Source organism: Chelonoidis abingdonii, chromosome 5 (genome assembly GCF_003597395.2).
Source record: "Chelonoidis abingdonii isolate Lonesome George chromosome 5, CheloAbing_2.0, whole genome shotgun sequence".
In the NCBI taxonomy this organism is placed as follows: domain Eukaryota; kingdom Metazoa; phylum Chordata; order Testudines; family Testudinidae; genus Chelonoidis; species Chelonoidis abingdonii.
The window spans coordinates 81,549,672-81,621,760 of record NC_133773.1 but is presented as its reverse complement, the minus strand read 5'-3'; the positions used below and the strand labels follow the sequence as shown (position 1 = coordinate 81,621,760).

Sequence of the window (72,089 nt, the reverse complement as noted above, 5' to 3'; positions counted from 1 at the left end):
CTTTGCTCTTGTGTTCCCATGTATTATATTCAATTTTAAAGTTTTACACACTGAATTGTTACTGCTTTAAAGATACCAATGCCTCATGGAAAACATTTGCAATTTTGCTTTCAGAGCATGTATTTTCTGTTTTTATCTTCACCTGTCCTTATTTGAAAGGGCATTTACATAAAAAAGGATCTTTGTTCCTTAAGTGAACATCTGTTCTTGCTTCACTTATTCCTCACCTGAAGATATAATCCCCTGCTTCTGACATCTTAGTGAGAAATAAGAATCAGGAGCAGATGAGCTCTTAAGAAACAAAGATCCTATTTTCATATAAATGTGTTAGTAATTAAAAGTGAGAGGAGAAAAAAAATCTGAAAAAGTTACATCTGCAGAATTGATTTTAAGTAGAATGATTTTCAAAGTTTTCCAGGAGAACTCAGTGCCTCTTTAAGTTGTTTAGACCTTAAAACAATAGAATAATTGTAATTAAACTGAATGGGATATTTTTCTTTGCAAAAACAGATCTAGAACAGATTAGCAATGGTGATAAGTTGAAAAGATCTAATTTTTCCTCTAGATGCAGTGGAAATAGGGTTCATAGAGGACTTCTACTGAGATCTATGGGTGACATTTACCCTGTGCAGAGGGCAAGCAGGAAGTCTGTTCATCACTTAAGCATCACAGGACTTCTTGTCTTGAGGGGTTGACAGACCTAGGCCCTTAATAACCATGCTCCACTAAAAAACCCTCTCCACCGTTTTTGGGTGTCCTCTGGTATTTCCAAAAAATTGGTTTCAGGTCAGCCCAAATCTGAAAATTCAAAGAAATGTTGCTGAGTTGAAAGAGTTGCCAAAAATCTCATTTGGGGTTGAACAGAATGCTTCATTTGACCTCAAAACAGGAGGTTTCACTTACTTTCTAGGCACTTCTTCCACATAAAAAGCAAAGGAAAGGAAGGGCACAACTATCTCCTCCTCCTCAGCTGGTTATTTTGAGAGTTACTGTATAAATGTCTAGTCCAGTAATAAGGGCACTCAGCTTGGATTAGGGTGACCAGATGAGAGGGAGAAAATTTCAGGACACATGGGGGCGGGGGCGGTTTCTGCCAGCAGAGCAAAAAAAAAGAAAAGGCAAGTGCTGCCGGCGGAGCAGTGAGAAGGGGAGGAAAAAAAAAAAGGCGAGTGCTGCCAGTGGAGCAGCAATAAATAAATAAATAAATACATAAATAAATAAATAAGGCGAGTGCCGACAGCGGAACAAAATATCTGGACAAATTGCGTCCTGATCAAAGATCGGTCGGGACGCGGGACAAAGACCTAAATATCGGCACGGTTCCGATTTTATCAGGACGTCTGGTCACCCTAGCTTGGATCTGGAAGACCCAAGTTGAAATCTCAAAGGGAATTGAACCAGGGAAGACGAATGTGATGGCAGACTGTTGTTTTGTAAGGTGATTGTGTGAGATGGATTGATATATCAAAGCATGACATATTTTAGATTTTTATCCACTGTTGCATTTTTGGAAAAGTATATAGAGCTATGGAATTATAAGTATACATAAAATATACCCGCCACTCCAGTCCTGACTCTGCTTTGGTTCTTTAATTCTGCTATTTTTGTGGGGGAAGGCAGGTGTTCATAGGAGTGTGGATAAGTGAGTGAGATGCAAAGCGGCCTCATATAGATCATAAGAAGGGAGAGGAGTGAAAGAAAAAAAATGAAATATTTAAAATGTATTGGTTAAAGCTTATATTTTGCCTACTTTGCCTAGGAGATGCAGGAGTTGATAAGTGTGATAAATGAAGTGTGGGGGGTAACTCCTTTTTATGGACACCCAGCCAGCCAGTAGTTATAAAATTCCTCTTAGTAGCTGTTCTCTAATTGCTCTACCTGTAAAGGGTTAAAAAGTCTCACTGCTATGCATAGGTAAAAGGAAGTGAGTGGGCACCTGGCCAAAAGGGCCAATGGGCTAAGGCTAGAGCTTTTTAAAATTGAAACAAGACTCCCCTTTTGTCTGTCTGTTGTGAGGAGTGGACAGGAGAGAGCTATGCTGTAAGAAGCTTGGGCCAGGTATGAAAAAATCATCAGTATCATACCTAGAAACTACTTATTTAAAACCACAGATATGTAAGCAGATCCGGAAATGTCTAGGAAGACGCTATTAGGTTTATTCCTTTTATTTTGTTATGGCTTGTGGATTCCTCTGTGCTAACCCCAGGTGCTTTTGTTTTGCTTGTAACTTTTAAGATAGACCTCAAGAAAGCTATTCCTGGTGCTTAATCCTAATCTAGCAATAGCCTAAGTTCCCAGTGTATTGTTTTTCTTTTTTTTAATGAATAATTTTTACCTTTTTAAAGAACAGAATTGGATTTTTGTGTCTTAAGAGGTTTGTGCACATGTTCAATTAGCTGGTGGCAACAGCTGATTTTCCTTTTTGTCCTTTCTCAGCTCTTCCCCAGAGTGGGGGGGAGGGCTCGAGGGTATCCCACAGGAAGAAATTCCCATGTGTGCTCTCCTGGGCTCTCAAAGGGGTTTGGCATTTGGGTGGTGGCAGCATCTACCAATCCAAAGTCAGAGAAAAGCTGTAACCTTGGGAGTTTAGTATAAGCCTGGAGCAGAATCCTTGCAGGCCCCCAACTTTTGCACTCGAAGTGCCAGAGTGGGGAATTAGCCTTGACAGTAAATAATATAAATTGTTACAGATTCTGTCAGTGATAATCTGAATGGAAACCGAACTTGCTTACTCAAACATATATTTAAAAAGTACTGCACTGAAACAAGCAACTAGAATTTTCTGCACAACAAGCTGATCCATAGCTCACTGACTTCACAAGAATTTGGATCAGGCCCAACATGCATCAAGCCGTTTTTTCTTTTAGTGCTTTTGGTCAAAGAGGGAAAACACAAGACTGAATTTGGGCAGTTCTAGGGAGAAAGTGTTTCCAGCTAAAGGTATTGATGTACAATATTATTTACCTATATATGCAAACACTAGCATGATAGGTCATCTTTTAGATCTAGGAAATGACATTGAATTTACATGGACATATTAGGGATCTGGCACCACCAGACAATGCCTCAAGATTCAGTGACAAACAGGAAAAAAAGGGAAGATAATTTTTTTTCAAGTACTTTAACTCCGGTATCATGGCAATGCTATTAATGTTATCCTAGGTCTGTTCAGCTGATGCCTAAGGCATCTATACTAAGTCTTGGAGTTTATGATAATTAGCAATTAAAGCTATCTGAAAGAGCCTATATTTTTATAACTGATTTGTTTTTAACAGTTTGTCTCTAAGATTAATGATTCCCCCCTGCCCAATTCAGAGAATATTGTCAGTTGGTGCCTCAAACCATATTTTTATTACAAACATCACAGCTGAAACATTTGACAATGATTCTTTTAGGGAATGAAACAGACAATGTGTAAAGGTTGAGAATTCAAACGACTGTGCTCAGCATCACCACAAAGGCCACACTGATGGGCAAATGCTGGCTGTACATGATACATTAGACTAGAAGATGTTTCATGCTTTAATTCTGCTCTCTGTAACAAGGTAAACGGAGGCAGCAGGTGTGTATAATTTTTGGTGGTGCCCTGAATGGGTCCAAGGCCCCTCCACACACACAAACCTGCCTTGTAAGCCAATATATATATATATATATATATTTAAATAATGTAAAAATATGAGGGCTCTGGGGTGGGGCTGGGGATGAGAGGTTCATGCTGCAAGAGGGTGGCTCAGGGCTGGGGCAGAGGGTTGAGGTGCAGGAGGGGTGAAGACGCTGGCTGGGGGTGTTGGCTCTGGGGTGGGGCAGGGGCATGGATGAGGAGTTTGGGGTGCAGGCAGGCTGCTCCCAGCTGGGGCCAGAGAGGAGGACTCCCCCCAGCCCTCTCCCTGCCAGCAGCAGTGAGCTCTGGGGAAGGCCCCCCGCCACCGGCAGCACACTCACCTCGCACCACTGTCACTGCATGTGCTCATAGGGCCCCTTTCAGGTCCAGGAAGCCCCCTCGTCTCCCCTGTGGTGGGTGCGGGGTGGGGCTGCCATCACATGTGACCTCCTCCCCTGCTGCTCCCCCTCACAGTAGCCTCACAGGGGGTGGAGGATGGGCTGCCCCTTGCCCAGCAGGAGCGGTGACTGTGGGGGGTGGGAATCCCATGCTGGTAGAGGGTTGCACCGGAAAAGGGAAGGGTCCATCCATCCAAGGCGGAAGGGCAGGGAGGGTCAGGCTGCCCTGGCACTATTTGTTGGGGGGGGAGCGCTAGAACCCTGTGGCAGCAGTTGATACTGGGAACTGGCAGAGCAAAGCGCACTGCGAAGCTGCAGGGGGCAGCCACTCGCTGCCCAGGGCACAGGCAGGGACGCTCAGAAGAGGAGCGCAGGTGTGGTGGGGGAGAGACCCGGCCCCAAACATTGGTGGAGCCGGCCCCCCATGCCCTGAATATTGCTGGAGCCTGGGCACCACGGGCCCATGTAACTCACCGCCCCTGAATGTAAAGCAGGGAACTTGCAGTGCAGCTGACTTCCAGTGCATGTAGAAAGATAGTTTCTGTTTCTGTTTGTACCATCATTCTTTCCATATAGTTCCATTTACTACATAGCTATCCAAAGTGTTATTTTGTTTCTTTCAACTTATTAATAAACAAGCATCCATCTAAAATCTATAGATGCCCTGCAACCTTTGTAAAGCAATTCAGTTGATAAGTATCCAGAAGGAGCTCCCCAAGGGAGTATTCCGCTATAAAATAAAATCTTCCCTCTCAACCCAGTGGGCCTAGTTCCCAAGTCAGGTACAGCTCCACCAATGTCAATGGTAGGAACACAGAGGCGGATCTAGGTATTTTGCCGCCCCAAGCACGGCAGGCAGGTTGCCTTCAGCAGCTTGCCTGCAGGAGGTCCCCGGTCCTGCGGATTCGGCGGCACGCCTGCGGGAGGTCTGCCGAAGCTGCGGGACCAGCGGACCCTCCGCAGGCATGCTGCTGAAGGCAACCTGCCTGCCGCCCTTGCGGCGACTGGCAGAGCTCCCCCCTTGGCTTGCCGCCCCAGGCACACGCTTGGTGTGCTGGTGCCAGGAGCCGTCCCTGTATGAACACTACTGTGTAAAGCTAAGTACTCAACTCAGAAATTGCCACTACTAAGATGGAAAGCATAAGGAGGTATCCAGGGGTAAGGGAGAGGAAGGAGAAAAATGTTCACTGCCCAGATCTTCAGCACAGAACCCAGTGAAAAAGGAGGCTGGATTTTGTTCTTTCCCCACAACCATCTGCTCTAAACCCTCTCTTCTCCAGATACACTGCTGCACACCTCCTAGTGTCTGCTGAAAGGCAGCCCTGTTCCTTCAGATCAGTAAATGACAATTTCTGTGGGGGAAAAAAGCAAAGGCAAACACTGAGATGCTGTGGTGATGATGGTGTGTGCAGTATAAGAGATTAAATAGTGTGGAGACAAAGCATCACAATACTGGAGACCTGCTTTCTACATGCACATCATAAAACCTGTTTTCTGTTGTGCACATTTTCAACGCTCCACCCACAAGGATAGTGAGCTGACATCCCTAGAGAAGAAGATTTAAAAGATCTTGGGTACCTTAACTGTGATTTGCCATCCTTTAAAATGTTTGCATGAAAATTTAACTCAAATTCCGGTTTTATTAATGGCTGCTTTTTGTTAACTAAAATGCCCCGAAGGGTTTTATCTTTCTGAAAATACTGGTATGCATTTTTAACCTTAACTTCTTAACATTTTTACTGGGATAAGTCAAATGTTCCCAATCTCTCATATTAGCCTCCAAGGTCCCTCATTGTCCTTGTGGACTTTCACTCCCTGCTTTCAAATATGCAATATCATGTCTGTAATGTGCTACCCAAAATTTTTACAATAGTTCAAATGTGGTGTCACTATTCCAGATATAAAGCTCAATTTTGCTCCCTACTAAAGTAAGTGTCAAAACTTCCATTGAAATTGGGCTTTATGATTTTTAAAATGATTTGACTCCTTATAAAAGGCACCAGACTTTCCAACCATGGAGACTAAAATCCCTGCTAATTCCCAGAAGAGGCAGTGCAAGCTTCCCAGTGTTCCCACAAATATTGTCCCCTGCCAATGGGCCTCAACCTGACCTGCTGACACTATCCCTAAGTCCTGAGAATGATTCAGTGTCCGTTCCTAGACCACTATACAACAGCCTAATGGGAACTACTTTTAATTTCTGCTGTCCTGGCGGAATTTCCCTACACCATCTCTGAACTCTCCCATCCCAGCAGTGTTGCCAATTTAGTCATTTTCCAACCCTGCCTGTAAATTTGAACACCCCTGTCATAAACAGATAGTTAAGGGTTAATGTCTCTTTTACCTGTAAAGGGTTAAGAAGCTAAGTAAACCTGGCTGACACCTGACCAGAGGACCAATAGGGGGACAAGATACTTTCAAATCTTGGTGGAGGGAAGTCTTTGTTTGTGCTCTTTGTTTTGGCGGGTTGTTCGCTCTTGGGACTAAGAGGGGACCAGACGTCAATCCAGGCTCTCCAAAATCTTTCTGAATCAGTCTCTCATGTTTCAAAACTTGTAAGTAATAGCCAGGCAAGGCTGGAATTAGTCTTATTTTTGTTTTCTCAACTTGTAAATGTCCTTTTTTGCTGAGAGATTTTACCTCTGTTTGCTGTAACTTTGAACCTAAGGCTAGAGGGGTTCCTCTGGGCTATATGAATCTGATTACCCTGTAAAGTATTTTCCATCCTGATTTTACAGAGATGATTTTTTACTTTTCTTTCTTTAATTAAAAGCTTTCTTTTTAAGAACCTGATTGATTTTTCCTTGTTTTAAAAGATCCAAGGGGGATTGGATCTGGACTCACCAGGGATTGGATGGGGGGAAAGGAGGAGGGATGGTTAATTTCTCCTTGTTTTAAGATCCAAGGGATTTGGATCTGTGTTCATGGTGGGGAAGGGAATTGGTGAAGTCCCTCAAGGCAACCTCAGGGAAGGGGGAAAGTTTTGGGGGGACAGAAACTGCTCCAGACACTGGAATTCTGGATGGTGGCAGTGTACCAGATCTAAGCTAGTAATTAAGCTTAGAAGTGTCCATGCAGGTCCCCACATCTGTACCCTAAAGTTCAGAGTGGGGAAGGAACCTTGACAACCCCTTCTAACTTCAGTTCACGGGGAAAGCACTGCCAGATTCTGCCAGACATCAAATTGCTAACAGCATCTGTATTATTTTACAGAGCTGTACAAATGTTAATGAATTAACTCATTTATCTAATTAATGTTTTAAAGTTTATAGCCACTGTCACTGCCAGATCCTTTACATAACCCATATATGTGTATAATTTAAGGCATAGTGTCCTTTGCTGTATTGTGACCTCATTCTTGTTAGCTTAAGTGCCCCCACTGTTTTCATATCGCATTGGTCTTCCTCCTCTTGGGTACTGGTCAGCTGTCCCACATTCATGATACCCAGCATGCTGCATGCCTTGCTGCTCAGCCAGTTTTCCAGTTCATTGATGTTTACTGTGAGCTAGACTGGACTAAAAAATGGTCTCTGTGGTGCTGCATTTATCACCTCATTCTTACTCAAACACACTGACCTGTGTAACCAAGCCATTTTTTAAATCCAGCTGAGTATTACATCATTAGTACTGTATTTCCTAAGCTTATGCATTAATCATTCACAGTACTGCATTAAAAGCCTTCTTGAAATTCAAGTGAATAATTTCTGCTTCTTCACCCTTCTCTGCTTTTATTGTCACTTCCTCAAACAAATTAACCAAGTGTGTTACGCATGACTTCCCTCTTGGTAATCTTTTCACAGAAATATTTAAAATTCTATTTACATGGAAGCTCTGAGCATATTACCAAAATAGAGAACTTGATTTTTTGGATACCTATGGTAATGCCAGAAGCAGTATTTAATATTTTACAGAGAGACAAGTACGGCAAATAGTGTATTTGTGACAGTCCCCAGAGTAAAAGTGTGATTTTACATAACGAAATGAACTACAGTCTAATCAAGAACAAAATAGATTCTATAAAGAAATACTTTAAAACATCATGAAACACACATTTTAGACACAGAAATCTGCCAATCAAGTTTTTACTTCAGTTACATAAGGTACCCTGAGGAGCCAACTCTGCTGCAATGTTCAGCCAAAGGAAATATGAGGCTGCAAAAGTGTCACAAATACATTAAATCTAAAAAGTGCCCATTAAGTTTGATGTGGGAAAAATTCTTATAATTTTTTAATCTTTTTTTTGTGTGTGGCAGTTATATATTTAGAGCCTGACCCTAAATTCCTTGCCATTTAAACTCCCCGAGTTCACTGGGAGTTTTTGACTGTGCAAAAAGTGCAATTTAGGCCCCCTTTGCCATCTATTTTCCTTGACCTACTGTTGTGATAGGGCACCCACCCGTGGAGACTTTCCAGCAGCAAGCTGTGACAGACAGGTGTGTTTGTCTTGTTTTCCTTCTTTCAGAGTCCCCCATAACCTCACACAAGCTTTTTTTCCTCAATACCTCTCCTTGGAGCCAGTTTGTTAAAAAATCAAAACATGGTGCAAAAGAGTTCATAACAAAAATCCCAAAACATAACCCATTTACCACCCCCAGTGCATGTAGTTCTTAAAATCTTAACACCTCATATACAACACTCCATCTCCCACTACACCTAGGCTCTTCTTTGGTCCTCTCATATTCTTCTGCCAGGAGAGTACCCCAGCCATTCGAACTCAAGGGCAACCCTGCTCTTCTCAGCAGGAACCACCTGCTGCTCTTCTCTGCTAGGAATTCAGGGATCATCTATCACTACCCTGTTCTGTTCTTTTGTCTCAGACAAACCAGCCAGTTGGCTCTGCACTGTTCCTCTGGCTCCAGCTCTCCAGCATCAAGAAGCTAGCAGACAAGTCCCTCTGCTGCTCCCCTGCCTTCAGCCCTCCAGTTTAGAAGTTAGCCAGAAATTCCTGCTTCTGCTTTCTGGTCTTCAGCCCTGGCTCTTTGGCTTGGGGAGGTCAGCTGGAAAACCCCTTTACTGCTGTCCTACCCTCAGCCTTTGCTCAGGAGACACGGTCAGCTTCCTTCAGCAAACTCCTACATTGTCTTGATCTCTAGCAGTTCTCACCTTATCTTCCTCTGTGACATGGGTCCCCTCTTTTAAGCCCAGTTGGGGTCAGCTGACCAGTCAAAGTTGCACTGGCCTATTCCCTCTTAAATGGCCAATGTCGCTCTGTGACATTGGCAGACCAGATGCCAGCTTATGCTAAGGTCCACAGGCCTCACTGAACACTGACAAATGCATTGCTGGGAACCAGTTAGACTCACCTATGTGTTCATATTGTTAAAATAGATATTGGAGTTATAAGAATGTGTTTAGTCTTTATGAAATGTTTGTAGGATGCTGCATGTATTACTCTGACTTATAATATCTGTATCTCATGTTATAAGGTAATATTTAAGCATTTGCTCCTTAACTATACAAATGTTTTCTAAGACTGTAAACCTTCACAGTCACGGGTGGAGCATTACCAAGTGTGAAATACTAGTTTACCACAACAGGTGTCATCTCCTCCCCAACAAAAGAAGGCCTATGGCACCAGACAACCATTGTGGAACATCAGTGGACAAAAGTCTTCATTGATTTCTTCCACCACACCCATAAGAGGGTACCTCACAAGCCCTCATCCCATCATAGCTTGAACACTAGGGGAAGGGAATACATCCCTAAGGAGAAATTTGTATCCCTATGCCGCTTGAACTCTGAGGGGCAAAGGTTTCTAAGTATAAGCAAAGGGTCCCCAGCTGTTTAGCTTGGGTTAGCCCTAAAGGACATACAAAGCTTACACATTATAGTAGCTAATATAACCTTTTGGAACCTAAGACTGCATCTCATCAGTGTGTGTATTTGTACTGGATTTAATCTTATAAGTAACTCTCATTTCTTTTTCCTACTTAATAAACCTTTAGTTAGTTTATTAAAGGATTGGCTACAAGCATTGTGTTTGATGAGAGATCTAGGGTGCACTTGACCTGGGGTAAGTGACTGGTCCTTTAGGATTAGGAGTAGCCTGAATATTGATGTGATATTTGGTGTAGGGAGCCAGCTATCACAAAAGCAAGCTTGCCTGGGTGGCAAGATAGACCGGAGTGCCCAAGGGCATGTGACTCCATAGTGCTTTAGGAGTTCACACTTGTTACATGATTGGTGAAATGTAATTATAGAACATACAACCAGTTTGGGGGTTGTGCTCTGTTTCTTGAAAGTCTGCCCTGAGGTTGGCACTTATCACTTTTGTGAACCTCTTCAGACAGATTGACAACACCCACATACACAACTTCTGTTGACTTTCATAGGTCCATGTGCAAATCAAGGACAGTATATGCCCCCCTCAGTGACACTGATTTTGCCCACATTATAGACAAATCATACTTAAATTTTGTTTTATGAATTGATCTGGGTTTCTTAATGAAACAAACACACACCAAGAAAACAGGGGGATAGGAAAAGTTGTTGTTTTCTTGGTTCATGTATATGGTACTAGATAATCACTGGACACTGAAGTATTCTGTTTATCCACATGCCATGCTGTAAAGGTGGAAATCTGCCTCACGTTGCCTTTCAGTGTGCCTCAATCTTGATTTGGAGGAAGAATCAAAAAGATAGTTGAGTCTCCATGCCCCATGCAGTCACTGCTAAGACTGCAACAAGGGTGCCAGTGTACAATGGTGCTATTATGCTGTAATATGAATTCTAATGACACTATCAAATAATTTCACACGTCACCAAACAGCTTCTAGCAGTATCAGTTTTGGATGCTACTAACTTATATTGGACTTTGAACTAATTAACTGCAGGTGAAAGGCTTCATCATCTCTATTACCATTTTCTTGAATTAACAGTAGTGCCAATCCCACATGTTCAATTATTATGATTCAGGCCCCCCAAAATCACCAGTTTGGTTTTAAAAATCATGTGATTTTAAAATAATAATATATTTGGAGGTCTTTTTATTTGCCTTCTGGTCAGGTCTTTAGGTTCATGTTTCACTGCACCAGGAGAACCTAAAATTTTTTTTAAAAACAGAAGCTGAGATTCTCATGGATTCATATAAGAACATAAGAATGGCCCTACGGGGTCAGACCAAAGGTCCATCTAGTCCAGTGACCTGTCTTCCGACAGTGGCCAATGCCAGGTGCCTCAGAGGGAATGAACAGAACAGGTAATCATCAAGTGATCCATCCCCTGTCGCTCATTCCCACCTTCTGGCAAACAGAGGCTAGGGACACCATTCCTGCCCATCCTGGCTAATAACCACTGATGGACCTATCCTCCATGAACTTATCTAGTTATTTTTTGAACCCTGTTATGGTCTTGGCCTTTACAACATCCTCTGGCAAGGAGTTCCACAGGTTGACTGTGCATTGTGTGAAGAAATACTTCCTTTTATTTGTTTTAAACCTGCTGCCTATTAAGAATTTCCTAGTTCTTGTGTTATGAGAAGTAGTAAACAACACTTCCTTATCCACTTTCTCCTCACCAGTCATGATTTTATAGACCTCAATCATATCTCCCCTTAACCGTCTCTTTTCCAAGTGGAAAAGTCACAGTCTTATTAATCTCTCCTCATACAGAAGCCGTTCCATACTCCAAATAATTTTTGTTGCCCTTTTCTGAACCTTTTCCAATTCCAATATATCTTTTTCAGATGGGGTGACCACATCTGCACACAGAATTCAAGATGTGGGTATACCATGGATTTATAGAGAGGCAACGTGATATTTTCTGTCCTATTATATATTCCTTTCTTAATTATTCCCAGCATTTTGTTTGCTTTTTTGACTGCCACTGCACATTGTGTGGATGTTTTCAGAGAACTATTCACATGAGTCCAGGAGCTTGAAGCTTTAAGAAAAACACTAAATATAGTGACTTTGCAATAAAATCATGAGAGATGGAAACCTTTAGGAAAATTTAGAACTAGGGTATTGGGGACTATTTTAGTACAAAACAAAACCCACTATGTAAGTAAAAATAAACACTAACTCCCACACACATCCATATGCCAAGTCTAAAGAGATAAGCTTCTCACATGAGGGTCCCACAGGAGCTAGGGAGAAGCACTCTTGAATCTTCAGTAATCATTACTGCTCCTTAGCTGTCACTCTGTGGGGATCTGTGTCTGTGGTATCTGCACAGTGATGGATCCAGTCTGCTCTTCCCCTGGCATGAATGAAGCTCTGCTCTGCACAGTGCAAGGGATCTGTAGCCCTCGAACAGGATCACAAATCTAGATCCAAGCCCTTGTACAGCATAAACATACTGGTTTTGATCATTTGTCCCCTGCCTACGTGGCAATGCTAGGAGAAGCAGGATTTAGTTCTTTGCCATTGTTATATTCCTTTGCGCCAGCACCATTCATTTTGAGATATACAGTACATCTTCTCTAGCTGCCACTTATTTTTTCTTCATTTTAGTTATGTAAGTTAGTAGTTGCCAGCACACAATCTACAAGAGAAATTCTGCACAAGCAGTTTATACCTCCAATAGAATTTTCTTATTACTACTACTGTAAAACTATCAGGAGACTAGTGAGGACAAATATTTTTAAAGAGCTATGTTTGGTGCCAATTGGAAACAGAACAGTACATCTATCAAAAAGCTTCTTACGTTAGAGGACATCTGTTATATTGCAACTAGCAAAAAAAATGTATATAGCTTTATTAATATTCTCTACAGCTTCTGGCTTTGAGACTAAAAGCATGAGCTCACATGAGCCACAGCAGTTCACATATAATCTGTAACTCATTTCAGCGGATATCATCTTTCATTTGTCAGCTCAGAAATTGACAAACTCTGTGTAGTGTCTGTTATTGACTGCAAAAGCTGGTACTTTCTTAGTAATTATCTCAGTCCACATATCTGAATTTAAATGTATAATTCACATTCTTTTGAAGTTGTAGGACTCTTAGCCCCCTCATGCCTCTGCATCATGTTTGATAAAATTAGCTCCTATTTAACATTAATAATTACATTTCCCCTCATGCAAAAGGAATAATACAGCTCAAATTTCCCCAATAAATACATATTTTTGCTGCAATATTTTGCCCATGGAAGCAGTACTGTAATCCTCAAATGTTCAAAAGTCATGAGCCAGGACTATCCAAATCATGAGCTTTTAAAAAATAAAATAAACTGCAGGTTTTTTTATTTGGGTTCTGATTTTTGAGCCTTCATGATGCCCTTGGGTCACATTTTCAAGGTTTATTTTACAATCACAAGGGCTAGAAGTTTTTTTTTTGGTGGGGAGGAATGGGGGTTAAATAAATTATAGCTGAGGTTCTCACACAAGTAGTTGTCTCCAGGAGCTCAGCCTTTAAATAAAATATCAAATATTGTGAGACTCATAAAAGTGGAGAAGGAGCTGTGTTGATTTGAAAATTGTTTGATATGAGATGTTGGCATAGGATAAGCATTTAATGAAACTGTATGATGGTATATTGTGGGATGAAGATCAAAAAAAGAACATATCCCATTCAGTGCACTGAGACACAGAGGTTTGGACATCTGGACAAGAGCTCCATGCAGACTGCATGTTTGGACCTTTGCGGGGATTGAAATTGAAGAATTGTCTGTCAGCTTATGGAGAGATGGAACAGGATCAAAAAAGGGGTTAGAGAGCTAGAGTGTGGCAGGAGGGGAAGCACTGCTAGGCTCTTATGAGTTTAGGCTGTCCCTATAGGAGTAAGAAGTATGAAGGTCACTGAATGGTGTTGTTTTGTTTTATGTTCCGTTTACTTGGGTTAAATAAAAGTTAGTGTTTTCTCAAATCCAGGAGTTTAGAGGCATCATCAGTTGGTGGGTTTTGAAGAGATCTGCAGAGGTTTTGAAACAGAGTTTGGAAAAGTAGCCAGGCTCGCTTGATATTTACAGGCAGATGGTCCTGAGCAGGAGATTAGAGGGGTCAAAAGGCTCTTCTAGTGACCCAGAAACACCAGGGTTGAATAAGGTGTGTGTCCAGGAAAGGGCAGGTCATGACAGTTGGCCACACTGTGGAAGCATACTGGGAAGAACTGGGAAGGAGGACTGTGGTCAGTTCTACCTGCAGATCTAAATAGTGACTGAGAGAGAATGCAGTACATTTTAAAAAGATTTAATTAATGTTTGATTGTCCTCCTTCTATTACCCTTCTACAGATGCATTTCTTACCAAAAATGATGACAAAAATATTTGCTTGTGGAAAATGGGATTCCTATTTAATAGAATTAACACTACTATTTCATTAATCCCAGGGCACTTTTCTCTTGAATTTAATACGATCAATAAAACTAGCATTCCAAGGATGGCATAAAAAGTACCTATTCCAAGAGGTAATGTAAAGATAAAACTAACTGGCTGAATTTTTAAATATAAGCCTACAAAACATTATTGTATTTGAACATGATTGTGAACAAATGAGTTAGATGACATGATGCTCACTATGATGTAGTGGTCATTCTACACCAGGACAAACCATGTCAGTTATTTACAATGGATGTTAATACATGAATGGTAGATTACAAAGTAATGCTGATTAATATTATATTTTTAAAAACTGAAAACATTTAACAAAAAACTTTAAGTCGATAAAGTTTGCATCCTGCAACTACAGTTAGTATATGATTGTAATCATAAACAGCCAGCTACCCCTGAGCAAAATTCTCCCCTCACTTACAGAAGATTAAATAACATAAAGCTACATTGAAGTTAGGTCACAGAGTTCTTCACAGAACTGAAGAACTTTTTACTGATGATTTTTGCAATGGCTTTTCAAGAAACTTAATTTATAGTCATTCCAGAATGACTTCTAGTCCAGCACCTGTCTCCAAGAATATCTAGTTCTGACTGTTTCAGAAGATGGAGTAAAACCTCTGTAGTGGACCTAAGATGTCTATGGGAGAAGTTTCTCCCTAAGCCCCAGCCATTTAGGTCCAGATTCACGAAGTGTTGCGGTGCTCAGCATCACAGCATCAAACCGTTAGGTGCCTAGAAAATCACTGTGATCCACAAAGCCTGAGCTGGGTATCTAGGCTCCCTATACAATAAATGGAGAGTGAGAGAGAGAGACGTATCTTAGACTCTCCTGTTGAAGCTCTTCTAATGTGGCTAAATAATGGAACAGTGACTGAAGCAGGGAACTTGGACCCTGGGTCTCACACTTACCTGGTGGGCAGCCTTACCACCACATTCTCAGTCATTCTTGCTAACCAGATCAGGCCCTGCATGCAAGATAAGCGAGCAAACACCTATCTTCCCCAGCTTGTGGATGTGAGATTGGTATCCAGACACTCAAAGTGGGGCAACAGTGTGCATGCCCAGAGGCAGAAACATAGGCACCCAGGGAACTTTTACCCTGAAAACTTACGTCTTGAATGAGTTTAGGCACTTACAGGCTTTGGTGAGAGTTTTGTGGACCACAGTGGACCCTAAAGCTGGGACTAAGGCACCTAAGTCTGGGTTTAGGTGCCCAGATAAAAAAGTATTAGGCACTTACATATAAGTCCTGCTAAACTCTTCTAGCAATGAATGTCACAGGTTAATTTTGCCTTCTGAAATGACTTCCTTTTATCAGTATTAAATTTGTCACCTTTTAATTTCAGTAGGTAACTCTTGTCCTTGTATTATGAGAGAGGGTAAGTAGGTGCACACAATTTACTTTCGCTTTATCATTTATTATTTGACATACCTCTATTATGGCATTACTTATTTATCTTCTCTCTAAAATAAATAGTCCTTATCTTTTAAAATCTCCCCTTATCTGGAAGCTTCTATCACCTTTGCAGTCCTTTTTTGGGCTTTTTCCATTCTACTGTGTACTTTTTGAGCTGGGGTGGCCAAGAAAGGAATGCAGTATTTATGAGGATAACGTTCCATCAGTACTGTCAGGATGTCTTGATGTCTCTACGTAAAAGAATAAATGGACACGGATCAGACGTCAAGAATTATAACATTCAAAGACCAGTTGGAGAACACTTCAATCTCCCTGGTCACTCAATTACAGACCTAAAAGTTGCAATATTACAACAAAAAAACTTCAAAAACAGACTCCAACGAGAGACTGCTGAATTGGAATTAATTTGCAAACTGGACACCATTAAATTAGGCTTGAATAAAGACTGGGAGCGGATGGGTCATTACACAAAGTAAAACTATTTCCCCATGTTTATTTCCCCCCACTCCCGCCCCCACAGTTCCTCATGCCTTCTTGTCAACTGCTGGAAATGGGCCATTTTGATTATCACCACAAAAAGGTTTTTTTTCTCTCCTGCTGGTAATAGTTCACCTTAATTGATCACTCTCCTTATAGTGTGTATGGTAACACCCATTGTTTCATGTTCTCTGTATATATATATCTTCCTACTGTATTTTCCACTGCATGCATCCGATGAAGTGGGCTTTAGCCCATGAAAGCTTACGCTCAAATAAATTTGTTAGTCTCTAAGGTGCCACAAGTACTCCTGTTCTTTTTGCGGAAACAGACTAACATGGCTGCTACTCTGAAACAAATGAGTTACAATCTTAAATTCCAAAAGATGATAGTAGCTATTCTATGTGCAAGCTCTATATGTCTTTTAGGGCTAACCCAAATTAAGTAGCTTGGGGATCCCTTACTTACGCTCAGAAATATTGCATTCTCTGAATTCTAAGCAGCATAGTGATGATTCTCCTTAATGGGGATTTTTATTCCTTTCCCCCAGCACTCAAGCTGTGATGGGACAAGGGCTTGTGCAGGTGCCCTCTTCACCGATGTGGGGCAAGCAATTAACAGTCTTTTGCCCACTGATGTTGCACAATGGTTTGTCTAGTGTCTATACACCACCTCTTGTGGTAAACTAGTAATTCACAATTGGTAATGCTTCTCTCCTAACTGTGGGATTTTACAGGTTGAGCAAACACTTTTATAGTTACAGAGCAAATACTTAAATATTACCTTATAACATGGGGACAGATATTATAAGAAAGAGTAATACATGCAGCATCCTACAAACATTTCATAAAGTCTAAACACTAAACACATTATTATTACACTAATTTGTTTTAACAATATTAACACACAGGCGAGCCAGACTGGTTTCCAACTATGCACTTATCAGAGTTTAGTGAGGCCCAGGGGCCTTAGCATAACCTGACACTTGGTCTGCCAGCATCACAAATACCTCTCATGGGGTTTCAAAGTAATCTAGAAAATACAGAACACCAACCCCTCTATTCTTAGGAGTATCTTAATGCATCTCATTCTTTAGATTCTCCTCAAATAAAATTGTCATAGGATTGTATGTATGTGCAATTGTCCACTAGAGAGCAGGCTGAGACCAACAAACCCTTTTTAGTTGTGTCTTAGCCAATTTTGAACCCAGGTGTTTCAATGTAAATTGTTAGTACATTAAAGCACTGCACCATCTAGCCTCCATTGTTAGTTTATAAATTGCTATCAAAGTTGATGGATATAGCTTGTGAAGCTTAGTGACCCAAGGTGGTAATAATAAAGTATTCCGGAACCTGGATAACATTTTATTCTGTCACTCTGGTTTTCTCGCTCTGGTGACATCAACTAATTTGTACGGGTTTACAGGGGATTTCTATATCCAGCTTTTTAGCCAGAGTCTTGGTTTCCTTACATTGCTCTTACTCCTGTCAGACTGAATTTCTTTCAGAAAAAAAAATATTGCTTGATATTGATTCCAGTGCACTAGATAATTTCAGGTTCTCTCACTGTAGTTCATCTGAAGTACTGCTCAATGCTTTCCAAAGGTGAAAGCCTTTGTACAAAAGAGCAGTTCTTAAATCCCTTTGAAAGATTCTTAAAATGCATTAAAAACCCCTATGCACTGAAACACTTCCCATTGTTATTAAAATTGAACCATATCATAGGGAGTTGTATCAGCAAAACCAGCAAGTTTTCAAAAAAGTCATAAAGCTTTTATGTTTTCTAGACTATTTCTTACTGTGCTTGTATAAAATGTTTAGCTTGTGTGGAGAAAAATATGTATCTGAAAAGACAAACGTATACTGAAGACCTTTGGAGATTTCCTTGTTAGCTGCCTCTACAGATTCTTCAGGACTGTTGTTGCAACTATAGGGAATTTCTTGGTGGACTTGCCTGTAAATGACTAATGTCACATTTCAACTTCCCTCTGCTTCATCAGTTTTGAAAAATAAATTAATATTTTATGTTATTTTGATTGCTTTATTTTCCCCTGCAGCTCTAAACCAAGGGTAGCCTCAAAGCAAAGATAACTTCTATTAACTTCAACCCTTACAACCCTAATATTCCTCTGTAGTATTGGAGGGATAAGAGCAGAGAATAACCAGCTCACACCTCTCCTTCAACACTGCCCATAGATCCACCTCACCTAAGTACTTTTCAAAAATACCTGAAGTTCCCCCCTGAGGGCAGGCAGGATCCTGCTTACTGCTTTCATGACCCCACCAGCTCCTTAGCAGAGAGCTGCTCAGGGCTCCATGCAAGGATTCTCCACCTCTCATTTGCTGTCTCCTGTCTAAAAGTGGCCCGACCCTGCTGAATGAATGCTGCTTTCATTTATAAAGATTTTAGAACTGTAATATCATTAACTCAATACCAACACAAACTGGAAAATAAAGAATAACATAATTACAGAAAAAGACACACAACATGGAAAATTTCAGCCGAGATGATTAAAATTTGGCAGCTAGAAGCAACTGAAAATAGGGTCTTACAATACAAAAGTGTAAGACAATCTTAAGTATGATACCAGCTCCATCTCTGATATAAATTAAGCCTATCAGCAGCTACATTTTCTTCTTACATCTATAGGGTGAACAGACAGTTCCTGTTCTCTTGAAGCTAGGGTGTTAAATATGTTGCCTATGGACCCAGTCCAGCCCACTGTGCACCTTTGACACATCAAAGCAACTTTCAGCTGTTCCTCTATAGCTAGTTCAAAGCTGAGAGAGACAGAGACAGAGCACGAGTGGGAAAAACAGAGAAAAGAGCTCAAACCTGATAGGGCACAGGTATTTGAGCTCCCTCACCCTTCTCTTACTGCTAAGCAGACACTGCTCCAAGCTTCGCAGCCAGGGCTCAAAATGGGGGCTCCTTTCCAGCCTCTTCTGCTATGTCTCTGTCACTACTGCCATTAAGCTTGTAGCATTGGGCTCAGGGGAGCACTTACCCCTGTGGACCCCTACCACTGTAGGCTCAGGTGAGCACTTACTTCCCACCCCTCTTGCCCCCCAGTTCCTGCCATCCCAAGAAAACAGGATCCAGGATAAAAATGCCCCAAGTGTGAAAGGACTAGAGACTCAGAGTGGTGGGAAGGGAAAGAGAAGACAAGAGGGTGAAAAGAATCCCAAAGGGGATGGGGATAATCTCAAAGGGAGTAGAGGGGAAGAGATAAAGAACGGAGGGAATCCCAAAATATAAGTGGGTGGGTGGGGAGAAAGAAAAATGCCCACATTATTATGGGGGAAGGAAAACATCCGAGGTGGGGCTGGGAAGATGGGAAAGATGGAAAATTCACACAGTGTTGGAAGGCAGTAGGAGGGATACTGGTCAAAGGAGGAGTGCATGGAGATGTAACTTAATGAATAGAGGAAGGGAGATTGTGTGAGTGTATTTCCTTAAAAAAGAAAAGAAAGAAAGAAAAGAAATCAATGTTTAACTTTGCTAACTGAAGAGTAGTATTCTGAAGTCATAGAAGACTGCAAAATATGCCTCCTGCCAGTAGTTTTTACTTGGGCCCACAGACTGTTGCTGAAAGAGTAATTCAGCCCTCACCTCAGAAATATTTTTGATACCCCTACTTTAAGCCTTCTAGCTTTAAGGCTCACATACAGATATAACACAACTATTTCGTATAGCTTCTTTTATATAGAGAGTTGAGTATCATCAGCGTGATAACTAAGATTAAAGGTAGAGTTAAGATGACTGAAAGGGAGAGGTAGATAGAAAATAGCAGGAGACTAAGAATTAAGCCTTGTGGGACTCCATACAGGAGAAATTTTAGGCTTAGCACAGATGAGGAGCCATCACTGCAAACAGAGGGGTCTGATAGGTATACTACGAATGAAACTGGCAGGAGAATTGTTTGCAATAGCAATGGAAGCTGTCCCACAGGATGGAATGCTTTTCTGAGGTCAAGGAGAATAAGTAGATAGAAGGAAGTTACATCTGCAGAAAAAGGTCAATAACTATAAAAGAAAAACAGTTTCCATGATATGGCCAAAGTAAACCCCAAGTTGCTAATGCTCAAGGCTATTGATATGTGCTGGAAGAGATGAGAAAAGGCTATTAAGAATTTTGCCAAGAAAGGCAAGGTTAAAGCTGAAGTGGTGGCAAGAGAGAATGTCATGGTCAGACCTGAAGAAGAGATCTGTGTAAGTTTAAAAGCTTATCTCTTTCCCCAACAGAAGTTGGTTCAATAAAAGATATTATCTCACCCACCTTGTCTCTCTAATATCCTGAGATCAACATGGCAACAACACTGCATTGTTAAGGAAGGGTTTTTAAGAAGTTTATGGACAGTAGCAGATTTTAAAGCATTGGGAACAGGTACCAGACAATGGAAGTAATGTAGGAAAGCAAGGAAAAGAGACAGAAATTAATGATAAAAGAGAAAGAGTCAAGAGAGTAGGTAATTTTCATAAAGGGCTAGAGATGTCAAATGTCCACAAAGAACACGGAAGGGCGTGGAGAGGAAAAAGAAAGCTAAGAAAAGCGTGAGCAGGTATTGAAGGTGGAGGAGATATTGTCATGAAACAGGCAACTGTATACTGAAAGCAGAAAACAAATTCCTGGAAAATGATTGGGATTAGAGTGTGGTGTGAGTGGGTGGAGAAGATGTTCTGGAAGAGGGGGCAAAGATTGCCCGAACCATTGGAAATAAGAATAGAAGATTTACTTTGCAAACCAGTGGTGTAACAGGGTTAGCACTCACCTCTCACGAGTGCCCCCTTCTAGTAATCCCTTTCTGTGATTTTCAGGCAGGTTTGTCAGTGACACAGCGCTCTGGCCACAGCATGTTAACACTGTCTGCATGTTAACCAGCACAAACCCCTTTAGGGGTATATGGTCCACCGAGACCTATCTCAGTACCCCTCTGGTGGTGTCTCCTTCTAGCCCGCCCTGGGCTGTGGTCTTTAAGTAGTCGAGCCCTGGTATGGGGCTGTATCCCCAGAGCTTCCTTCCCGGAGACCCTATCTTCCTGAAGCCCTCCCCAGGCTCAGTCCCTACACAGTTCTAGCAACCAGCCAGGGGCTCCCTCAATGATTCCTGAGGCCCTGCTGCTCTTCCAGGCAGCAGGCCTACAGTCCTTTCTTCTCCTGTTCTAAGCAGCAACTGACTGCTATACTGCGCTGCAGTTCCTTTTATATGGCTGTTTGGCTGCTTCCCCTGCTCTATCCTGCTTGGAGGACCTCTCCATTGCTCCTTCCCCAGGATGGGTTGGTAGAACCCTGAGGCCTCTAGCAAGGGCCTTTGGGGCCTAGTCCATCCCATCACAAATGAGCATCCTAGTTAAGTGTCTGATAAGAACTTCCAGTTCCTGTGGTGGGCCTGGAGATAGAACCTGTGCCGTTGTCTTTTGAGGTACTGGTCTGTGCCCTTCAGTGCAGCTGGTCTGTGTAACAAGGGAACTTGATGTGCAAGGAATAGTGTGGGTTTTGATGGAGACAAGTTGATTAAAAGCAGAGACTGGTCAGGGCTGTAAATATTAACATGTGAGCCAGAGGAAGGATCAGCAAGCAAAGGTTTGAACGAGCAAATTCAGTTGGAGAATCTATTGGTATCAAAGCAATGAGTAGTGAGACGGTAATTTTCTGAGGAGCAAGGCAATGGAGAGAGTGTCTAACTGTAACCAGAGTGGTCACTGTTGATGGGAGTGGGCGGCAAGGGATGGATGACTTGATGATTACCAGTTCTGTTCATTCCCTCTGAAGCATCTGGTAATGGTCACTGTTGAACGACAGGATACAGGGCTACATGAACCTTTGGTCTGACCCAGTATGGCCCATTGGCTGTTCTTATGATGGCATGAGTAAAATAAGAAAATGATTGGGGATGAGGAGAACTATTGTATGTCTATGGATATTCTTAAGTGAGATGACAAATGGGACAAAGCTGTGACAGTCAAAAATGAAAAGTATATTAGAAGAAATATAAACATATGTTGTCAATATGTTCATTCAAGTCCCCAGTGAGGGTGTATCATAAACAGATAGCTAAGGGTTAATGTTTCTTTCACCTGTAAAGGGTTAACAAAGGGAACTAAACACCTGACCAGAGGACCAATCAGGAAACCGGATTTTTAAAAGCTCAGGGAGGGAATGTTTGGGTCTGTGTCTTTTGTCTGTCTCTCAGCTATGAGAGGGATCTTCAATCTCAGATCTACTTCATTTCCATAGTGTGAGAGTACAAAGTGTAAAAAAAACAATAGCTTATGTGTTTTTGTAGTATATTACATGTGTAGTTGCTGTGCTTTTTCAATTATTTTATTTGAATAGGCTGTGTATTCATATTTTCTCTTTAAGCAATGACCCGTAATGTTATCTTATACACAGTACATTTTTGTGCTTTTCTTTCTTTATATAAGCTTCTTTAACAACTGTGATGTTTTCTTCTGAAGGTGAGCCTGAGGATAAAAAATCTGTCCAATGATCCGGTCTCTCTCAGGAAAGACATAGTGAGGGAAAAGAAGGAGGGAAGGTAATGCCTCTCTGTGTAATTCAAGAGTTTAAGTACAGAATCTTCCAATAACCAGTAAGGAAGGCTGGAGAATAGAAGGAAAAAGACATGAGAGGGTATTCTTTTGTGTAGACCAGCACTTGAGCCTGGAGCGCAGTGAATGTTTTGGGGAGACCAGAGTGAGCCAAACACTGGAAATTTTTGGCTGGTGGCAGTGCTATCAGATCCAAGCTGGTAATTAAGCTTGGAGGTTTCATGCAGGCACCCACATTTTGGACTCTAAGGTTCAGAATTAGGAATTATGCTTATGACAGGCTGAAGTTTGCAAAGGAGACTTCAGAGAGAATCAGGGAGAAGATATTAAAGTGTTTTCTCCTTCCCCCAGGAAGGAAGTTGGATTTAGGAGGCTGATAAACTACAGAGATTTTGAAACTGGAAGACAGAGAATAAGATGTTCAAAAAGAGAAGAGATCTTGGAGGAGAGAGTAGAAAACTTGAATTCAGTGTTGGTCATACCTTCAATACCACCATCTTTACTCAAGCTGTTCAAGGAAGCAACATCCTGGGAACATAAGGAAGCAGTTTATGCAAGCTGGCAGCAGTCTGAGAATGGGGAAGAGATCAAATTTACAAGAAATAAATTAGCAAAACCAGTCCCATATCAATGTAGAGAAACCCAAGAATATGGCAAAAAGTTAACCATATTCCTGGGATTTCTCTACACTGATTCTTTTCCTGAGTAATTGATGAACAGTTGCCAAGTGGTTAAATATTTAGCATATGAGTCTCTTTTGCAGCTAACTGGCTTCTCCATTGCAAGGACATCTCAAACGTCTGTAATCCACTTGATAGGTTAAGTGGCTAAATGTAATATTATGTATTGACATCTATACAAATGTGCTTGCAATAGGCATTGCTGAAAAAAGAAAAGAAAACTCAGGAGGAACTTCTAACCTCCCTCTTTATATGATAGGGTTTCTGAAATACTTCACTCTTCTTCACTCTGGAACAAAAGAGAAATGAATGGTGAAAGAGCTAAAATGTCAGATACATAGGCAACAAAAACAGTGAGTGAAGTACCTGAGAGAGGTTTTGCTTAAACCCGTTTCTTCCAGAGCTCACGCCTAATTTAAAGATATTTTTAAAGTACCATATTCCCGTGACACTATCAATAAGGGCTGAATGTCCCTGTTCTGGTGAAAGACTGAAACTTCTTTTGATAACAATGCCAGAGAAATTTCACTATTATATTTCAAAACGTATTTTATTATAATTTCTTGTCCTAAAATATCAGTTTTTTATATTAAAACTGCACAAAATAGTCTGAATAGTTATTTTACAAACTATATCTATTTCTTTGTTGTTGTTTTTAACATGATCCTGTTTGCAAAGTGAGAGATCAGATTTTTGGCTGAATTTTATATATTATTCCTTGGGTGGAAAGTACAGTGGATGTAGACAGAGGGAACTGTCTGCAAAGGTACCTAATCATTTTAGATTATGAAAAATTCACTGGAGGGAGCACTACCACATTCTGGCTAAACAAAAAAAACACTGGAAGAAACAATTGCTTATAATTTTACTGTAATATATTATTTCTTCAGGGAACAGAAGAGAAAAAATAATTTGTGTATACGTAGCATAAAGAAATAAACTTTTTTTGAAATGTTAAATATTTATTGTGGTTTGTCTTCAGAACCATAAACTTTGCAAATAAGAAAAATAACTAGGAACAAAACCTAATTTAGAATGGATGATTGTAGCATTAATTCTCTGTTTTATACTTAGGGAAGGCACATATATGCATACAGATACCAGAAACTTGTTTAACTGCTAAATTATTCTCTGGAGAATAAGATTTATTAAATAGTGTTCTTTAACTTTCCATGAACAACCATAATCAGGTCTTTCATTTCACCTTCAGGCTCCTGTCTTCCCTGCAGATAATTATTTAGTTAGTTTTCTTTTCCTTTTAATTTTTTTTCTGTTTCAGTTAACTATAGCTTTGCAAAAACATTTTCTGTACATATGAAATTAACAGTTAGAGACATGACTATGTAGTCCTTGCTCAGACGTTGAAGTAAATGGAAATTCTGTCTGAGTAAAGGCTGTAGGATTGATCTCTTGTATACCTGGCTACTACACTGACAGATTTTTCAGGTTTATAAATGAACAGGAATATATATCTGAAATGAAATGTCTTCCATCTTGTAGTTTCCTATGCTCCAAAATGATAGTCTGCTGATTCAGAACTCTAAAGAAGCTCTTTACATTTAAGTGATGACTTCTGTTTTGAGCCTACTGCTAGTGTCCACTTCAAACACTTAGGGATGGATTTTTGCCAGTCCTTTTGTATACTCTCTACCTCCTCCTCGCAGCCCTGTGCAGCAGACAGCCATAAGTACAATTCTTTCTTGCACTCATTTGAGTTCCACAACTGCAGAGCAAATGCTGCCAGCTATCCTAACAGGACAGACAGGAAATTAGACCATGGATTGCTGGCAGAGCTGGTCAGACACAGAAGGGAGCACATAACTAGCATTATATTATGCACTGGATCTTGAATCTTTACTTGCACTGTATTAGACACTGTATATGTAGGTATACTCCAGTTGTCTGAATATCTTTTGAGACAGCTAAAACTTTTGGCTAGGTGGTGGATAAATACAATTTACTTTCTATATAAATTTCATATTCTGGGGACAAAAATGAATTTTAGATAACCTAAAATTTTGATAATTGGGGTTTGAATAAACAAGGTTTACTTGTAAAACATCTGTGTGAAATGCACATAGTGTATGTGTCTATGCAAAGACCCAGGAATAAGATGCAAAATGTGACAGACCCTCAGTGAGGAACACACAAAAGTTATTCATGCAAGAAACTTAAAATGCTGTTGGTTAATTTCCTTCATTTAAACTATGACCCCAGGTTATAGCCTTGCAAACTCGTGGATATCTGCTTGATATCCGTCGATGCGGTGGATATCTGTGGACCATGTCTGCGGATCACGGGATGCGAATCCCTGCAGGGCTCCATCCATGGTACCTTACTCCTGATGTAAATAATTTCCAGCCCCAGAGGGGAGAGTGGCCCGGTTTGTGTAACACAGCTGACTCTGGGATTCAAATCCGAGATGTCCCTGGGAATGAGGGATGTCTGCAAGCTGCGCATGGGTATCCAAAGTCCAGGGGTGAAAGTAATTTAAAGGACTTGCTAGTACTCTGGAATCCAGAGGAGAAGCGTGGCCTCCACTGGAAGAGGCGGGGCCTTTAAATCCCCAGGCCCTTTAAATCAGGATTTAAAGGGCCAGGGGCTAGGGCTGTGGTAGCAGCAGCTGGGAGCTCCAAGCCCTTTAAATCACCCCCTGTGCTCCCAGCTGCAGAGGTGGCTGGGAGCCCTGGGGTTTGGGGGCAATTTAAATGGGGTGATTTTAAAGGGCTCGGGGCTCTAGCTGCTGCTACTGCAGCAGAGCCCTGGGCCCTTTAAATTGCCGACGGAGCCCCAGAGCTCCAGCAGCAGGGCCCAGGGCTCCTGCTGCCACTACCCTCCAGGGCCCTTTAAATCATCTCTGGAGCCCTGCTGCTGGAGCCCTGGGGTAGCAGCGGCAGGGCTCCGGTGGCTATTTAAAGGGCCCGGGGTGGTAGAGGGAGCAGGAGCCCCGAACCCTTTCAATAGCCACCAGAACCCTGCTGCCGCAACCCCAGGGCTCCGGCAGGCTCTAGGGGCTATTTAAAGGGCCCAGGCAGCAGCAGTGGGGTAGCTGCAGTGGGGCTCCAGCGGTGATTTAAAGGGCCTGGGGCGGTAGCGGCGGCAGGAGCCTTGAGCCCTTTAAATTGACACCCGAGCCCTGCAGCCATTTCCTCATGGCACTGGCAGCGGGGCTCTGGCAGCAATTTAAAGGGCCCTGGGCTCCAGCCCTTTAAATTGCTGCCTCAGGAAGCCGGTCCACCCTGGTATGGTGCCCCAGCTCTTGCCGGCAGGGGTAGTGGAAATTTTGGTGGTGCCCAGAACCTGCCCCTGCCCAAACTCCACCTGCCCAAGACTCTGGGAGGGAGTTTGGGTGGGGGAGGAGGTCTGGGGTTCAGGCCCTGGGCTGGGGCAGGGGACTGGGGTTCAGGAGGGGTGCAGGCTCTGGGAGGGAGTCTGGGGATGGGAGGGCGTGTGGAGGGAGGGGGTGCAGGTTCTGGGAGGGAGTTTGGGGATAAGAGGGGGTATGGAGGGAAAGGGAGAAGGGGTGAGGGCTGTGGGGTGAGGTTGTGGGTGAATTTTGGATGTGGCTGGGGATGAGGGGTTTGGGGTGTGGGAGGGGACTCAGGGCTGAGGCAGAGGGTTAGTGTGCAGGGGGATGAGGGCTCTGGCTGGGGCTGGAGATGAGGGATTTGGGGTGTTGGAGAGGCTCAGAGCTAGGACAGATGGTTGGAGTACAGGGGGGATGACGGCTCTGGCTGGGGGTGTGGGCTCTGGGGTGGGTCAGGGCTGGGGATGAGTTTGGGGTGCAGGCAGGCTGCCCTGGGACTGAAGGGAGAGAGAAGGACTCCCCCTAGCCCTCTCCCTGCTGGCAGCAGCGAGCTCTGGGGTAGGGACCCCCTTCCCCCCCCAGCAGCACACTCACCCCCCCCCCCACTGTCACTGCACATGCTCCTAAGGCCCCTCTCAGGTCCAGGAATCCCCCTCACCTCCCCTGTGGTGGGTGCCATGCCTGAAGGGGGTGGGCAGCTGCCATCACGTGCACCTCTTCCCTGCTGCTGCCCCTCACTGGGGCTGCCCCTTGCCCAGTGTGGGGCAAGAGCAGTGACTGCAGGCAAGGGGGTGGCTGTACTGGTGGAGTGTCCTACTGGAAAATGAAAAGGTCCAAAGGGGAAGGGCAGACTGCCCTGGCAGCAGTGAAGGGGGAGGCACTAGGATCCTGTGGCAGCAGTTAATGCAGGCAGGCAGCATGGAGCTGCAGGGGACAGGGAGAGACAAACGCTCTGCTCTGGGACCCAGGGAGGAGCATGGGGACAGCAAAAGGGGCCGGGGCATACTTAGGGGACGCGCGGGGGGAGCAGGTGGGGTCGGGGGGAGACCCGGCCCCGAAGATCCGTGGAGCTGGGCTCCCGGACCCTCAATTTTGCTGGAGCAGAGGCGGAGGCGGAGAGAATGCTCCATTTTCTTGTCTGTAGCTACTGCACCTGTTCTTACCGGTCCTCAGTACCGGCCCATACCGGCTTATTTTCACCTCTGCCAAAGTCTGCCCTCGGCCGCTCCCGTGGCCTTTGTGGGGAGCAGAGCTACGGACACTGGAGGGCAGACAAGATATTTTAATCGTTCGCTACCATTGGGGGTGCTGGGGACTTCATATGCGCTCACCCGCAGGGGGCTGATGGCACTCCGGTCAGGGGCAGGGGACCACGCGGACATCCTGCCAGCAGCGAAGGCCCAGGAGCCAGTTCTGCCTTCGCAGCCTCCTGCGCTGAACAGCAGTGAACCGGAGCAGCGGCTGCGCCGGCCCACCCCGGTGGGACTACGACTCCCAGCATGCCATGCTGCCCGGGCCGCCTCGCCGAGATGGGGCATGGCATGCTGGGAGCTGAAGTCCCGAAGCTCTGCCCTGCGCTTCCCTCCCAGCCCAGCCACCGGCCTCTGCCGGAGCCCGACGAGCGCCCCAACGCGAACGGTTGGGCGCGGTCACGCGGCGGGGGCGGGGCCCAGAGGCTCCGCCCCCTCCTGCTTTGGCGCGAATGAGCACAGGCACAGCGCGCGCCTAGAGGCGGCAGCAGCAGCGGTGCAGTCGGCGTGAGCGAGATGAACGGGGATCAGCCCAGTCCCTGCGGCCAGCTCAACGGGTACAGCCAGCGGCCGCCCCCGGGCTCCATCCGGAGGGGGGGGAATCGGCCACGTGTCTCGGGGCGCTGTTGGGAGTCACCCTGGTTCCCGTGGCCTCAGGCACCCCCACGCCCCGGGGGCGCTCCTGCCCTGGCTGAGGCGCACGCTGTGGTGCAGCCCCTGCCCCGGGGGCGGGTAACAGCAGCGTGGGGGTAGGGTGGGGTGCGTGATTAATTGCTGCTCTTCCTCGATGTAGGGAGGGAATCCACAGAAGTATGGTCTTTCCGTGGGGTGCGAGTGAGGGCAGGGTGGGGGCTGAGCCAGCTGCTGGATGCCCCCGGGGCCGGGGGTGGATGGGATGGGAAGGAGGACGATGGAGGGGGGCGGGGGGCTGGTATCGTGGGTGGGGCACCGCACAGTACCAAGGGCTAATGATGTGAAAGCCTCTTCAGATAACAGCCACCCTGGGCATTAGGGGTGACACGACTGTGCTGGAAGGGTTTATAATATGCCCATTACCCTGGGGTCTAGGTAAGTGGTACTCACTAGCAGGCAGAAGTGGGTTACTGTCTTAAGCCTCAGGTTCAAATCCTCAGTGGCAGTAGAGCCCTTCCGAATTAAATAAATTGAGTCCAAATGTATTGCCAGTGCGAGATTATTCCTGAGTTCGCGTTTATTAGATGTTCTTTGCCAAATCTGATTTAAAATCTTCCCACTTGAGAGTGCTTCTGCTTCTTCCCTTGATTCTATTCCACAACCTGTTAGATTTTACTGTCTGGAAGCTTTTTCTCTTATTTACTCCAAATTTCCCCTTTCACTTATATCTAGTTATTTCTGGTTACCTGCTACATTGTTCCACTAAATAATCTGCCTCTTTGATGTTTACATCCAGATATATCTTTCTGAAAATATCTTTAAAAGGGCCTTTACTTTTTATGGATACTACTCTCTTCTTGGCATGTTTCCTAATAGTTGGTATTTGCCCCTGTGCCTTTGGCCAATATTTCCATGCACAGACCCTTCCTGAAGTGTGCTAATTGCTGCCCCAACCCAAAATGTGACAGCAGATCAGTGTAGCTATTTGTATGAAAATACTACATAATTTGCAATGCTTATTGAGATTAAATGTGTAATGTAAAAGTAACTTTACCATCACTGGTTATCTTCTAGACACTCTAAAAACTTCAAAACCCATTGAAAAACAGGTATTAGTATATCTTGATTATATAATAATTGTTTGCAGTTTTTTATTTTAAATCCCTGCATGCTAAAATGGTTGCACACTATAAATGGGGTAGGTTGGGGCAGAATGTATATATAGTCTTGTCCATCTATGCCAGCTGTATTATGGCAACAATTCCAACCAAGTTTCATGCAAAGATTGGAGGATTCTGGGATTACTTATCACAAGTAATCATATTGAGAACTGGCACAAACTTGCCACTGTGATTGTATATTGGCTCTCTTGTGGACTTAAGCCCTGGTCCTGTAATTAACTCCCAGCAGGTAGAGCTTTATTGAAGTCATTGTGACTTTGTGAGAGTGCCATGCCAGCAGACCATGGAGTCACTTAGAGGAATGGGTCCTGAGTCCTCTACACAGGAAAGCATTTCCCGCAATCCTGGAGCTACAGATCCAAGAATTGTTCGTTCTTTTAGTTAAAGCATCCCAGATTCGGTGTGCCCCAAAACAGACGGGCATAAAGAATACAAAAATTAAATTCCCAAAATGATTCTGTGAATGCAACGGTGTGAATTATGGAAAAATTATTCACTCTTACAGAGTACTCAGGAGGAACTGATTATTGCCAAAAGGCCTGGAAATTGTAAACATAAACAGTATTATCTTCTGTAAAGATTTTGATTATAGCCAATCTTCTATGTGGGGGATAATGTGCAATTTTAAGGAATGCTCTTTATTCTTTGCTGGAAAATATATGTATATAAGTATCACCCCTCAATAACCATGTAGGGGAGGGAAGAAAATCTAATTAAAGGTATCAACTAATTTTCTTGACTAGAGGCTATAAACAAAACAATTAGGGGTATGGGGAGGGAAGCTAATAGCCAGAGGTCAAGTCCACATGTTCCTTGTGCCTCTCTGGGAGGTGGCGCATCACCCAAGACTCCAATTCCTGAATAAATACTCAAATCCTGTCAATTGAATATGACAAAGTATTGATGATTGATTTCCAGGAACAGACTTAATGTTATATAAGCCCTAATTCAGATGTGGTTGTAACATGTATATAGGTCAGACAATGAAAATAGAGGAAAAAACTACAAATATTAATAATAAGGCCAAGGACCTAAGGCCCAGTATTCCTCAGACAGTATTTTACAACTCCATTGACCTCAATTTACTCTGGTTTGAGAGCAGAGCCAGGGTCATAGTCTATTTCAGGATTCTGTGCTAAATCTTCCATAATTTCTTTAGTGAACTCTCCCCCCCGCTTTTTTTTTTTTTTTTTTTCCTAAATGCAATTGTTGCATTTTCCTGTGTTCTGGAACTGTACGTGTATTGCCATAACTACCTTGAAGGCTATCTGGACTAAAAAAAAAAGAAGGCCGTTAAGATGCCTTATTCATAAGGTGACTTTTTTTTCTACTGAAGAATAACTTGTGTTCTAAGCCAGGCTGGAGGTGTAATTTGGAAAAAAAATACATTATTCTTTACATTTCAGTTTCTCTTTATCTCTTGTTGCTTTCAATATATCATTTTGCACAATGTGGCCTACACATTGCCAGTAATTCTGTAATTTGTAGAAGAGATCTCTTTCATCAGGGATCTTTTGAGCAGAAGTAAGCATGATAGTTGTACATTTCCTACTTTGCTCTCTGCTTTTATTCTGTGGGAATTATCATCCCAATATTTTTATCAGTTAAATTCACAGAGCCTTGGAACACATCAGTGTTCAGCCTTATTAAGATATGTGGTAGATATCTGAAAATTTCCTATGGTAATTTCTAATCATATACTTCCAGGTTTCACAGATTGGGGGTTAAGAATGGGAACTTGCTAAAATATGCTAAATTTACATGCATCTCCACCAATTTGTCTGCTCCTTAGTCTTCAAGCTCCTTTCTTGTGTGTACTTGACTTCACCCCTAGCTTCGATGCTACTAAATCAGAACAGTAGCATTTTATCCCATTCTGTGCTGGTGTAAATAGGTGCACAAGGTGCAGGGAGTGGAGACTCCGGCCAAAGTTGTGATTGTTAGTCATGAGTCTGTCCATAAGTGCCATTAAAAAACAAAAAAACCAGAACTGTAGAACTCTGTCTTTATGTACAAGCCTTTCATTGATCTTGTAGTGTGTCACTTCTCTAATCCATTCATGCAAAGTTGGTACCTTGAAGGATTTCTAGTTATGTGTTATGTAGAGTTTGGCACACAAGAAGAATAAATGTATTAGCTTGGTCCTTTGTTGTATGTAAATATGGTTTCCAGGAAATAGTTTAGCAACAGAGATTGCAGGAAAAAATATTCCTCTTTCCCTCTATTCAATATGGCATTAGCTATTTGGAGAGCTTCTTCCAGAATTTATATTTGGCATATTTTGCACATAATATGGAGCTATTTCCATCATCGGTTATACATCCCCAAAATTTTTACTATGAATCTTGCTCAATTTGGATTGATTTTAAGGAAGGTAGCTTTTAAAGACTCTCTTCCATTTGTGATTTCCCACCCCATCCCCCCTTTTTTTTCTGTGTATTTCAATGAGACACTAGTCTCACTCAAATCTGTTGAAATTAATTCATTCAGATTGTCACAGCTTGACTACCCTGAGGCTGTGATGATTTGTGAGTATTGAGACTTCATGACAGGTTTCCAGTTTCTCCTTTTCTATCACACTGTCATCCTTCACCAAGAATTGTTCCTTCCTTATAAGGCAGTAGGAAAGTCCTCAGGCTGGTGCTGGCAGAATCCTTTACTTGTGCTGCATATTTAGGATAGAGGGATGACTAATACGTTTTGCCTGTCCAGCATTACAAACTTTTCTCTTCCCCAGAAATGGAGATCATGAAAATTTCCCCTCTAGGAGAGAGTCAAATCTCCACATTCACAACCTGTATTTTTAATAGTGGTACTATTAGCCTCTGGACTGCTTCCCCACCCAATGTTTAGAACAAAATAACATAGGAAAGACCCTTGCTGTTAAATTGCCTGCCTGATGTAATTTTGTATGCAGAGGGCTTCTGACTCTGCAGTTGCTGTGAGGTGTCCTGCTGTCTGATGGGAGGCCACCAGCTGCTGAAAAGTGCCTCTGAGGTCCCCTCTTGCAGAGCATTCTCCATTGTCTTGGAGCTTTTTACTAGAGTGGACAGTATTTCAAAACTTTCTTCTGTTCCTAGCTTTCTGATATTTTTAACCGGGGGCCTTAGTAACAGCAACTCTAGATTAAAAAAGAAAAGAACTTTGTTCCTATATGTTTTTACAAGTTATCTTTCATGTTTTATATAGAATACTCTGTGGATGACTGGAGAAGTGTTAGGATTATGAGATAACAAGTGGTGGGTTTTTTTTTTGTTTGTTTTTAAGTGCAGTTGGGAAAGGAAGAGTTTATGGTCAGTTTGTAGTTTCAAGCTCTTTTTCTCTTTAGACGTGTCTGCTTGGCTCAAATATGTTACAGCTGAGAGAAAATATTTTTGTGAGAGATTTCTTGCACCCACTCCTTCAACTATGGAATATGGAAGGACTCAGTACAGTTCTCCAGTCTTCCCAACACTCCTCAGCAAAAAAAATAGGGAAGACAAGGTTTTTATATATTAAATTAAAAAGCAAGCAGGAGGAAAAACTACTACCTTTCAAGCTGCCGTTATATATATGATTTAAAAAAAAGGTGTGGAGAAAGGAGCACAAATTCATTTTGCTCCTTTCAGTTTTTTGCAGGTCACCTTTAAAGTGCCTGTACCCGAGCAAAACTTTTTACTCTTGATTTTTTTTAAAAACAAATTATTACGTAACTGTTTGGAGAGATATTGCAGGAGTCTCTTGCTTGAGATGGAAGCGTTGATAACTTTTGCTGCTGTACCTGCTTTGGTGCTTGTATATTGTGGTGAACAGTGAGTAAATGCCTTGATAGATGATAGTCTCTGTATGGTGGCGTGGGTTATGCAGATCAGTTATCTTTCTGTGTTTTTTGTTGTTGTCGTTGTTTATCCTCAACATAACTTGATGCATGAAATTTCTTTTTTCTTTTTTTCTTCCCCCCCCCCCCCAGTTCAGGGAGAAGGCTGGAAGGCTCACTTTAAAGCTGGACACATGCTCCCACCATTATAAATGCATTGTTTAAAGCCCTATTTACCTGTTTATGCTTGATGAGATGTGTTGACTCATATGATACGGAGCAAGATAGGGGAGGCGGGGGGAGACTGGCAGTTTGTAGCTGCCTCTGTGTGTGGCGGGTTTGTTCTGCAGCGAATGCATGATAAGGCCATTTGAACCACTTGTAGCCCGATTGTACACATCTGGAATATTGTAGGTGGTGTAAATGAAGGCAACTCGTGGTCATAGTGGCACCAAGAGAGAAGTTTAACCACAAAGAGCTATTCCAAACACAAGTCTGCTTAATAGTCTTTATTATTGGCCATAACAAATAGCCTGAATCAGATGTTTGCAATTAGAACAATGGGCATAAGAGATTACATTGCCTGAGTGGAAAGAGTTTTGGTAATACAGGAACAGGGGACATCCTTTTCTGAGAGAGATGCAGGTGATTATCTCTGAGGGATAGACAATACCTGGCATTGAGCTATTCAAAGACTGAATTATTTCACCCAAAGCTGCAATTTATGATTGCCTTTTGGCCTCTTTTGTTTGAAGGGAAGTGTTGCTTATAGGTTCAGGGCAAAACATTGATATGCTTTACCATTAAACGTCTGATGTGAATCCATAACATTCAGGGACAGATTCTGCTGTCATCTACAATGGTGTAAATCTAGAGTAACTCCACTGGATTTTAGATCAGTGTAACCAGGAACAGAATCTGGTCCCCAGTGTGTTTGGAAAGCAAGTGATAAAAGGACTTTACTTTATCTCTTTAAAAATAAATAAAAATTAAGAAATGCAAACTAAAGCCTCTTTATTGACTGCCTGTTCTATTTGATTTTGTAGGTTTGGCAGTGAAATGCTCTGTAAAAAACGGGAAGACTATTTGGAATGGCCTGAATATTTTATGGCAGTAGCCTTCTTATCAGCACAAAGAAGCAAGGATCCAAATTCTCAGGTAAGAAAGCAGCATGCAGGAGTAATGTAACATAGGTTGTATTGCACTGTGTGTCACACACCCAGTTTATATACAGTGGATTTTCATTAGAAGTTATTTCAATATAGGGCTACCCGAGTTACAGCGTAGTGGGCGCTTTTGCTACAGGAATTTTGTTCATGGGTTTGACCTCAGATATAGCTCTGTCATTACTTATGTTACTATGTGAACCTAAGAACATAAGTGAACATAAGAACGGTCATACTGGGTCAGACCAAAAGTCCATTGAGCCCAGTATCCTGTCACCGACAGTGATCGGTGCCAGGTGTCCCAGAGGGAGTGAACCTAACAGGTAATGATCAAGTGATCTCTCTCCTGCTATCCCTCTCCATCCTCTGACAAACAGAGGCTAGGGACACCATTCTGTACCCATCCTGGCTAATAGCCATTAATGGACTTAACCTCCATGAATTTATCTAGTTCTCTTTTAAACTCTGTTATAGTCCTAGCTTCACAACCTGCACAGGCAAGGAGTTCCATAGATTGACTGTGCACTGCCTGAAGAAGAACTTCCTCTTATTTGTTTTAAACCTGCTGCCCATTAATTTCGTTTGGTGACCCCTAGTTTCTTAATTATAATGGGAAACAAGTAAATAACCTTTCCTTATTCACTTTCCTCCAACACTACCCATGATTTTATATTACCTCTAAGCAATCCCCCTGTTAGTCTCCTTTTTTTAAGCTATATAGTCCTAGCCTGTTTAATTCTCCTTGTATGGGAACCCGTTCCCAACCCCTCTGAACTTATTCCTAATGGCCAGTATATCTTTTTTGAGATGAGGAGACCAATCGGTACACCGAATCAAGATGTGGGCTTACCAATGGATTTATAGTAAGGCAAACATATTCTCTGTTTTATTCCCCCTTTACATTATTCTAGCATCCCTGTTGTGCTTTTTTGACTCCGCTACACACAGCGTGGACATCTTCAGAGAACTATCCCATGATGATTCCAAATCTTTTCCTTGGATTAGTTGTAGCTTAAATTAGCTTCCAATCATTATTGTATTTATAGTGGTGTTATTTTTCCAATGTGCAATTAACTTTACATTTATCCACATGAAATTTTATTTGTATTTTGTTGCCCAATCACTTTAGTTTTGTGAGTCTTTTGAAGTTTTCACAGTCCTTCTTGGTCTTAACTATCTTGAGCAGTTTAGTATCATCTTGTAAACTTTGCCCTTCCATGTTCTCCACTAGGTTCCCCGTTCTTCAGATCCATTTATGAATAAATTGAATAGGATTGGTCCTAGGACTAACCCTTGAGGGAAACACCACTAGTACCTACTACATTCTGAAAACTGACATTTATTCTACCCTTTGTTTCCATGCTTTTAACTAGTTCTCATCCATTAAAGGATCTCCCTCTTTCCCACGACAACTTAATTTATGTAGAGGCTTTGGTGAGGGACCTTGTCAAAGGCTTTCTGGAAATCTTAATATACTTTGTGCACTGTCCCATTGTTTCCAACATGTTTTTGTTGACCCCTTAAAGAACTCTAATAGATTAGTAAGACATGATTTGCCTTTACAGAAACCATGTTGACTTTTGCCCAACAATTTATGTTCTTCTATGTGTCTGACAATTTTATTCTTTACTATTGTTTCAACTAATTTGCCTGGTACTGACGTTAGACTTACCGGTCTGTAATTGCCGGGATCACCTCTAGAGCCCTTTTTAAATATTGTCATTACATTAGCTATCTTCCAGTCATCGGGTACAGAAGCTGATTTAAAGGACAGGTTACAAACCATAGTTAATAGTTCTGCAATTTCACATCTGAGTTTTTTCAGAACTCTTGAGTGAATGCCATCTGATCTCAGTGACTTGTTACTGTTAAATTTATCAATTAATTCCAAAACCTCTTTTAGTGACACTTCAATCTCTGACAATACCTCAGATTTGTCACCCAGAAAGGACTGCTCAGGTTTGGGAATCTCCCTAACATCTAGGGTGACCAGATATCTCATTTTTAAGGGACTCTTATATAGGTGCCAATTACCCCCTAGCCCCGTCCCAATTTTTTTTCACACTTGCTGTCTGGTCACTCCACTAACATCCTCAGCTGTGAAGACTGAAGCAAAGAATTCATTTAGTTTCTCCACAATGACTTTATCATCTCTAAGTGCTCCTTTTGTATCTCAATTGTCCAGAGGCCCGACTAGTTGTTCAGCAGGCTTCCTGCTTCTGATGTACTTAAACATTTTGTTATTACATTTTGAGTTTTTGGCTAACTGTTCTTCAAACTCCTTTTTGGCTTTTCTTATTACATTTTTACACTTAATTTGGCAGTGTTTATGCTCTTTTCTATTTACCTCAGTAGGATTTGATTTCCACTATTTAAAAGATGCCTTTTTATCTCTCACTACTCCTTTTACATGGTTGTTAAGCCACGGTGGCTTTTTTAGTTCTTTTACTGTGTTTCTTAATTTGGGGTATACATTGAAGTTGGGCCTCTATTACAGTGTCTTTGATAAATGTCCATGCAGCTTGCAGGGATTTCACTCTAATCACTGTACCTTTTCTTTGCTGTTTAACTAACCCCCTCAATTTTGCATAGTTCCCCTTTCTGAAATTAAATGCTATGGTGTTGGGCTGTTGAGGTGTTCTTCCCGCCGCAGGAATGTTAAATGTTGTTGTTATATTGTGGTCCTGTTATAGTTACCTCTTGGACCAGATCCTGCGCTCCACTCAGGACTAAATCAAGAATTGCCTTTCCCCTTGTGGGTTCCTGTCCCAGCTGCTCCAAGAAGCAGTCATTTAAAGGTATCGAGAAATTTTGTCTGTGCATTTCGTCTCGAGGTGACATGTTCCCAGTAAATATGGCGATAATTGAAATCCCCCACTATTATTGAGTTCTTTATTTTGTTAGCCTCTCTAATCTCCCTTAGCATTTCATCGTCACTATTGCTGTCCTGGTCAGGTGGTCAATAATAGATCCCTACACTTATATTCTTGTTGGAGCATGGAATTACTATCCATAGAGAGTCTGTGAAACATGTGGATTCATTTACAATTTTTACTTCATTTTGATTTTACATTTTCTTTTACATATAGTGCTACTCCCCTCCCCCCCCACCCCCAACACGACCTGTTCTGTTCTTCCGATATATTTTGTACTCCAGAACGATCGTGTCCTGTTGATTGTCACCATTCCACCAGGTTTCTGTGATTCCTATTATATCAGTATCCTCCTTTAACACAAAGCACTCTAGTTCACCCATCTTATTATGTAGACTTCTAGCTTTTGCGTACAAGCACTTAAAAAACTTGTCATTGTTTATTTCTCTGGGTACGTCTACACTACGGGATTATTCCGATTTTACATAAACCGGTTTTGTAAAACAGATTGTATAAAGTCGAGAGCAAGCAGCTGCACTAAGCACACTAATTCGATGGTGTGCGTCTATGGTCCGAGGCTAGCGTTGATTTCTGGAGCGTTGCACTGTGGGTAGCTATCCCATAGCTCCCGCAGTCTCCCCCACCCCTTGGAATTCTGGGTTGAGAGCCCCGTGCCTGATGGGGGGGAAAAAATCATTGTTGCGGGTGGTTCTGGGTACAGCCTCACCCCTCCCTTCGTGAAAGCAGCAGACAACCATTTTGCACCTTTTTTCCTGGGTGAACTGTGCAAACGCTATAGCACAGCAACCATGGACCCTGCTCAGATCAATACCGCAATCGTGGACATTGTAAACACCTCACGCATTCTCGTGCAGTCTATGCTGAACCGGGACCTGCAAAGTCAGGCGAGGAAGAGGCGGCGGCTCTGGCAGAGCGGCGACGAGAGTGATGAGGACATGGACACAGAATTACCTCAAACCGCAGGCCCCTGCGCTTTGGAGATCCTGCTGGAATGGGTGCCAGGTTCTAGCCATGAACGCCGATTTTGGGCGTGGGAAACAAGCACAGGACTGGTGGAACTGCATAGTTTTGCAGGTGTTGGGACGATCCCAGTGGCTGCGAAACTTTCACATGCGTAAGGGCATTTCATGAACTTTGTGTACTTGCTTCCCCTGCCCTGAAATGCCGAATACCAAGATAGAGGCAGCCCTCACAGTGGAGGAAGCGAATGGCAATAGCCTCCTGGAAACATTGCAACGCCAGACAGCTTACCGGTCAGTGGGAATCAATTTGGAGTGGAAATCTACTTGGGGGCTGCTGTGATGCAAGTAGCAATAGCAATCATTAAGCTGCTGCTACGAAAGGTTGTGGACTCTGGGAAATGTTGCAGGTCTAGTGGGATGGCTTGCTGCAATGGAATTTCCCTAACTGTGGGGGGGCGATAGATGGAAACCCATATCCCATCTTGGCCCCGAGCACCAGGGAACCAGTACATAATCGCAAGGGTACTTTTCAGTGGTGCTGCAAGCACTGGTGGAGTCAAGTGACGTTTCAACCAACATCCACCGTGGGATGGCCAGGAAGGGTTCATTGACGGCTCGGTCTTCAGAAAGTGCTTGTCTGTTTTAAAAACGGCTGCAGCATAGGGAATACTTCCAGACCAGAAAATAACATTGGGGATGTTGAAATGCCTATAGTTATCCCTGGGTGACCAGCCTACCCCTTGATGCCATGTTCATATAGCCCATTACACGGCAGCCTGGACATGTGGTCAGGAGCGTTCAACTTACCAGGCTGAGAAAGTTGCAGGGAATGGTGTAGAATGTGCATTTTGCCGTTTAAAGCACGCTTGGCGCACATTACTGGATCGCTCAGACTTCAGCAAACCAATGTCCCTTTGTTATTGCTGCTTGCTGTGTGCTCCACAATCTTGTGAGAGTAAGGGCGCGACCTTTATGCGGGGTGGGAGGCTGAGGCACAAATCACTTGGCCGCTGATTACGCGCACCAGACACAAGGATGATTAGAAGCACACATGAAGCTGTGCGCATCAGAGAAGCTTTGAAACGAGTTTTCATCCGTGTGGCCAGGGTACGGTGATGACTGCTGTTGTTGAGGTTTCCCCTTTCATAACTCCCCACCCTTTATTTGACTTCCTTCCCGTAAGCAACCCACCCTCCCCCTTCGATTACAGCTGCTTAAGGAAATTAAAGTCACTAATCGATTTAAAAAAATCATGTATTCATTATTAAAAAGTAATTATAAAGAGGCGGAGAACTGGACAAGGGATCCCGGTGTGGTTTGGGAGGAGGATAGGAGGGAAGAAAAAGACCATTAAAAACATTTCAAATGTAATGACCAACGTTTGGTTGGACTGTCCAACGGGGTGGAGTGGGGCGGGTGCATGAAGCCTTCCCCCACGCGTTCTTACACGTCTGTATCAAGGTGAGGAAGATATGGAACATGGGTAGAGTGGAGGGTTGGTACACAGCGGCTGCAGGGCTACTCTGTGACCCCGCTTGCTCTTTCCTGAGATCACCATGCGTTCGGAGGATATCATTTGATCAGGAGTGGGGCGCAGCAGCTCCAGCGTTGCATCCCGCCACCGCTGATCTTCCTGCCGCCACTGTCACTCAAGTGTCTCCTCTATCCGTACGTTGTCCCTCCTATCCCACGTTGGTCCCCTCCCTGTCCTTCACGTCACTGGGCATCTTTCCTGTACTTTGCCTACCATGTCCTTCCACTCATTCAGGATGACTCTTCCATTGCGAGTTAACTTCCAAATTTCAGAGAACAATTTCCGTCTCGCGTCTTCTGTTTCCTCCGGCCTTATCTGAGGAGGCCAATACCATCGATTTGCGGCCACACTAACCCTAATCCGATATGGTAATACCGATTTTAGCGCTACTCCTCTCGTCGGGGAGGAGTACAGAAACCGATTTAAAGAGCCCTTTATATCAATATAAAGGGCCTCGTAGTGTGGACGGGTACAGCGCTAAATTGGTTTAACGCTGCTAAAATTGGTTTAAATGCGTAGTGTAGACCAGGCCTCTGTCCATTTCTGATGTGGCAGATTTTTTTTATGTGAATGTTTCTCGTCTGATCTGGCCCATACTTTATCCTCTTCCATTCTCCTCCTGACTAAAACCTAGAGAATCTCTATCAGTAGGCTCTCCTCTAAGAGAAGTCTGTCCGATCCCCATGCTCCTCTGCAGTAATCAGCTTTCCCTCATCTCTTAACATTGAAAAGATTGCAGAGCATTTTTTAAACTAAGTGCCAACAGTCTGGACCCACTTTGATTTAGGTGGAGCCCATCATTCCTGTATAGGCTCCCCCTAGCCCAAAAGTTTCCCCAGTTCCTAATAAATTTAAACCCCTCCTTTCTACACCATTGTCTCAGCTGAATATTGAGACTCTGAAGCTCTGCCTGCCTACCTGGCCCTGTGCGTGGAAATGGAAGCATTTCTGAGAATGCTACCATAGAGGTCCTGGTTTTCAGTCTCTTTCCTAGCAGCCTAAATCTGGCCTATGTACTTGATCATCATGTGGTTGAGGAAGCCGAAGCCCTCCTATTGATACCATCTACACAGCCATGGATTAACCTTCAGAACTTGTGTCCCTGCCTGTGTTGCCGGTACAAAGTGACTGAGACCAAGCAACAGCGGGGGGGTCCATCGCCCGATGTGCCGCGCCAATAAACACACCAGGGTGGAGAAGCAAACCAAGTTTATTTGAGATCTCAAAGCGGTGCAGAGAGACTGACGCCTCAAATCAAGCACACCTACACAAGCGGCTTTTCCCTTTTTATAAGTTCCTCCCCCCCTTTCTTCCCTTCCTCCTCCTTCCTCCCCCTGTAGCACTTACGTAAGCGCAGGTGCATTAAGTAATCTTGGCCACGGCACTTCGTTAGTAAGTTTCCCTTCTGCAAGTTATCTTGTCCTTCTGCTAAAGGTGCACAGGCCTTATCACTACTGCTTTAGACCGGTTTGAGGTGTGCTGCAACTGATACATTTAATTTCACAGCTGCTAGCTTTTTAGATCAAGTAGAGTTCAACATGGAGGAGCTTTGGTTCACTGAGGCCTAGATTTATGCCTAGTGACACCAGCACCTGGATCCATACTCTCAAGTGGAAGCATGGATGAGAACACATGCCCCTCACTTCCAGAGCCCACATTAGTCACTGCAGTTCTGCTCAGGTCATAACTAGCAGTATCATTAGTGCACACTTGAATCATCAATATGTGCTAATGGTCAGAAGAACCTCAGAAACCTTTTTGTATTTCTCTGATGCGGTCTCCAGGCAGACAGCACAGCTGGGACATCATAGCAGTTTGGCAAATGGTTTTCCCCCATGCGCCTCAGAAGGGAGTCCCTGACAACCAGCATTTTAAGCTGCCTCCCCTTGGCTCTACCGTCTGTGAGCCTCCCTGCCTGAGGGACAGGTGACATTTCCTCCTCAGCCATTTGGGTCTGGTCCTCACCACCTGTTGCAGACATCACATACCAGTTCTTGACAAAGATGGATCAGGGACCTGGGTGGGGATGGAGCACTGTCTGTCTGAGGTGACCAGCAACCAATCTCTTTCCTGTAGAGTAGCCTGTTCGCTTTCCTATTCTGGTACCACTATAGTCCACTTGCATCCCATCAATGAAGTCATAGTACTCCCAGATACTAGGCAGAAGAGTCAGCCCCTCTTGCAGCTCTTGCCTTCTTCCTAGGGGATTCCATCAACAGAGACCTCTCACACTGGGTAGTTCCTGAGCCTGGGTTTCGATAACAGGCACATACAAGCCACATATCCAGCAAGTCAAGACTAGGGCTTGGGTGAAAGCCGTCAGGGTCAGGATGCCTGTCTGCCAGGGCTCTCACAGGTGCAGACAGAATAAGAGCTAGCAGTGGTATTGGCAACATACAGTTTTTCTCCCATTGCAAGGTCTTCCTTGTAGGATATGCACATGTTAAGGAAAGGAAAGGAGGGAAAAATGGGAATAAGTGCTGACAGTTTTGAGATAATTGGACAAGCAAAATTTGATCTTAGATGGCTAGATCATACTTGTTTCCATATCTGATTGAAGTTTCTTCTCCTCCCCTTTGAGGCACTGCAACTTATTTTACTCTTGGGTTGCATGGATTTTTGTTTGTTTGTTTGATTTTTTTTTGCTCAGCACAGAACTCCTGACTAGTATTCACACCCTTTGCCTTCTTCCGTAGTCCTCCCTGCAAACTGCTGTTAACAGAACAGCTGAGAGAAAAGGGGGAAGATGGGAGAGTGAAATCCCAACAAAAATACAGAGATGAGAAGATGCCCACTATCCATCACTACTCAGTTACTTGCTGTTTGTTGTATTCTAGACCTCCTTACTCTGCTCAGATGTTCTTTTTAGGGTCAAATCCTCAACTGGTCTTATCTAAGAGCTCATCTCTATTTCTGTTATATAGAAATAATTAAATTGGTTTTAATTTGTACGTTTAGTGATTTAGGCTTAATCAAAATAAGACAGTTTATGCCAAAATAAGTCCAGCACACAGAGTTGGAGTGATAATAAAAGGTGAGAATTAAAACAGGTGTCTAGTATTTTGGTGCAAATTTGTGTATAGACGAGACCTAAATCGCTAGACCTGTGCCAGTTTATAACAGATTAGGATCAGTCCCTTAGGCTCTCTGCCTGTAATCTTACATGATTAAGGGTTTGCAGGACTGGGCCCTTCAGTTGTAAGTTTTATGGATTTTGTGTCTCGTCTGTAAAGTGGCTTGCATACTCCTGTTGCGTATATTAAATAATAGTAGGGCTGTCAATTAATTGCAGTTAAGGCAAACAATTAATGCAAAACAAATTAACTAAATTAAAAAAAGTTCAATTAATTGCAGTTTTAATCAGATGGTTAAAACTAATAGAATACCAATTTAAATTATAAAATATTTTTGGATGTTTTTCTACAGTCAAATTTAATTGCACTGTTAAACTATGATTAATCATGACTATTTTTTTAAATCTCATGATTAATTGCTATTATTAATTATTTTATTTTTAAATTGTGTGACAGCCATAAATGATAGTAAATATCTGTTTTATGTAGGTTGGTGCTTGCATTGTGAATCCAGAAAACAAGATTGTTGGAATTGGATATAATGGGATGCCTAACGGTTGCAGTGATGATTTGCTGCCCTGGACGAGAACAGCACAGAGTAAGCTAGACACAAAATATCCTTACGGTAAGGAACACTTTCTAGGCAAGACTTCCTATGTGTTGCAAATTAGACTCATCCATTTAAATATGAGAGTCCAAATGATGTCCCAGGATGGTAAATATTGATTCATTTCCCCTCGGCATGGCTGACTTTAATAGGTATTCAGGTGGTAATACCACCATGAAATCACAGCTCTAGAAATAGTGTTTATTAGCTCTCTCTTTCTGCAAAGGCAGTAGGACAGGCAAACAGCATCATCTTGTATTTTACTACTTCCTAGTAATGTACTGACAGTGGGTTTTTAATAAACACTTAATATTCTTAACAATTTTCCACATTGCTTTACTGAGTCAAAATTAGTAAACAAGTTAGATAAACTTTCATTATTATAGCACATGGTTACAGTAGGTGTAAGTGTTGCTATTTTTCACATGTTCATCTTTACAGTGTTTAATTGCCTCATCAGATACTATTTTTTCCACTGCATGTTTTCCCCCCATAGGCTTACAACTTGGGAGAATTTTCAGAAGGGCAGCAAAAAGCACATCACTGACACAAAGGCCACACCCTGCCAAATTTCAAGGCACTGGCCTAAGTAAGGGGACATTTGTGGCCCCCGCCCCCCCAACTTCATTGTTTGAAACAGATGAACTATTATGTCTGAAATCCCCTCTCCCCACCCCCCAAACAAATCAGCTTGAGAGGCAGACATGGAAAATTTCAACTTCAACATCTTAAAGTGTGGCCAAGTTATAAGCAGCTGAAAACAGAGAGGTATTGGACAATCTTGGGCTCATAGTACTGCATATAATGAAAGAACTACAATAGTACGACTTAGTTTTGACTAGTTTTTCCTCTGGCTGCTCACCCTGGAAATTTAAAAAAAAAAAAAAAAAAAGTACATATTATATTTCAACAATTTCATAAAGTGTAGCTCTCCCAGTGCCAATTGCCTTGGATGCAACTAGATGTAAGACACCTTTTTGCTCTATTTATTAGGTCTCAGTCCTGCAAATGAGATTTGTGTGGGGGGACTTCTGCATCTGCACAGAGCCAACGGCAGGATGGGGACTGCAATAGGGAGGTTTAAGCTTTCCAAAAAAAACTGCCTTTTATTTAATCTTTTACATAAGCTAATTTTTTTTTTAAGCTATCGGTTGGGGCTTAAAGAAATGTGAAAAACATTTTTTTGTAGCAAGTAAGCACCATTAATACTTGATGCTATAGGGTTTGTTTTTTGTTTTTTCCACCCCAAATAATATTCTAGTTGAATACACAGCCTGCAAGATGGGGTCATATTTCCAGGACAAGTGAGAGACTATGCTGAACACTTTTTTTAGGAAAAAATGGCCTAAAAAGACCTTATTCTTATTTTTTTATTTCACCATTAATGCTTTTTATTCCTCATTAACTTTCCTACAATAAATGTCATTAAGAGAAAGTGCATAAAATAAACGTTTTGTAATTCGTAGATCACTTTATTTTCTAAGGTTTTCTTTTTAATCCTCATAATGCAGCTAACATACCAGGCAAGAATGGAATTTCTCTAGATTAAAACTACTGCTAGGAAACCTTTGCAAATGCTTCCAAAACCTCATTAAACTGTCCTGTTTTTCTGCATTTCCTTTATTTTTGGTGATCACCACAGTGTTTGTGTGTAAATTAAAACTTTCTCCTTTCATCCTTGCTTGCTTGCTTGCTGCTGCTCCTGACTCATTTGTTCATATATGACAAAATCCCAATGCTTGCTACATTACAATTCATCATTGTGGAAATGCTTATCTCCATGTCACTAGCACTATATTAAATGAACTGGATTGTGTAGTGGTACAGTCTGTACACTGAGAGATGGCTTCTGTTTTTACACACACACACTCTCTCTCTCTCAGCGGCATTGACTGGAAGGAAATGCAGAATATGTACGTGAGAAGAAGGATGGTTTTGTGGCTGAGATACAGGATTGGAATTTGATAGACCCAGGCTGTTCTCAAGTCTCCTACATACTTCTTGTGAGACCCTCTCAGTGAAATCCAGGCCCTTTGACATCACTGGCAAAACTGTATTTACGGTGGGGTCAGAGTTTCACCCTGTCTTAATTTAATTTACTCTCTGTAAAATTGGGGTAATTAGTAGTTGCTTTACCTGACAGGGGTGGTGTGCAGATAAATATGTTAAAGGTTGCAGGGTACTCGGATACTATAGTGATTGTGGTGGAGCACCATAGTACCTGGATAATGTGTTGTGATTCTTGAAATTGGACACTGTGAATCTCCTTTCAGTATTCACGTTTTTAAACAGACAAACGTTTAATGATTTAATAGGGCTGGGACAGCAAGCTGTTGAGTGCCCTCCACTCCTCCAGAGGAGGGCATTCAGTATCCCACAGGGAGGCACTTTGCCGGTTCAAGCCTTCAGTCTCTTGCCAATACGGGCTCTCAGAGTGTGTGTGTGTGTGTGGTTAGTCTTGAATGGTTGATTTATTAAGAGCTTGCTGAAAGCTGAACCTAAAAGTATATGTTCAGTACAACATGCAGAAGCTTTTTCATAATTAGATCAAACTTTTGATTTCAACTGGAGTTGAAACTGAATGCCCTCTGGCTTTGTTAGCAAGTCATCAGATCCATAGATTTGTCTGTGTCCTCTCACGTGAAACTTAAAGTACTCCAGTTTTTCTCATATCAGCATATGTCTACTAATGCTTGTTGCTTCATTCACTTGAAGTCCTCTGTTTCCACAGTAATCTAGAAATATTTGTGAGACAAACTGTCATGGTATAATTCCCCACCCTGAATCTTAGTGTCCAAAAGATGGGGTACCAACATGAATTCCTCTAAGCTTAATTACCAGCTTAGAACCTGTAGCGCTGCCACCAACCAGGAATTCCAGTGCCTGGTACACTCTGGTCCCCCCAAAACCTTGCCTGGGGACCCCCAAGACCCAGATCCTCTGGATCTTAACACAAGGAAATTAAACCCTTTCCCCCACCGTTACTGTGATCAAACTCCTTGAATCACAAAACAGAGAGGAAATTCACCTCCCCTCTCTTCTCTTTCCCTCTTCCAGACTCTCCCTGAGAGAGGAGAGTAATCCTGAGAGAGAAATTAACCTTTCTCTCCCCTCTTCTCCCCACCAATTCCTGGTGGATCCAGACCCAGTCCATGGAGTCTCACCAGAAAAAAAAAACAATCAGGTTCTTCAACAAGAAAAGCTTTTAATTAAAGAAAAAACAGTAAAAATTATCTTTGTAAATTTAAGATGGATTAGGTACAGGGTTTTTTCAGCTATAGACACTGGGAATACCCCCCAGCCTAAGTATACAAGTAAAAAATTAAAATCCTTTCAGCAGAATACAAATTTGAACTCCTTCCAGCCAAATGCACATTTGCAAATAAAGAAAACAAACATAAGTCTAGCTCGCCTTATCTATCTAGTACTTACTATTTTGAACTATAGAGAGCCTGTATCGGAGAGATTGGAGAGAAACCTGGTTGCACGTCTGGTTCCTCTGAGCCCCAGAGAGAACAACAACAAAAACTAACAGCACACACCAGAAACTTCCTTCCTCAAGATTTGAAAATATCTGTCCCCTGATGGCCTCTGGTCAGGTGACAGCCAGGCTTACTGAACTTGTTAACCCTTTACAGTCAAAAGAGATATAAAGTACTTCTGTTCTATTAACTCCTACTATCTGTTTATGACACAAACAGTCTAAAGATTTTGCATAAAAAGACTTGCAGATATGGGAAACCTTTGAGCCATTATATAAAGAATAAATTGAGCAAACCTGAAGCTGTAAATATTTGAAAATAGATTTAATAAAATGTGCATGGTATAAAACATAAATATACATTCATTCCACAGTATGTGCTTTGAAACAAATGAAACAAACTGGCTTTGTTCTAAGTATCAGCATTATAATTTTGTTAGGGCATGGGCTCTTTGTAAATAACCTCAGATGCTAACCTCTGAAAAATATTTTAAGCAAGTGTTTTAAAATAGATATAGTTACAGGTTCATTATTTTCATAGAATCATAGGACTGGAAGGGACCCCAGGAGATCTTCTAGTCCAGTCTCCTCCATTCAGGGCAGGACTAAGTATTGTCTAGATCATCCCTGTCAGGGATTTGTCTAACCTGCTCTTAAAAATTTCCAAAGATGGAGATTCTAAAACCTCCATAGGCAATTTTTTCCGTGCTTAACTACCCTGACAGTTACAAAGTTTTTCCTAATGTCCAACCTAGACCACCCTTGCTGCAATTTAAGCCTATTACTTCTTGTCTGATCCTCAGCAGTTAAAGAGAACCATTTTTATCCCTCCTTGTAACAACTTTTTATGTACTTGAAAACTATGTCCCCCCTCAGCCTTCTCTTCTACAGACTAAATAAGTTCAATTTTTTCAATATCCCTTATAGGTCATGTTTTCTAGACCTATAATTTTTTCTGCTCTTTTGTGGACTTTCTCTAATTTGTCCACATCTTTCCTGAAATGTGGCACCCTGAACTAGACACAATACTCCACTTGAGGCCTAATCATTGTGGAGTAGAGTTTGATGAATTACTTCTCATGTCTTGCTTACAACACTCCTACTAATACATCTCAGAATGTTTGTGGTTTTTTTGCAATAGTATTATACTGTTGACTCATTTAGTTTGTGATCACTATGACCCCCAGATCCCTTTCCACAGTAACAAGCTGACAAAGTAAAACCTGATTTGATGTTAATATTTAAATTTCTGTATTGACAACTTAAGGCATTCAAAAATTGTTAGTGTGACCCCCCCCCCCGATGAATTATTAGGGATTTATTTGAACTTCTAGGGTGCACTCAAGTTACATTTTCAAGCTTTTCTACAGTACCAGGAGGGCTGGAAACATACTTTATTTTAATTAAAGCTGAGATTGTCACATATTCACACAAGTCCAGGAGCTGGGACTTTCAGGAAACACACCAAATATGACGCTTGCTTTAAAACCACAAAAGTTGGCAATATGTTCCCATAAGGCACATACAAGGATCGCATAGTTCATAAACTCTCATACTGCCCAACTAACCACATTGTTAATAAAGCAAGCGTTACTATTTAACTCTGTTTTATAGTAAAATAAGAGTTTATAACATAATGAATTTTATGTATTTACAGCACCATCTCTAGTGCATAATATTTCAAAACACTTTGAAATGTGTTTCAAATGGTAATTGTTAATGAATGCATGGTAACATAGAAAAATCAAACTTTTCACTGGATTTCCTTTGTGACTGCTACTTACTATGTGAAATTTTATAGTGATCTGTTATCAAACCTCTTGGTCAAGCAAGTAAACGTAACAGTATTAATGTTCATATGGTTCTTATCAGTGTTTGGGCTAAAAAATTTTTTTATTAGGTAGGAAGAGTAGTTTGACATTACAATCCACTGAGGACATTTTCATGGCAAGATAGAGGATATGCAGAAAGCAACAGGAATAGTGTGAAGAAGGGCCTCTTGTACAGTAGGAAAGACTTTGGGTTAAATATTGGATCATAACACTAGATCAGACATTCAACATGAGACAATATGGTGAAAGGAAGTAGAAATGTGATAAAGTAGGCAATAAGATACTAGTAAGAAATATATTCATGCTAAAGAGTAGTCAAGTTAGTCCCCCCCACACTTTTTTTTTATTTTTTTTTTTGTTTTACTAAAGCATTCGTAAAAACTCAACACTGCAGATAAGGTTCCAATGTTGGCTTCCATTCTGAAAAAGTGGCTTGGAGAATATTCTCCAAAGATGTTGTTAGCAGTAGAAATAACCATGTTAGCATATGTTCTGACACTATTGTCGTGTACAGAGGGAAGGGAGGATTTACCCACAGGATATTGTAAAATTGTTAGCTCTAACAGTCTCAGTTTAAGAAGCAGTCTTTACAAAGATGCTTGTGGTGGTGGCCTCAGTGTGCCTTTGCAAACAGGGCAATCTGATATTTCGGACTTGAATGATTGGCTGCTCACAGGTCAATCACACCAGGAAGTGCAAGCAGCAGCTACCGCCAAATTATACCTTTGTCATTCTTTGTGTGATGCATGTATGGGTTGTGTACAAACACTTACATATGCATTCTGGAAATGTGTTTGGGGAGGCAGTGCATAAACTCAGCCTGTGCTGAACAAAAGAATATTGTGTTCCTGTGTCTCCACTGTAAATTTAAGCAAGGTAAAGCTAGGGGACAGTGAAAGTGCATTTACATATAAAGTAAACAAAGCAATCAAACTAACAAGCAACAGTTTAGTGAGCACACTGGGGCCTGAGACTGCATTCTAAGAAGCCTTCCTGGCTCTTGAGGCAGCGACAGTGGACTTTGGGCAACACAAGAGGACCAAATATGAATTTTTAAATATTCGTTACTTAAGGGACAGCACTTTCTGAGCCTGTGAAAGTTGGATCCCTTAGCCTGGGGGGCGGAGGGAGGGGCTAGAGATGCTGTTTAAGTTGATATAAGAAAGATTAAACAGATTGTAATTTGCTAAAATTAAGTTTGTCACTAGAAAATGTTCTTTGTATTAGTTTTGTTTGTAACCATACCTTTCTTTCCTCTTACTTAGTGTTACCTAAATCTCTGTTCTTCGTTAATAAACTTATTCTTAGTTTTATTGTAAACCATCTTAGCACTGTTATTCTTCAATATAAGTGTGAGTCCTCAACTAAACTAACAAACTGGTATGTGCACTGTCTCTTTGGAGGTTGCAAACTTAACTTCTGTGAGTGTCCAATGAGAGAGAGTAGATGCTATAGGGAGACATCTGGGGAACTGGGGTTCACTGATTGTTACCTGCAAAGCAAGCATTGGCCTGGAAGAATCTCAGAGTTTGCTGGTGAATCAGACAGACTGGTATGGCTAGGAGCTGACACACACTGTCACTTTTGCTGAGGCTCTGGGGTAACGCACTGGCTTACAGTTCTAGGTGTCGTGAGCAGAATGTCAGTCACATGACCACTACATGCGCATCACCTATGTCTGCTTTTATGGTGCCTCCAGGTCTGGTTCAGCACAGGCTCCTTGAACGGGAAGGTCTCACTTCCATAGAACATGCTGACGTCCCTCACCTGGTGAGACTTCAAAGTATTTGAGAGAGTTCTCTTTATTCCTTCACTACCTGCAAAGACATTTATCATAAAGATATCTCTAGGATGGGGAGCACATCTGGATGACCAGACAGCCCAAGGTTCCTGGTTCCCACAGGAATCCAGGCTTCATATCAACCTGCTTGAGCTTCGGGCAGTGCATGAGGCATTCAAAACATTTCTATTTACTATCTGGTCCATGCACATTCAGGTCAAATCAGACAAGATGTCTATTTATTATATTTATATATGTGAGACAAGGCAAGTGACATAATAGCATCTATTGGACCAACTTCTGTTGGAAAGTACAAGCTTGTGAGCATCACGGAGCTGCTCTTCAGGTTTCAAGAAGGAAATCAGTGTGTCTAAGCTAAATACAAGTTGGGACAGGTTAAGCATGAAAGATTAACACACGTTGTAGGGGGATCACTTAAAATGAAATGGACAATTAAGGGTTAGCAAGCGGTGGGATGTGTCTACAAACTGATGTAATGAGCCATAAAACCATGGTCTCTGAGTCCATGGTTTTTAGAGTCCAGCAGAGTTATGAATTTAAGTTACCAGGCTCACTTGTTATGCAGGGTTTATGCAGGTTTCCTTTTGAGGATGAGTACTGAGAGGTCAGATACAAAATGATTGTTTGCCCATGGGTGATAGTGTTTTTATCTTTTATCATTTTCCTGTGTGAGTTCATTCAAGAGCCTTATGATTATCTGATTTCAGTTGTTGAGGCATTTGATACATTGGTTGATGTATACCACATGCTGTCGTAGGCATCTGTAGAACCCATGAATTTTGAAACGCGTGTTGGGAAGGTAAGTATTGATCATTGCAGTAGCGGAGATACGTATGCAGGTTTTGCATCTGTTGTTGTGGTAGGGTCTGGTGCTGGTTTGAGTTTGTGTTCTGTCTGTGGGGACCTTGCCTCTGATGAAGATCTTGGTGAGGTGGGGGAAATTTTAGAAGGCCATGTGTGGAGGCATGCTCAGTCTTTACCCGTTCCACTACTGCAAGGTTCCTGAAGGATATCATAAGGACATTCCTTCCAGTTCTCAACCAGTCCCTACATGGCATCTGAACCTTGTCCTCTCTGTAGAGCCCTGTGCGGATACAAAAATGTGGATCCGCATTCGATCCACATCCTCAAGAATCAGCTTGTATCCAACCTGGGATCTGCATTGCATCTTGGGAGGAGTGTCTGTGTGCATGCGTGTGTACTGTATATAGGATCTCAAAGGTGGGGAAGCAGCTGTCTGCACTTCCCCATCTTTGAGATCCTATATTCTCTCTCCCCTGTGTACAGAGAGAGAGGCAGTCATAGGTCAAGACGGAGCAAAATCCCCCGTGCTCCTATCCTGATGGTTTAGCAGCCAAGCAATTTAGGAAACCTCTCCTGATGTCATTGCCATATCACATCAGTTGTAGAGGGAGACAGCCACTTCTGCAAAGTAAGTAAGTATGCAGAGAGGGAATATAGGATCTGGAATGTGGGGAAGCAGCTTTCTAGGCTCTGAGCTGCAGACAGCTGCTTTCCCACCTTTGAGATCCTATAAAGCAGGTATCTGCAGATTTGTAGGATTCTACCTCTCTGTGCTTATAAGACCACCATTTGAGCCTTTGTCCTCCTGTTCTCTTCTTCACCTATTGATGAATGTTGCCTTCCTGGCAGCCAATTACCTCCACTAGTAGAGGAGCGGGGGGAGCTTGGGGCCTTTGTGGTGGACCTGACATGCATAGTTTTCACAAGGACAAAGTGTTTTTGCACCTGCATCTCAAATTCATCCCTAAGGTGTTTTTCTGAATTTCACATTAACCAGACTGTTCACCTTCTAGTGTCTTATCCAAAGCCTTACCATGGCATGGAGGCAAGGGTGCTGGAACCATTGTATAAGCGGGGGTGGGGGGGGACCCGTGCCAGAACTAGGGGCCTGGGGACCATGCCTCCCACTTTTTAACATGGGTGTAGTTGGGGGAACTGGCAGCATTACCCCTCCAAACTGCAAGCCTCAGGCAAGTGCAAACCAGCGCAGGCAGGGGCTGCACTTTGCAGCAGCATTGTCTCCCCCCAGCCACCATACTACAAGCCTTGGCAGGTATGTAGCGGTGGCCACCTGCCCAAAACTTGCAGTTTGGGGGGTGGGGAAATGCCATCCCCTGTCCCCCAAAACTATGCCCATGTTAAAGTATCTATCACTTTCCACACAAACATAGCACCAATTTTCCACACTTACTTTTGCACTGCTGCTGCAGCCTTAAGGCTGTCAGCCGGAACCCCACTGTCACCTCCAGGTGGGGGACTGAGGGAAGGGGAGAAGGAGAGTATGGACGGCCTCCCAGTGAATGGGTGGGGGCAGGGGAGGCGAGTCCAAGCCACTGTGGTGGGGCTCAGGATAACAGCTGTGGGAGTGGGTGGTCCAGCTGTCCCTTTTATCCCTCCCCCCCACCCCCGGCTGTACACAAGCCTTCTGCACCAGCCCCAATGACCCAGGGCTGACAGCTGGAACCTTTTTTTAAAAAAAAAAGGGGAAAAACACAGTTCATACCTCCTGGTAGTTTGAGAACCAGCACTGTGAAATTGATAAGAAAGACAACAGACAACGTACAGAATGCAGTGTCTACACAGACATTAATTGCCCTAACCTCCATAAACCCTATGTCTCTGGTGGAGATGGAGTTACGTCAATATAATGAGGCACTTACATCAGTGGGACAATGCTGTAGTGTATACACTGACATAATTAAGTCGACTTAGGTTGACATAAAACATCTTAACTCAGTAGTATAGACCAGGCCTGAGAATCTTGGCCTGGCATAAATACATGCCTCGTTGTAGCTGTACACTATCCAGTGTAATTTGTAATGTCAAAATGGCTGAGAACTTAAATACTGGACAGTAACAGACTGAAGAACCCAGAGATGATTCAGCCTGGTGACATTCTAAACAAAAAGATCTCTTAACCCTGCTTATGGCTGTTTCCATCACTTCACACTGACTCTACAGACATAACGGGCTTCAGACCCACAGAGTGGCATTTCTGGAATTCTATCTATATAATACGTTGGTGATCTCAGTCCTTTTTCTACTCATCAGGTATCCGAATCACAAAATCCACTATTGTTCTTGATACTACTTAGCAGGGTGTACTCTTCTGGAACTGCCATCTACTTCATCTATCCAGTATTTTATATTGCACACATCACTGCCCTGCCCTGCCCTGCCCAGGGGCCTTAAATGATTGAATGTCCAGGGAAACTGAAATATACTCCAGTTTGCAAAACATTAAATAGCCTCTTGATGTGTCCAGTATGAGAATTTAGACCTATAGATGTGGTCTGTTCTTAAGAGCTGAGACATGCTGGTGGAATGATACAGTGAAGCTGCTGCCTTTGCTATATCTGTGCTTTAGCGAAATAGAGGACTTTGTTTTTTTCATTCAAGAAAGCTGGCATCTTTTCATGATCAGTATACTCACTTAACATTAAAGATAAGGACATTTCTTATGGTTATGAGTGTCTCTTGTGTATTCACAGGATGAGAGAATCATGCAGCAAAGCTGAGCAGTTCTGACACCCTGAGGACAGAACTGCTCGGTTTTACTTCATGATTCTCCTGCTCTTAAGAGTGCACATAGCACTTGTGTAGCCATAAGAATGTTCCTGTCTGTGCATGTAAACAATAAATGAGCTGTTTTATATTGGCAGTTAGATACTCTAGAGTTGTGAAGCTGTGAGATATTGCTATACTTAGGGTGGTTGAAGACCAAGTAGTTTCAGCCCTAGAGCTTTGTTGCCTACTATAGGTGCTAGGAAATGGCAATGCCAATGTGCTTAATGATTTCATTCCTAATCAGCAGTCTGGTCAGAACAATTGACCTTCATTAATCTTGGTATTTCTGGTTTAATTTTTTTCTTTTCCCTCTATAATGAACAAGTCAGGTTATTTGACTTTGAAAGAATGCAAGCAGCTACCTCTTAACACTTAGTTAATTTTAGATTGACTCATTTTAATGAACAGTATTATGAATATTTTTCTTCTGCTTTTTTTAAATCCAGTGTGCCATGCTGAATTGAATGCCATTATGAACAAAAACTCAGCTGATGTGAAAGGTTGCAGCATGTATGTTGCCTTGTTTCCATGTAATGAATGTGCAAAGCTCATCATCCAGGCAGGTAAGGAGCAATGATGCCAGCTCGATTCATCAGAGTTGCAGCACTGCTTGCTCATCAGTACCTTATAACAGATTTATTTGATTTTAATTTGCTGTTGTTTAGATCTAAATTAATTGCACTATCAACTTCATAAGATACTTCTTGTGTTTTTGCATTTGAGTGGTGCCAAGTTTTTCCAGTGCTAATTGCATCCTCTGTGATTCTTAGCGTGTTTTTAATTTAGGTTTACAACTTCTTAGACCAGGCGCTGACAAAGAACAGCACAGGCATTGCATATCATTACTGTCAGTTTACTGTGCTCTGATACACAGAATAGAGTATGGGGAAAAGAAATAAACTTCTGCCTGACACAATGTCTGTTGAGAGTATATACATGAAACTTTAATTTGAATGTAATACATGGTAGATAGATATTTTAAGATTTTAAAATATCTTTGCTCGTAAATGTCATAAGACTTCTATGATCCTACTTTAATTATATCTTTCATTACAATTGTTATAAATCTACACCACTGCAGCAAGTGTGCTGGCCTGAATGTTTTGCCTTTTTTCAGATTATTAGGTGTAACTGCAGTAAACTTTGGTTCCATAAAACTCCCTGTCTAAACTCCTAAAACTCTGAGTTAACAAAATATGTGTTTATGAAGGGGTTATCTCTTGAGAGAACAGAAGGTGAAAGTTAATGGAGAGACATTTACAGGGTATAGTGATTTCGGGACTGATTGAACTATATTCTGACCTCATGTAGTGAAATCTCCTCAAATTCTGGGAGAATGTAAAATATGAATGAAGGTACTCAAGGTAGAACCCTTCGTCCTGCCTTTGATCCACCTTCCTCTACATACCCAGGAAGGTTAGAGAATATTGGTGTTTGGGATGCTAGAAGATATACCATTTTGATGTATTAAAACTTGAGTATGATATAGTATAAGCTTAAGCCAAAATCCTGATCTTTTCCCTGTACAAACAAAAGACTGGTATCAGGCCATAAGAGTGAGTGAAGCTGTTATCCAAAATGTGAATGGAGAGGCTAGGATGGAAGGGGGGTGTATAATTTCCACCTACTTGTGACCGTAGGGACAGGCTCTTAAGGTAAAGCTACATGTGCAGCATCTGTGAACAAGTGTATAAAGTGAAGGACCTCTATCCATTTCTGCATGGTAGATGACAGTCACACAGGTCCACATGTAAATTCTCTGAAGTCTGACTCTGTGACTAGGGAAGCTAGCTCACTGCCTACCCTTTACCAAGGAAACTGAGACAGAGCTGAGCACTGCTGTAGCCAAAATCACAAGGAGAAATGGGTGAAACTAAGTCACAAGTGAAAGGTGCTGTGTATCCAAACTTCACTGAGAGAAGGGACACTGAGACTGGTAAGAATGCTGCTAACCATATGGTACCCACTAGAGCAGGAGGGAGGGGAAAAGACATTTGTTCCTTCATCTATAACTGCATAATGATTTATAAAAATGTAAATAGACCTGAGGCAGATGGGAGGAAGCGCTGGTTGCCTCACTCCAACACATAGGGAGGAAAAGAGGGACTCCACAGCCATCATAGAGTGCAAACCCCGGGGGCAAGGATGCAGTCCACTCCCTCTCCTCATCATGGAATCCAGGGTATCACCCAATGGGACTAGGACTCCTGCCACACGTGGGGGCAGGGCAGAAAATGGAATTTGGCTCTGGGGAAAAATTTGTGGGTTCTCCCCGCGGACAAGTGAACACCCCATATACCGGTGGCACTAAGTGTCTGTGTGGATCCTGCTGCCATGCACTAAAAGTCCCCTAATGTGATTTAATCTATCCTGCTTTGAAACAGGAGTAGATTGGAATGCAATAAGGAACTTTTAGTGCACGGCAGCAAGGTCCTCAGATACTTAGTGCATGGCAGGCTTAGTGTGGAGTAGCCAGGCTTTCTGCAACCTGAGTGTTCATATAGACAAAGTCCTGCATATAACTAGATCAGTGAGGGAAAGTTATTCTGTATTGGCTAATAAGACTTCTTCCTTGATGCATTAATCTGATTTATGTTGGTGCTATTAGAAAAACAAACAAGGAAGTAATTCAATGGCTTCCCAAGTAAGTGCATCTAGATATATGCTAGAAAGACAAGAGGACCCAAATTTTAGTTTGAGATCCTATAACTTGTGTCCCATATGCTGTGAATGTTTGGTGATACTGGGATCTACCAGATAAAAGGACTTCAGAGTTAAAAAGTCTGATTCCTATGGAGGTGGGGGTACACCTCTACCTTGATATACACAGAGAGACCAGGAGAGGGGGGGAGTAAACGTGACACTGATGATCAAGATTCTAGAAGAACCAAATTAATCCACAGTTAATGCCTTCTGAACTTTACAGGGATTGTAACAGGGGTGAAAAAGAACTAGCGTTGTTTGGAATCCAAACCAAGATGTACTCATTTATGACACCAAAATAAGATTCCACTCAGATTTGCAGCTCTTCACAATATGGTGGTTCATTTTCTTTGTGTGCTTTGATCAGTAGTTAAATAGCTAAATGTTAATAGTTATAATTAGGGATGCATTTTAACAGAGAAAATGTGGTAGCCATTGAAAAATTTGTAATCACCCCTGGTTCTGCCTCTTCATTTCTCCTCTGACATATTTTAGGCAAGAGTAGTTAATTAAGAGCTGGGGCACAGTCAGTTACCCATATCTAGGACGTGTATTTGAAAAATAGGGAATTTTTGAAAGGTGGCTGGAGACTTGAGATTTTAAGTTGCTGCCTAGCTTAATTGTGATGAGTCATATTGGTTTGTACACAGACTAAGTGAAAAATTTCCATCAAAATTGTTGTTGATGGAAAACTGAGTTTTCAGCTAAATGAAACTTTTCACAGAAAGTGTATGCTTTCCATGGAAAACTTCAGCTCTTCATTTAAAAAACAAACAAAAAGCCACCCATATACTTTTGAGGTTTTGGCTGAAAATTGTTTTTCAGGGAAAATTTGAACTTTTTATTTTCACCAAAAATTTTCCACGGAGAGGCTATTTTCTGAACAGCTCTATTTTGTACTGCTCCATTCTTTAATGTGATGTGGCACCTAGAGTGTATGGATAGGTGCTCTTTTTAGCCTTTGTATACATCTAAATTTTCTCCTACCATATTTATTTCTGCTTGTAATTGTAGCATGTCTTTTTTCATAATGTTTCTAGGTATAAAAGAAGTTATTTTTATGTCTGACAAATACCATGATAGCCCTGAAATGACAGCTGCCCGGCGCCTGTTTGATTTAGCTGGAATTATATACAGGTAAGACAGAGCCTTGACTGGTGGCGGTGGTTGACTTTTTTTAAATGTGAAAATGAAGAAATTGATGTATGAGGGAAGATAACCTTTAGGCAAAAGCTTTTTCTCCTTACGTTATGTAACTTTTGTGTGGTACAGTTAATTCTCTTACAAAAACTCCCATGCAGATTTAGTACCAGTCAATTCAGCACCTTTGATAGTCTTTGAAAGTCTGGTCCCTGGAGAACCCCAGCAGGTGCTGTCCAATCTCGTCGGATTTGGGAGTGACCTACCTTTTCACCCCAATGTTCATTCAATCCTTGGCCTTTCTCCTGAGACTGCCATCAAGATTGCCAATTGGGGTGGTGGTTTCTGGTGTGTGTACTCATAGGAGCTGGACTGAAACCACCAATTCATTTTATGTAGACCATGGAGCCCTGTTGGAAGGGTAATAACCTTCTGTCACAACCGGTCTGAGCTGGAGTTAAATCAGCTTGTGATGGGGCAGGACTCACCACCTCAGCACCCCCTTCTGGCCGTGCTGGGAATTAACTCTTGGATGCCAGTGCACCTTTCTCTAGTGGTGTCTCTCCACCATCAATTCTCCTCCACCTCTAAGACGCACATCACTCCCCAGACCATGGCATCCTCTTTTGGGCATGTCCTCGGGCTGTGCCCCACTACACTTTCTCCCTCCAGGGGAATTGGCTGTCTTTAGTCCATCCACTTTCCGCTGCAGCCTACTGTAGCCTTTGGTCTGGCCCCTCGCCTCAAGGGGTAAACTGCAGTCCGTTTACTGGCCACTCCCTCTGTGACAGGTGAGGGGGTAGGCTGGGCCCACTCACTACTCCAGGCCCCAACCCAGGGACCCTTTAGCCAGTGGCCACGTGCTGCCACTCCTCCAACTCTCACTGCCTTCTTCCCTGGGCCACTTCCCCATAGCTCTAGTACCTGCCTGGCCCTTTGTATCAGGGGCCTCAGTCTGGCAGTCCTCAGGCTGGAGCCTCCCTATTGCTCCCCTGACCCTGCCCAGTACTGCTCTATCTAAGGTACACCTCTAAGGCAGCCAGTCCTTCTCTCTTGCACTTCAGGGTTGAGCAGCCCTTCTTATATGGCCCTCCCTGGCCCTGATTTGCTGCTACAACAAACCTTCTGCTGATTGGCTCTCTACATGCCCTCCTCCCATTGGTAGGGTTTTGTGCAGCCTCCCTGAGGACTGCTTTAACCCTCCATCTACCTGTGTGGGGCAGTCATCCTACCACACAGCCACGTAGGGTAAGAGGTTCTTGTATAATCATTTATCAGTCCCTATCACCCCTGGTCTTCCGCAGTCTGCTTTCTTAAAGGAAAAGAATAAAACCTGGAATATCTGTCCTGAACTAATGAGAATCTGAATGATCTGTTAAGAGTAGATTTTTTTTAGGAGTAGTGACAGAGATATCTCAAGATAATCTGTTTGACAGCTAGTTTGATACCAATAACATGCTATGGATGAAACTAATTACGCAGTCATGGGGAGACTTTAAAATTCCAAAAAGTTTTACAATATTAATATAAAACCTTCTTAAATGTTACAAATACAGCAATTCTGACAGAGAAAATTTTAGGATGAAAGCTACCTGCTGGGCTAAGAAATAGCCATGAACCAGTACAGCAGTATTTGAAATTCACTTTTAAAGTCCGTGTATTTTCTGCCACTAAAGCTACTTAGCTAAGTAAAAACAGCAAAGAATCCCGTGGCACCTTATAGACTAACAGACGTGTTGTAGCATGAGCTTTTGTGGGTCAATACCCACTTCGTTAGATGCATGTAGTGGAAATTTCCTAGACACCACGGTGCAAATAAGTGATGGTCACATTAACACCACCCTATACTGAAAACCTACCAACCGCTATGCCTACCTTCATGCCTCCAGCTTCCATCCCGGGCACATCACACGATCCATTGTCTACAGCCAAGCACTGAGGTACAACCGCATCTGCTCTAACCCCTCAGACAGAGACCAACACCTACAAAATCTCCACCAAGCATTCTCAAAACTACAATACCCGCACGAGGAAATAAGGAAACAGATCAACAGAGCCAGACGTGTACCCAGAAGCCTCCTACTGCAAGACAAACCCAAGAAAGAAACCAACAGGACTCCACTGGCCATCACATACAGCCCCCAGCTAAAACCCCTCCAACGCATCATCAGGGATCTACAACCCATCCTGGACAATGATCCCACACTTTCACAGGTCTTGGGTGGCAGGCCAATCCTTGCCCACAGACAACCTGCCAACCTGAAACGTATTCTCACCAGCAACTGCACACCGTACCATAGTAACTCTAGCTCAGGAACCAATCCATGCAACAAACCTCGATGCCAACTCTGCCCACATATCTACACCAGCGACACCATCACAGGACCTAACCAGATCAGCCATACCATCACTGGTTCATTCACCTGCACGTCCACCAATGTAATATACGCCATCATATGCCAGCAATGCCCCTCTGCTATGTACATCGGCCAAACTGGACAGTCACTACGGAAAAGGATAAATGGACACAAATCAGATATCAGGAATGGCAATATACAAAAACCTGTAGGAGAGCACTTCAACCTCCCTGGCCACACTATAGCAGACCTTAAGGTGGCCATCCTGCAGCAAAAAAACTTCAGGACCAGACTTCAAAGAGAAACTGCTGAGCTTCAGTTCATCTGCAAATTTGACACCATCAGCTCAGGATTAAATAAAGACTGTGATGGCTTGCCAACTATAAAACCAGTTTCTCCTCCCTTGGTTTTCAAACCTCAGCTGCGAGAACAGGGCCTCATCCTCCCTGATTGAACTAACCTCGTTATCTCTAGCTTGCTTGCATATATATACCTGCCCCTGGAAATTTCCACTACATGCATCTGACAAAGTGAGTATTCACCCACGAAAGCTCATGCTACAAAATGTCTGTTAGTCTATAAGGTGCCATGGGATTCATTGCTGCTTTTACAGATTCATACCAACACGGCTACCCCTCTGATACTTGGCTAAGTAAGGCATAAATCATTCCATTACAAGTGAAATCTTACCACAGTTTCCCCATGGTGAGTGTTGTTACTTGCTTTTCAGATTGCTGGTCTGGACAAAGTGAGCATCATAATCCTTCAAGGTTTCTGTAGTCAACAACATATCCTTTAGTGGGTTTACTGTTTTCACCTTTTGTATTGATTATTAAGGATACAGGTTGTACTTAATGAATCTCTGGAACTGAATTGTGGAGCCTAGTAATCCACAATTCACACTATTTACATAATCCTTTGTTTGTTCGTAGATTGTAAATTATATATTCAATCCCCAAATACCTCCCTTGCTAATTGCAGTAGCAGATGCTCTAATGGTGTAAAAGGATGCATTTTGTGTCAACATTAATTTTACAATCCTAAAGTTATAATTTTTAAATGATTCCTTCTTAGCCAGTTTATTTCTTTCTTGTATGATGCATAATACAATCTATTCCCTTTCCTCAAAAACTATTGAAGTAAACTTTTAAAGTTTGCTGTGAAAACTGGCAGAAAAGGAAAAGAGATCAAATTTTGCAGGAAAAACTGGTAACATGATGCCACCTCCTGCAGCTAAGTTATTAGAAATCCTTTGACTCCTGGGTAATTTATGAACTCCAGTAGGTGAAGAACATACAGACTAAACAACCCCATGTGTCTTTTTGTCTTAGTTTTTCTTGTCCGGGTTTCTCTCTGTATGGTGCACTATAATTGACTCCTATAGAGATAAAATGCTAAGTGAATCGAACAAAATTTTTTTCTTCAAAAAATTTAGTTGGAGCCAAAGCAAACAAAACATTTAACTACTCACTGGCTAATATCTATTCATATTTTTTCTTATTTTCAGGAAATTCAAACCAAAGTGCAATAAGATCATCATTGACTTTGATTCAATTAACGGCAGACCAAGTCAAAAGCCTATGTGAGTTAGCAGCTCATTAAATCTCTAGAAGATTGTGATTATCCTTTTCTGAGAAGCTGCTAATCCCTTTCATCTTGAAGTTACACAACTTTTTAATAGCCACTACAGCTAAAGTAGACATCTGAAGAATGTAAGGCCTAAAATTTTTCTCTGTCAGCCTTGTTATACAGAATCTACATCTAAACTTTTGGTTGCTGCATTTTTTTCAAGCCTGCTTTAAAATCTAGAACTATGTAGAGGAAAACATAGTACAGCATATGTACTACAAGAAAATGGTTTTGATTCTTACTATGTCCATCCTGTGCTCTGTTAAGTGGAGTCAGAATCATTGTAAACAGTCTAACAGCAGTATTTATTGTAGGTAACAGCATGCTGGAAAACCTCACTTACGTATATGGATCTGTCCTTACTGGACGCAGGGAACTAAATAGCTAATCCACATGAAATGTAAGAGGAGATGTCCATGCAAATATTGATATTCAATCTACAGGAGCACTAGAATATTTTTGTTAAAAAGTTAAAACAATTAGTTTAAAATATTGTGGTGTCAAACTGTACTGTTGCAATGTACTTTTATTTGCAGATGTGATAGTGATTTTACTTTTAATTGCTGTCTTACATTATAATATATGGTGTGTGTTTTTTAGTTATGTTTTGGAGAATTTTCTGTGTTGGATTCGGTTTAGAGAGACTTTGAATTCTTTTCCCCAAGACACTTTGAACTTAATGGGGGCTAAGTGAATAAATCATTGGACTTTCACCTATGGGATCTTATTTGAAGTTGATTTTCTTGCCTAAAAGGAAGTTAAGTCTATTGGTCTAAGTTTCTACTAGACAATCCAACACAGTTCTATCTCAGAATTAACCTGTAAAATAACTGAATCATTTCTTGTCCTCAGAGAGAAACAAGAGATATTCAACCCATGTTGAGGTTGTCTATGCCAAAAGTAGTAATTGTGATTTTAGCTTGTTTCTTAATGCTGGCACGGTGCCTTCATTTTCACAAATGTTGTCTAAAATAATATCCTTTTTAATTTAATTTTGAGGTTTGGGAATAGATTTGAATGCCTTTTCTGTAATTTGATTTTTTTTAAAATTAAATATGCCTAATGGCTTTGTTTAGAAGATGTTTTTATCCCAGAGATAATCATATTTTTTTTAAATATGGTTATATTTCAGTAAGCTTTTATTTTTTCTGTAAAGGCTTTCTGTTCTGTATTTTGGGACATTATGTAATTTGGCTTCCTACCAGTACTATTAAAGTATTATTAAAATCTGCTATGCTAAAGGAGACTCATTATTATTATATTACAGCATGTGCTAGACTCCAGAGTGCTTCTGTTTTTGCAATCATATGCAAAGCATATTTTGTACATTTGTGATGTCATTACATAAAGTGTAATGTTCAAAAACCACTTAGCCCCTAAAGGGACGTTATGGTGTAATGGTAAGATGTCAGTCATTTGTGACCTTCCCCTTACTCCCTTCAACTTCCATAATTGTTTCCCAACTGAAATTTGGTCTGAAATCTAGGTTGTTGGGTTTTTTTATGTGCTAATTTTGAGGTGGATTGGACTGACTATTTGAGAATTTAAAATGTACTTTCTAATTTTCCTACCCCCACCTCAATTCTCAAAAGTCTTGTACTAGGAAACTCCATGTTTGTTTCAGTACGTCTGTAAGAGATGTAATATAAAGGGGTATGTCAAATTATCCTGGGTTGATAATTGGGGGGCAGGGGGGAATTCTTGTAGCTGCTGCAACAATGAATTTTTGGATGTTAAAATGCAATTGTTGCAAATATCACTAGGAATTCTCTATATCTCATGAACAAATTTATTGTTCTGCAGTGTCTGGAGCATGTCAGACAGAAAAGACATAATACTGACAAAACTATCTTTAAAAAAAAAAGGTTGAGCTCCATTTCAGAGTGAGTAAATGGTCTGAAGAATGACTTTTCTGTTGCACGTCTTTTACAGTATCTGCTGTTACACCAGTTCATCCCTCCATTTTAAAAACAGAACATTTTGACATCAAGAAATTCTTAGTCTAGGAATAGATTAGTTTTTCATAGTCAAAACATTTGAATCTGCATCACTATGTAATACGATGGGAAGTTCTTGGGACCTCTGTAGGAGAATAGGCCTCTTCTGCTGAGTCACTATAATGTAAGATGTTAGAACCCTGTATAAAGCTTGCAGAGTAATTTCAGTTTATTCATGTTGACAGGTAGGTCCTATGAGCACCAAGCCAGCTCCATATAAAAAGGGATAGAAAGAGCAAAAGGCAGATTGGAAGGATGCTACAAAAGCCAAGTTGAAGAGAGCTTAGTCTGAGAAGTTAATGTGCTGTTTAACAGTAAAGGCAAACCCCAAAGAGGCATTTGGACCATACCAAGTTTGTTTTGTATCCTATTTGGAGTAGGATGGATACTTGCCTGCAGTCCTTTAATCCAGAAGGAAATACATTTGTAAACACAACATGAAATGTCTCCTTTGACTTCCAAATAAAGAATAGTTGTGCTAATTATAAACCATATGCTCCTGAGGGAATTCTGCGCAGGTGCAGAATTCATGCACCCTGTAGATTTTTTTTTTCCCTCCCCCCACAGAATAATAGATTCTGACAAGGAAGCCATGAGAAGGGTCCTGTGCCCCTCCCTGGCAGCAGTCCTGAATGGGCACATGGTTTTGGGCATCGGGAGCAGCTGGGAGAGATCTAAATTGCCACCTTAGAGGAGGTGGGGGGTGGCAGGTGGTGCTGGGAGTGCGTGTGAGAGTCTGTCCCTCTTGCTCGCTATTGTAGTGTGCCTGGCATGGAGGGGCAGGTCCCCGGGGTGTTTCTGGGGCAGGCCCGGCCCTTGCGCTGCGTCAGGGTGAGGTGCAGCCTTGCCAAAAAGTCCATGTCGTGGGGTGGGGGAGGCTGCAGAGTGAAGGAGCCCCAGTGCACACCCCTTGCCCCTGTTGTTGCACCCATTCTGTAGAGAGGCATGAAGCTGACCCAAGCAGCTGTGGGGAAGCCACAGGGAGCTTTGGCTAGGGGCACCATTTAAGGAAGCCAAGGAGTCTGCTCACGGCCCCAGCTGCAGGCGGAGCTCTTACCTGCAGCATCATGCAGGCAGGGTCCCTCCTCCAGAAGCCAGGGTTCTCCGGCTGTGCAGGGGTGGCTCCAAGCACCAGCATTCCAAGCGTGTGCCTGGGGCGGCAAGCCACGGGGGGCGCTTTGCCAGTCGCCGCGAGGGCAGCAGACAGATTGCCTTCGGCAGCATGCCTTCAGAGGGTCCGCTGGTTCCACAGCTTCGGCGGACCTCCTGCAGGCGTGCTGCTGAATCTGCGGGACCAGGGACCTCCTGCAGGCAAGCTGTGGAAGGCAGCCTGCCTGCCGTGCTTGGAGCGGAAAAATACCTAGAGCCACCTCTGCGGCTGTGGCTCCTATAGTCAGTTTCTTCCACTGCACTAGCGCCTCTGGAGGTGGGGCAGGAAAGGAAGTGGTCAGTCAGCGTGGAAGGGGGGAGTACAAGGGCCCTGGGGAGCACAGGGTACCCTGTGGTAGGGGTGAGTAATAGTAATAATTGCAGATATACCAGTCTCCTAGAACTAGAACGGACCTTGAAAGGTCATTGAGTCCAGCTCCCTGCCTTCACTAGGCAGGACCAATTTTTGCCCAAGATCCCTCAGTGGCCCCCTTAAGGATTGAACTCACAACCCTGGGTTTAGCAGGCCAATGGTCAAACCACTGAGGTATCCCTCCCCTCTTGTATGAGAGGTGGAGTGGTGGTGGTGGTGGTAGCTCTGGAGGAAGCAGAGGGGCCCCAGTGGTGGTGAAGGGGGTGGAGTGGGGTGGGGGGGTTGGAACCTGGGGGGAGCCAGTGAGGTGGGAAAAGGGAGTTAATCTCCAGGGGAAAGGTGAGGTGAGGACATAGGGCTGTACACTGAGGGGGCAGTGAGTCCCTGGGGCAAAGATCCTGAGTGAGGGGAAGCTGAAGAAGGGGGGAAGAGGAGCAGCTAAGGGGGCCTTTGGGTCTGTTTGCTCTCAGAGAAGCAGGGAGCAGCCATCTTCTCCCTAGGAAGAGACTGGGGACAGACCCCACTAAGCTAATGCATTCTCTCAACTGACTAATCTGCTCTCTGCTTTTCTGCCCATCTCTTCTACTTTAGGAGAATTTATACCTTGATCCTGGAGTGAGGATACATGTGAACAGAGTTTTCTTTAACATTCTACTCCTGGGGTAATCTCTTTTGTTGTTGCTGTCTGCATTGTTACAGACATACTTGCTGACAGGTATTTTGAAGTAAATTAGCAAAATAATTGAAACTGGCATGATTATATTGTTATTTTGACAAATAACATGCAGAATTTTAAAATATTGTGCGCAGAATGTTTAATTTTTTGCTGCAGATTTCCCCCAGGCGTAAACTGCATTTCTTCTACCAATGCTCCAGATGTGGTGTACTTCATGTTAGTATATTGAAAAAACCTTAGCAGTCATTCATACTCTAAGGAAACTTTGCAGAGTCAAAGTTTCACTTTCAAAACCTTTTCAATACTAAGTATATAGTTCTCAAGAGCTGTGGAGTTAAGAACGCTGCATAGTGGTATTTGGAGGATCCTACATGTAAAGTTCTGTTACCTACAAATCTTCTTACAATGAATCATAAAGGGTTACATATTTCAGGCCATGCAAGCTACTAGAAACTCTGGGTAAGATGCTCATCCCCGCTGCAGCCCCTTTACTCAAAGAAAAAGTGGTATAAAGGGGCCCTACTTCTGGCTGGGGGATAATTCCCCAATGGAAACACAGCAGAAGACTGCTATAAGGCTGCATTCCAAAGACCTCCAGGTATAGGGGGCATGGGTGGGAACAGGGCCACAGCATGAAGTGCTGCAACCCAGGGAAAGTGCAGGGGCTTAGACATGCCCCCAGGGCTGTCTGCAGTATGCCAGGGGCCACTCCAACTCCCAGAGTAATCTAGGATCAGAGGGCAGAGGTGCAAAGGTGGCTTAAAGTTCTCTCTCTCTCTCCCCTACATAACAAGTTTTGCTCTGATGTTGATAGTTCCTTTGTTTGGATTGTTGTGAGATAGTTTCCACAGGTTCAGCTCACAGACTTTCTATGTACTTTCTTAAAAGCAGCCTCTTTATTCCAGGTGCAGCACATTAGCGCTAGTATTCCAACAAGTCATAATCCATAGCAGAATTTTCCACCTTCAAAGTGCTGTATAAAACTTAATTCTCACAATAATCCTGTGAGTAAGAAAGTATTATCCCTGTTCTGCTGTTGGGGAGCTGAGTTACATAAAGTGATCTAAATTTAAGCTAGAGAACAAGTCATTGGAAGATGTGAAATCAGAGTTCTTGATTCTTGGTCCAAGCATCTGTAGAACTGTGAGGCTGTTAGAAGAAATGTGAATAAAGGAAATTTTTCAACTTTACAGTGGGTAATTATTACAACAAGTGTAACATTTCACAGCTGAGGAGAATCACACATTTCTCTTCCAGAAGACAGTGAATCCTTTGAGTGTTTTTTCTCCAGTCTCATTGCTCCTTTTTTACACATGCCCTAGCTTTAGTCAGACTGCACTTTACAACCTCACACTTGATCATTTTATTTATTTACTTTTCCATTTGCACCTGTCTCATACTTTCAGCGCATATTATGCCCCCCCCCCCCCAAAAAAATACAACTTGTTAGATACCTTCCTGACCACAAGCAAGACTCTGTGACCTACCTCCTCTTACTACCGAGTCCCCCTGGAAAAACCTGGTGCAACAGGTAAGTCCTAATAGTAGGTCCTGTAATGAAGTCCTGTAGTGTATCATGAAGGTTTCCAAATCTAGGCTTAGGAAGCCAAAATAGCAAGCAAGTTCCAAAGCCAGGGACTCTCCCTTCTGCCAGCCCCTCCCTATCTAAGCCACAGAACTGTTACTTCAAGCATCTTAGCTCAGGGATGGCCGAACTTACTGACCCTCCATGCTGCATATGGCAATCTTCAGAAGTTCAAGAGCTGGGGCTAGGGGCTTATAGCTGGCAGGGTTTGGGGGTCTTGGGGCTTCAGCAGGAGCAGAGCTAAGTCCTGGGCCCCAGCAGGTACCTCTGGTGGGCTGAAGCCCTGAGACAACCCCCACCTCCCTGCTGGGCCCCTAACCCCACCACACTGCCACAGGGAAGAACCCCTGAGCTCCCCTAAATGGTCTGGTAGATGGAGAATGGGGGATGTGGGGGGCGCCATGAATTGCACTGTAACTGTGAAAGACCCACAGTTTGGCCACCCCTGCCTTAGCTAATAGTAACTTCAGTAGTATTGGCTGGAAAGTGAGGTAGTCATTCAAGTGAATAGGATTCAATGCCTTTTGGGGATATAGGTTAAAACTACCTTAAATATAATCCTGCCCCACTTAGGTTTTCATGCTAGATACTGCCCTGACATGCATATTGTGAAACTGGAAAAAAAAATCTAAGAAACCATCACTATCCTATTCTCAAAGTCTCATCAAGAAAGAGGAGGGTGGTGGTTTTTCATAGCATGGCTTGTTGTACAGCAGCAATAATCTTCATAGAAGTAGCTTTGGTTGTGCAATAATGTCACTTTATTGCTTTGTATACTAGAAAGACTTTATAAACACAGTTGAGAGAGGTATTGTGGCCGAATGAGATTGCTGTTGGCACCAAAATGACCAGGAAAAGGTTGGAAAGGCCTATTTTAGAGGCTCCTCAGGTACCATGCTCAGAATGAATGCTCTAACCCTGTGACAGCAGCTAATCAACTGCATCTTGCCAGAGGTTCTAAGGTGACAAGAACAGGCCAGAAAAGAACAGCTGTAGTATGTGGTCGTGTCTTTTTTTTTTTTTTTAAAGGGGAATGAGACCAGGTGCAGAGTTTCTATCTCAGGCCTGCACAACTCATAAAGCAGCAAGGGCCCTATTACTCCAAAGAAAACAGCTGAAGGCCAAACCTCCCCGGCCCTGCTGAACGCCCCCTGTGCCACCCAGCCCCCTGAAACACAACACTCCCCCCCGTGCTGCCCAACCCCCACGAAGCACAACCCACCCCCACTCCCAGCGCTGCCCAGCCCCCTGAAATACTCTCCCTCCTGCTCCCGAACCACCCACCCCGTGGAAACAAACCCTTCTTCCCCAGCACTGCCCCACCGAAACAGCGGTATTGAACCTTGATAATATGTTATAGCAGGCCCCTAAGGTGGTATAATTAAGGTAAAAGAAAAATGTCTTTTTGCTAGAAGTAGAATAAGATCTTCCCCCAACTTTGTAATTGATTGTCCTGTTGAATGAATGAGGTGTGAATGAGGGAAGTGTGGAAGGCAGGCACCTCCAAACAGCTGCAACCCTTGGAGAGGGGATGAGAGTGAGACCAGATCAGGAGAACAGGTCAGCCACTGACTCCTCACTCGCCTCCTCAACCCCCCCCCGGCTCACCTATTCAGCCCCTGACACTATCCACCCACCCGCTCGCCTCCTTAGCCCTCCCGGCTCGCCTCCTCAGCCCCCGCCACTGCCTGCCTGCCTCTTCAGCCTCTCTCCCTCTCCCGCCGCTTGCCTACTCACACCCCGCAGGCCGCACAGTGAGTCCACCTACTCACCCCCCATGGGCTGGACAGTGACCCCACGTGGGCTGCATGTGGCCCCCTGGCCGCATGTGTGCAGGCCTGCTCTATCTGATCACTAGTAAACAGCAGGTTAATTCCCTACTTGATCTCATGCTGGTGTACAGAGTGGGGACTGAGCACTGAAGCAGACACCCAGAATACCGGAAATTAGGGGAAAAAACCCATCTGTTTGGCAAGCAAGCAGAGGTCTCTGAAGAGGCAGAGTGCTGTATTCAATTGCTAGAAGGCTGTTTTGTTAACCCAGATGGGTTCTTCTGTTTTCTTCTGTTATGGGTACCCATAATAAGACTCAAGAATAAAGCCTGGAAGATTCCACAGCTGGTGAGGACCTTCTAGCTTGCTACTGTCTCTTTCCATCATCTTACAGATAGGAACAGGGTTCTACACAATTGGTATCTTATTTTTCTTTCTGGGGGTAATGATCCAGAAGGTTTATTTAACAGGAGCCTATTCTGGTGAGTTTCTAGAATTCCACTGCCTTTGAAAGCCAGGTGTAATTATGAACTTAATGCAAGTCTCCCCCCTGCAAACTCAGAATGGAGGTAAAATATGCTTTTGGTCAAGTATTTTTCTCTCCAAATCTGTTCTAAGATCTCACATTCACTCACTAAAAGATGGGTATCAGTGGGGCATGAGGAAGATAGATTATCATTGCTATAGTAACCCCACTTATGGTTTAAATTAATATATCCTTTTGTAAAAGCTGAGTGGTTTTTTTCCCTCAAGCTCAGGGGAATTGGGGAGAAGGGTTGTAAGAGGAGCTGGTGGTGAATTGTCTATGTATTACAATTTTATTCAGAGAAGCAATATCGCCTTGGCATTTGCAGCTATGTTGTTAAATGGTGGTGAAGGCTTTAATGAAGCATATGGTTAATCAAAATATGTAAAAATGAAATGTTTTATTTTTGCTGTGGTAGGAGCTTAATCATAGCAGCTTAGTTCCTAAGGGTACTGATCTGCGGGAGGAGTGGAATTATGCTGTCCAGAAATGTTTTGAAGATGTCAGTGTTCCAGTTAATAGGGGGTATACTTTGAACTGGTTGCCTTGAGGGGAAGTATTCCAGAAGGAAGAAATCTTGAGTAGCTTTGTGCCTTTAAGGCATGACTAGATAATTGTGGCATAATGGGAGTATATCTGAGAGCAATGTTGCTGTCTGTCATCACCAATAAGTAACAATAAGGGCACCATCTTTCTGTGAACTGTTCAGCAGTTGGGCAGCCCTAAAAAGGAAAACATAAGCAAGAGAGCAATTTAATTATGCTGACTTTTTTTGCGCTTGTGCTAGATTTTCAGGGGAAACGCAAGAGTGGGGATGTGAATGGACAGCTGCCAAATATTTTGTGTATGCTTAAGGACCCATAGAAAATCTGGTCTCAGCCAGTGTATTCCCATTGTCTACTCCCCACAAAAGTGAGACACAAGACAATCGAAATGGGATACCTGCAGCTGCTTCCTAGTTGTTTGTATAGTTTACTCTATGCAGCTCTTTGTACCTTAGTTAGAATGAGACAAAGTCCTAAACAGAACACGAATAATGTGCCCAATCAGTAGAATATGGATAATAAAAAGAGATGACCAAATACTGCTTTCTGGGATATCTTACTCATGGTTGTCCCACCCTACCCCCCTTTTTAAGACCATGTATATTCCATTAGCTTCATCTAAGAGTTTAAAAGGTCTCAACACACCAAAGGAAGAGAAATAGAGTATATTCAAGACACCACTTACCCAACAAGAGTAGGACACATGTTTTAGCTGGTCTCAGTCTTAACTCAGGTAGCTCTTTTGTCAGCTTGTGTGAAAGCCTTTGTATAGCATAGTCTTTTCCCTGAAATATTTAATCAGCTGTTACCACTAATCAGCAGACTGTTGGCTACCCAGTACTGATTAAGATCACACTTGTAATTCTGTTGTTTACACTATGGCATTTTAATAACAGTACAAGAAATAAAGAACCTAGGAACGATGAACTTACGTAATGTTTTATGGGGTGGTTTTCATATTTCTTGGAAAAGCTGTCAAATGTGACTAGAGAGAACTCCATAGTCAGAATCCAGGGTTAATCCACATATTTCCTTTTTAAAAAGACAGAATTTAGACGGTTATGTTTGGATAATAGCATATTATAGTATTGGCTTTTACTACATAATCAGCTGTTGGCCAAGAATTGGAATGCCAG

The 72,089-nt window shown here is 42.6% G+C and overlaps 1 protein-coding gene and 1 long non-coding RNA gene across 2 annotated transcripts; one reads left to right on the top strand and one right to left on the bottom strand.

Annotated features, from left to right (window-relative positions):
* Nucleotides 1-15,665: 15,665 nt before the first annotated feature.
* LOC142046893 (uncharacterized) lies at nt 15,666-23,626 on the bottom strand. The gene is made up of 2 exons (XR_012655970.1): nt 23,195-23,626; nt 15,666-15,915 (listed from the first exon to the last, which is right to left on the bottom strand). It is a non-coding gene; the product is annotated as an uncharacterized LOC142046893 (long non-coding RNA).
* Nucleotides 23,627-28,240: 4,614 nt separating this feature from the next.
* On the top strand, nt 28,241-63,571 carry DCTD (dCMP deaminase). The gene is given in 6 exon segments (XM_032781115.2): nt 28,241-28,506; nt 34,606-34,717; nt 43,679-43,814; nt 54,948-55,064; nt 58,245-58,341; nt 62,209-63,571. Coding segments are annotated over 6 exon segments (807 nt in total). The 3' UTR covers nt 62,288-63,571.
* Nucleotides 63,572-72,089: the final 8,518 nt, after the last annotated feature.